Source organism: Vicia villosa, unplaced genomic scaffold (genome assembly GCF_029867415.1).
Source record: "Vicia villosa cultivar HV-30 ecotype Madison, WI unplaced genomic scaffold, Vvil1.0 ctg.001471F_1_1, whole genome shotgun sequence".
Lineage (NCBI taxonomy): Eukaryota > Viridiplantae > Streptophyta > Magnoliopsida > Fabales > Fabaceae > Vicia > Vicia villosa.
In genome coordinates this window covers 29,218-80,554 of record NW_026705630.1, presented here as the reverse complement: position 1 = coordinate 80,554, position 51,337 = coordinate 29,218, and the positions used below count along the sequence as shown (strand labels likewise).

The following is a 51,337-nucleotide window of genomic DNA, read 5'->3' as shown; positions in this document are numbered from 1 at the left end:
AAGCTTGAAACAAATCCTAGCAGTGGGTTTCCATCGTCGGGGATCTCCTCATACTGGTCTTGAACCTCCTTAGCCTTTTCTTGCTTATCCATGAGATCTTTCATGAATCTCAGCATTTGGGTCATTCCTCCTTTGAGATCCTCAACAGTGCCTTTCAATTGGGTCACTTCCTCACGAAGGGCGGCTTGATTCTGTTCTAGCTGCTCCATTGATTTCTTTTGCCGAAATCTTGTCTGATAAGACGGTCGGGATGTTAGATTATCCTTCCCAATGGTCTCTTACTCTGAAGGTAAAAGAGAGATCTTCTTTCAATGCCATGAAAATGATATGCATGCCATGAATGATATGTTTTATGCGTGTTTATGCCTTATCCACATCCATTGGTTAAATATAATAACTCCCTTTTTTTTTTATCACCTTTTTTTTTATAAGACCCGATGCAAGAATGCACATGATGCATGATTAATGCCACAATTATATGAGATATATATAAGAAATAATGAAAGCGTACAGTTAAACACATAAGCACATAAGCCCTAGGTTCATAGGTTCGACGTAACGGCTCAGGAGCCTACCCTTCCCACGGGAATGTTCTAGAAGGTCTCATGGGATTGTTCGTAACCGCCGAGACTTTTTGTCTCTTTGGATTTTGGAACGACTCATTGGTCCATGAGGTTCGAATTTTAGGGGTTGGTTCCCAGAGAGATCAGCTAAATACCCAGTCCAGCCCTCAACAAGGTCGAGCCTCGTATCAAACCTTTCCGAATATCTAACCCACTCTGAGTGGAATTATAATAAGACTCGTAGGCGATGTAATTCCCCTCTGGTCATTATTATAATTCCCACGCTTAGGCTTAACAGCAATTTACAATATCCCAACAGAATACCATAAAATAACAAATATAAAGATATTTAATTAAATTAAACGTAAATAAATAAATTGCAGATGAATAAATAAATAAAAATTTAAATATTTAAGGAAAACCTAAATTCTAAACCAAACCCTAATTTTGGCCAAATTTGCCAAACCCCAAAAAAGTTCGCCAAAACCTAAAAAGTTTGCCAAAACCTAAACCCTCTCAAGCCTTAGGAGCATAATAATTCACCATTGATGATTGTCCCCAGCAGAGTCGCCAGCTGTAGCAACCTGCCCTAAAAATTTAGACTTTTAGAGTCGCCACCTATTCTGAAGGGCGAATAGGAAACCCTACGCAGTTTAGAGATCGGGGTAAGTTATTATAATCAGGTCGAGGGAAGGTGTTAGGCACCCTCAACCCTTTCCTATTGGCTTTGAATCTAAGGGTCAAGTTTTATGGCTAAAAGTTAAGGTTAATAGCTAAGGAATTGAATAGGGGAAAAATTGAGATTTTAGGGAGGGGGACTCGCCTTGGTTATCCAAGTGCCTACGTATCTCCTTATGGAGAATCAGAGTCAACGTAGTTCGGGCACAAGGTTGTACGCCTTTGAATTTGAATTTGAGATGAAGTTGTTTGAAATTGTTTTGAATTTGATTTGAAAATCGTAGTTGAATGGATGAAAATCCGTAGTATCGTGGTTTAGTGTATTTTGAATGTTTATTTGGGCGTACAACCCTGATTTGATATGTCACTGTTAGATGCGGTGATCGATAGATTCGATCAGTATAGCTAACAGATTGATGGGCATTGCTGGTTACTCAGACGATAGATTCGATCATCGCGGGCAGCAAATTAATTGTTTTTAAGTTTTAAATATTTTTCATCTCTCGTCTAAAGCGACTAATAGATTTAGTCGGGTCGAGGAGAGAATTAGTAAGAATTAATTAAATTATTAAATAATCAAAAAGATTATTTCTCGTCTACTACGACTAATCGATTTAGTCGGTTTGAGGAGAAAATAAAATTGAATAAAAAACAATTAAACATTTATTAAAGTTATCAAATAGAAATTAACTAGTTTTATTTTTATTTTTGCGCAAGGGGGGTGCATTTTGTGTTTGGGAAGTAATTATTGGGGTGTGTTAATAGTAAGGGCTAAGGCCCATTAGAAGTTTAGCCCGTTTGGATCAGGTACGGTGAGGGCGTATGGCCACGGTGTGTGTACAGAATCAGGGACGTTGGATCTTTGTACGTGGTTATCTAAGGGTCTGCATGCGTTGGAGTTTGAGGGTGCGTGATAAAGCGCTTGCACAGAATCATGTTCTGATGCAGCAGCCAAGTGGCTATGGTCTTGCCACGAGGCATTCATCCGACGGTGGGGGGGAGAGCTAACTCACAAAAACCCCAAACATCCCATTCATTTCTTCACCCTTTCTCTCTCAATCTCCCTTCTCTCTCTTGGATCTCTCTCGTTCTCTCCCTCATCCTCATGTTCTTAACTCTCTCCCAAAACAAACCCAGGAAAACATCCTCTGACCACCGTAACCCGCCCCTAACACCACCGTAACCCCCAATTTTCCGGTGAATGTTCATCGGAACCTTCAAACCTTCAACTTCCCCAACCCAGAACCCTTCGAATCCTACCTAACCTTCAACCAAACTAATGGATTCTAACTCTAGCCAACACACAAATCCAGAAACGCAAATTACAACGAGAACAACCACGCAGTCCAAATCGAAACCCTAAGCTAAGTGATCGATGGTGTTTACCTCAATCGTTTGTGAACTTGAGTTCGTTCTTTCTGGATCTGTGCCTCTAATCTCCTCCTCCTTCTCTTTGCTTCGCAGGTGCCGATCGAGATGAAGATGGATGCGGAAGAGCGGCGGCGCTATTGTTTTCTTCCAGCCCAAAAAATCCCCGCTTCAATCTTTCCTCTTCTCTTTATACTTAGGTTTTAGTCCTTAATTAGGAAATTAGGGATTAGGTTTGATTCGCTTCAGCTTTCCTTGTAATTTGTTAGTAGATTCAATGTAATTTCTGTTTCAAATTAATAAAGATTTGATCTTCTTTATTTGTTAAGATTAGATTGAGTTGTTTGATTGATTCAATTTAAGATTTTTGTTTATTTGATTGATTGAAGATTGTTAACACTCTTGGGCCTGGGCGGAATTGGGATTAGAGTTTGTGGTTGTTGTCTGCAGCGGCGCTGGGCAGAGAGGGAGGTGCAAACGGCGCCTAGGGTTTCTGAGGAAGGAAGGAGATGAACAGTGGCCGGGTCGGTTCTGACCCGGTCGACTCCTGATCCGTGTGTGGCCCAAACCAGTGGCCCGGTTTCATTTGTTTTTTTTTTCTTTTTGGCCGAAACGCAATAACAAACACTAACCAAAAAAACTCCACAACCCCACTTTTGATTACTTAATTAACTAACCAAAGACTAATTAGTTACCAAAGCTTAATAATAATTCAGATTATATCAATTAATGATAACACTTAAAACAATAATGTCAATCAATGTTCTAATAATTCTAATATTAATAATAATAACATATTTAGTAATAATAATAATAAATAATAAAAAATAAGAGGATAATAGAATGGTTAAATGAAAAGAATGGGCCAAAATAAATTGGACCTCAGATATTTGATGTTCACACCTCCACCAATTTATACGGGCATTTTTATAAGAGAGCGAGTTTAATAATAGGTATATTAAACCTTATGGCTCTTAATTTTTAATGCCCTTAGTAATTTAGAACGGGAATTGCACCGGGTAAATTTTGGGGTATGACAAAACCACTGTAGTTTTAGAGAAAATTAGGTTGAATTATGCAACCAACTTCCTAAAAGTCTTTAGATCAATCCCTTTAGCGGAGGATCCTGACCTATATTATGCTTGGCTGAAAAAGGTAGAAAGCAAAAAGGCTTCGTTTTGGAAGGAATTAGGGATATCTGATCTAATTCAATTATCCAAAACAGGCTTAGAATATAACCAAACCATGTTAGTAGCATCAATATATTTTTGGGATGCTTCTCACAATACCTTCCATCTTCCTTGTGGAATGATTACCCCCACTCTCTTCGATATAGCCGCTATCACAGGGCTTCGACCAACTGGGGAAGTTTTCGATCCTAACTTCATGGATAATGATACTATCTAGTTCAACGAAGTAAAAGTCACCTATACTGCTTTTATCCAGAGATACCATGTCCAAACGTCTACTGAAGTCACAGATGAAGAACACACTCGTTTCTAGCACTCTGGCTTTCGAGATATGTTTTTTGCTCTAGGTTCATCCAAGTGGCAAAGAGGTATCTTTGTATGGCTAACCAGATAAATGCTGGTAAGAAGTTAAACTTAAGCCAGTTAATTCTAGGATTCCTTTATGAGAATCTTGATGAAGCAACAGATCTCATCAAGAATTATAAGACATGATCTCTCCTTTTTGATGGACCCTTCTGGTTATTGCAACTATGGCTCAATGCCACTTTCGAAGCACATCTCCCATATAAAGGTATTGTGGATGAAGAGACGGCAATCAAGAATCGGACAATCGAAGGGACTAGGCTAGCTTACCTAACTCCCAAAGAAGAATCAGGAAAGCTTCGTGAAACTTTCCAAGCGTACATGATGATGTTCGCTAAACGTTACCAGTTCAGTCCTTCTATGGCTCCATTTGTAAAGAGAAAAGTAGGTCCCGAATGGTTCACCCGAGAATTCCCAGCAACTACTCCAGACCAACAAGCCGAATCTATGGTTATTTGGGAGGCTTTCCTCACTCCTAAACTGTTATACCATCAACTACGATCCCCCAAAAGTCATTGTTGTCTTCTTTGCTATCAACCAAATCTGGTATCGAGACAATTTGGATTGGTTCAGCTTAAACCAAAATGCATGTATGACAAGAGGAATCACATGTGTCTACACACTCTGCATTTAGCTGAAGATGAATATGAATCCAAAATCTCCAAATATGTTGGCATCACAACTCTCTCTCCCATCTCCTTCGAGCCTGCCTTCTACTCTACCATAGATTTTCATCAATGGTGGACAGATTATTATACTACACAAATCTTCGATGCTGAGAGCCTTACTCAAGAACTAACTGAAGCTTTTGCTGATGTGCAGGCGAACTTCCATAAAGGTACTTCGACTCATATTAAAGAAATCCAAGCCTTTCAAAAATTCTTTGAAACTATCTACAGGCCTGATGACCTTAGTCGGACCATTCGTGAAGCTGCGGTCACTTTACGTGAAAAGTTTTCTGCTAAACTGGATAAGTTAAAATTGCCCACGTATGTTCGACCTGAACTACGTTATGAAGTGGCTTTTAAGCTTAATCGAAGTTCTACGTAAGGATTCCACCAACTGTTTTGGTTTGAACAATCTTTTGAAGAAGGTGGATTTACTCCAAGTTTCTGACGAAGTATCCGAAGTGATTGTCTCGCTAAGTTCTCTTATGGATCAACTTCAAGCTGATAACCTCCGCAAGCGAGATGTTGATGAAAAACTCAATGCGAAAATGACTTCTCATAGTTCTTCGTGGAAGGCTGCTAATGTCGCAACAACCAGAGCTGGCACCCTTGAGCTTGAGCATGCAAAGCGTCAAGAGGAATATGAAACTTGTGAAACAAACATCAAATCCTGGGAGCAAAAAATTAAACGCCTCGAGGAGAAGATAAAAACTGCCAAGTCTCTCCAAGAGGAAATCAAACAATCCCATCAGAATGAGTTGAATGAAGTGGCGCAGTCGGGGATTCGACATCTCGAGACGGTACAGAAGTTAGTGCCAGAAATCGAGGAGCTGAAAATACAACAAGCACTAATCGAACGCCGTCTGACGTTGTGGGCCTCCCAATATTCCAAGATGAAGGATAATCTCCCTAAGGACTTTAATTAATTTTTCTAATCCTTGTAACATCTTTTGCGTTTCGTATTTTGTCTTATTTTTGTAACCAAACTAGCCAAGGAATGTATGCACAATTTACCTTTCAATTATCCATATACTATATTCTGCAAATGTCACAAAAAATAACATTTTAACAACTCTTAAATTGCTAAAATTTATTTTCCCACTACCATAATGACCTCGATAGTGTATCCACGTGACATGATTACTCTTCGCAGCCTCTTAAGCCTAGATTTGACGTTTCTACTCCACTAGCCGCAACCATCATTAAATGATGACATCACTTTTCCAAAACATCTACTTAAGACGTGCGTGTATCAGTTTCTAAAATGATTACACTCCAACTTCCAAGGCCAGAAACGGTGGACTCCCTATTTTCCCTCGGGGAAACCACTTTCGGTCCAATCAGAATTTAAAGAATAATCACTCTTTTATGGCCAACGTCCTCTATATAAGCCTTGGTGTTCTGCTCATTTCTTCATCCTCTTTCCATATTCCTATCAAAGTTTTCTCTCTTCTTCTTGTACCTCTTTGAATACAGAGTTTAAAGAATTTCCTTTTTGTACTCCCTTGCTTACAATGACACCTCTAACTTACAACACTATCAGGTCTTCTATCAAGAAAGAGTTCAAGCTTTCTGTAGAAGAGTTTGATGAGAACAATATCAATGTTGATGCACTATTTGCCAACCAACAACTGCAATTTTATCAGGGAATCCTGGAAGGGCCTGTTTATCCAAACATGCTGGCGGATTTCTGGATGTTTGCATCCCTCCGGATGGATCCAGAAGGAAGAACCACCATCGTGTCCCAAGTTCGAAGAGCCCCCATTACCATTTCTCCCTCGACCATCTCTGAATTGCTGAGATGCGAGAATTCCGGAGAAGTCTTTGTTGAGAACTCCTTCACCATGACCGCCTCTGCCGTTTTGAGGGCCCTCATGGCTAATGATCCTTTCAGTGCCAAAATTATCAGGATTTGGCATCAACTTCTAGTGGGCAACTTTTGCCCACGAAACGAGGATCAAGAAAGCATCATGGTGGAGGATCTGGAGTTCATACTCTGTGCTCTACGGGGAAGAAAAATCAACTTTCCATTGCTGATTTTCAAACAGGTTGCCAAAGCTATTGCTATTGCCTCCTCTCGTCAGGGCATAGCGACATGTCTTCCCTATGGAAGATTGTTATCCCATATGTTTGTCAAACAGGGGATAGTGAGGAGAATGCGCGCGGAAGGATCTTTAGATCTTTTTGAAGCGGAAAGTTTGCCCCTGTTGTCCTTGGAAGGTTTGGAGCAACGGATCAACTGAAGGGTGCATTGTTGGAGGCATTGTTGGAGGCGTTGTAGGCCTAGGTTTTTTTTGTCTATAATTTTAAATGCTTCTTTTGATGATACCTAATATGCCCCATTTTTGTACCTTTGGTTTGCAATGCAACCGCAACCTCCTTGACTGAATGTACTCTTGACCATTAATATTAATGAAATATATTTTGACATTGTTCTGTCTTCTTAGTTTATCTATTACATATCTTGCTTAGGTAAAAAGCCATTTTGGCACTTGCTTCACCATTTTGGCTAATGACGCACATTCTCAATGTCTACGTTTTTGCAATTTTTACTTCGTGCATGATTGGTTTGTATCTTTTTCAAATACTTCCCATTCACTCTTAAAATCCTGCGATCTTCTGCCAATTCTTCTATCTCATACGCATTATTCGAAAATACTCTTAAGATTCGAAAAGGTCCTTCCCAATGCGGAGACCATTTACCTAAAGCCTGATTCTTTCGATCTATAGGCAAAATAACTTTCCAAACTAAGTCATTATTGATAAATGTTTTACCTTTCACCTTTTTGTTGTAAGCTCTCGACACCTTTTCTTTTTGTCTTTTTATCATTTCCAACGCTCGAAGCCTGTCTTCGTCCAGATCAACTAATTCGTTCATCATCATTTCCCAATACACGTTTGGGGGAATTTCTGCTTGTCTCTGGATCCAGACTGATTGCAAGTATATCTCAACTGGGAGTACTGTATCGTGTCCGAACGTCAACTGGAAAGGTGTAGTATTAGTAGCTTCTTTCGGTGATGTTCGACAAGCCCAGAATGCCTGGTCCAAAGTTTTATGCCAATTTTTTGGTTTCTTCCCTACATGTTTCTTAATAAGACCAATTATCACTTTATTGGCTGCTTTGACCTGTCCATTTGCTTGAGCATAATAAGGTGTAGAAGTAAATAACTTGAACCCCATTTCTTTGGCGAATTCTTGCATCTTTCGACCGGTAAACACTGATCCCTGATCTGTGGTTATACTTTTTGGGATTCCGAATCTGTATAAAATGTGTCTTTGAATAAACTCAATCACAGCCTCCTGATCCACATTGGCTAGTGGTATCGCTTCGACCCATTTTGTGAAGTAGTCTATTCCTACTAAAATATATCTTTGACCTTTGGAAGATGTGGGACGAATTTCTCCAATTAAGTCTAATGCCCAACCTCTAAAAGGCCATGGTTTTATTATTGAACTTAATTCATTTGCAGACGCATGTTGAATACTTGTGTGCTCTTGACATTCCTGACATCCTTTTGCAAACTCTATGCAGTCTTTTAACATGGTAGGCCAATACATTCCATAGCGGAACAAAAGCCATTTCATTTTGTGCCCCGCTTGGTGAGCACCACATGCCCCACTGTGCACATTCGAAAGTGCCAAGTATGCTTCGGCTTCGCCTAGACACTTTAGTAAAACTCCCTCAGGGGTTTTCTTAAACAACTCATTTTCCATCAAGAAGTATGATAAGGCTCTATACTTCACCTTTCTATCTGTATCTGTCGAAGGATCTTTCAAGTAGTTTACAATTGGACTCCTCCAATCTGTATCTGCTAGGGAGTCTATATTTAGAACTTCAAATTCCTCTTCGTTAGCGAAGCCTAATTGTGAGTTCTCCAGATCACTTGGAGATAGCTTTGTGGCCATTTCTTTGCCTCTCACTTCGATCAGTTCTTCTAGTTTTTCCTTTGATACTCTGTATCCTGAGGCTAATTGTGCCAAATCATTTTCTTCTTGATTGTTCACCCTTGAGACGTGTTTTAACTCCACATACTCGAATTTTTTAAGCAGTCTATTTGCTATGACAAAATACATGATCAAATTCTCTTTGATACATTTGTATTCTTTCGTCAGTTGCTTAATCACTAGTTCTAAGTCTCCTTTAATTTCGACTCTGGTTGCCCCCAATTCCAACAAGGCTTCAAGTCCAGCGATCAGTGCTTCGTACTCAGCTTCGTTGTTGGAGCATAACGGGCCTTCAATTTTGTGTTTGAGTTTTGTTGGAATTCCATCAGGAGAAATTATGAGTATCCCAACGCTACTTCCTTCCTTATGTGTTGAACCATCGAAGTATAACTTCCAAGGCTTCAAATCTACGTATTGCTGCTGATTCTCAACCACTGCATGGTCAACAATGAAATCTGACACAATTTGTCCTTTCATTGCCTTAAGGGGTTGAAAGATTAGAGAGTACTCAGTAAGGGCCAAAGCCCATTTGCCAATTCGACTATGCAATATTGGTTTAGATAGCATATGTTTAATGACATCAAAATGAGATGAAACATAAACATCAACTGGCTTTATATAATACTTGAGTTTAATACAAGAGTAATATAAACAAAGGTAGAGTTTTTCTATTGCGCTATACCTAGTCTTTGCATCATTGAGTACTCTACTTAAGCAATAAATGGCTCTTTCGATGCCATTGTCATCTTCTTGAGCTAACATGCTACCTAGTCGCATGTGCTTCTTCCCATTTGGGGGAGACAATATTGGTGGATGCATCAAATATTGCTTAATTTTCTCAAAAGCTTCTTGATGCTCAGCATGCCATTCGAACCTTCCTTGCTTCAGTCGAAGTAAGGGGGAAAAAGCTTGCGTGTGTCCACTCAAATTAGAAATAAATCTTCTTAAGAAGTTTATCTTTCCCAATAAAGATTGTAGTTCTTTCTTCGTGGATGGAGGCTTTGTTTCCATAATAGCCTTTGTTTTATTCTGATTGATTTCTATTCCCTTTTTGTGGACTACGAAGCCCAGGAAATCTCCGGCCTGCACAAAGAAAGCACATTTGAGGGGATTCATCTTTAAGCCATGTTTCCTCATTCTTTCGAATGATTGGCTCAGATGGTCAAGATGACTGCAATCTGAAACAGATTTTATAACAATGTCATCTATGTACACTTGCATAAATGTTTCTATAAAATCATGGAATATGGAATTCATTTCTCTTTGATAAGTTGCTCCAGGGTTTTTCAGACCAAAAGGCATTACAACCCATTCGTAGGTGCCTATTGCCCCTGGACAACGGAAAGCTGTTTTGGACACATCTTCTTCTGCAATGAAGATTTGGTTGTACCGAGAATATCCATCCAACATACTTAGGTATTCGAAGCCTGCGGCTGAATCTACTAGCATTTCTGCCACAGGCATGGGATATTCATCTTTAGGGGTTGCTGCATTTAGATCGCGAAAATCTATACATACCCTCAATGAACCATTCTTTTTAATAACAGGTACAATATTAGCAATCCATTCAACATACCTCGTAGTTCTAATGAATTTGCAACGGAGAAGTCTTTCGACCTCTGTTTTGATTTTCGAGAGAACCTTTGGTGTGAACCTCCTAGGAGTCTGTTTGATGGGCTTCTTCCCTTCTTTTATAGGCAACTTCAGTTCGACCAAATCTCTTCCTAAACCAGGCATTTCATCGTAATCCCAGGCGAAACAATCCTTGTTTTCTTTCAGTAATGCAATAACCCTTGACTTCAAAGTTGGCCCTAACTTTGCACTGATGTATGTCACCCTCTTTTGATTTTTGTCTCCAAGATTTACTTCTTCGAGTGGGTCCTGAGCCAACATCTATATGTTTGACGCCATTGGATCTTTCTCGAATCCCAAAGGCTCTTCATCATATATTGCGTCCAGCCTTTGATGCATTTCTTCACCTGAAACCTTCACTCCTTGAACTGTGTCGTCAGGAAGTTGAGGGATAAAGTGTATCCCAGGGCCTAGTGCTTCTACCTCTTTCTGAATTTCTTCAACAGTCATATTTAATAGTTCGGCTTCGAGAGCCGCTTTTCTTTTGTTCTCGGCTATGTAAGCCGAAATCTTTTCGAAGAAGGATGACTCAGGCATAATTACCCTCTTCATCCCAGCCAGTTGGCCGTATTGGTGGTAGTTCCTCGACAGGTTCTGTGTCATCTGGACCATCCATTATTTCTCTGTTCCACTGAAATCCATTTGGGTGTAATGATAAATAGTATAAAGCATTCTTATTTGGGGAGTATATATCTTCCGCTGCATGGCATGGCCCTATGTTGGCCAAATTTCTATCGAAACTGGTCTTGTTGACTTGGTTGACTTCAGCCATGTAATAACTTTGATCTCCTTCAATGTTTTCCACTATACCATCTTCTCTCCAGATGGTTAGTCTCTGATGCATTATCGAAGGCACTGCAGCGACTCCATGGATCCATTCTCTTCCTAGCAAAAGATTGTAATTCGCCTTTGCTGGTATCACCATGAACATCGTTGGCCTTGTGACCGAACCCAAAGTTAAATTCACTTGGATGACTCCCAAAGTTTGCCCTATTTTTCCTTCGTAGTTAGACATGACCATGTTATGTGGCCTTATATCAGTGTCGAACATACCAATTCTTTTCAGCATGTACTGGGCATTAGATTCACTACTGCCCCCCCATCTACTAGGACTTTGTTAATGCCAACATTTTCAATCTTGGCTCTTATGTAAAGTGGTTTCAGATGGTTTCTCATGCCTTCGTCAGGCCTCTCGAAGAAGGCATTCTGCTCTTCGACAGCCCCGTTGCTTAGCACATAATAACACACAGGTCCGTGTCTTGCCATCTCTTCTGCATCAGCTTCCTCGCAATCTTCCGCTTCTGTTTCTTGGTTAAATTCGTAAGGAAGTACTGATACTACATTGCAATTAAAGTTTATAGATGACACTCCGTCTGAGTCGAAATCATTTGTCATTCTATCGTCCTCTTTCCAAGGACTGGAGTTCATCTTTTCTTCTTCTTTCTCATTTTCAGAACTGAATAGCTTGCGTTCCACCGGAGGTTTGCTTGATCGTGCCCCCTGCATTGGGACTTTGGTACTGCTAGACTCTCCAACCTCCTTTTCCTTGTATTCCTTCTGGGCCTTCTTCATCCTCTGGTGTCTTCTCCATTGGGATCTGGACATAGGATTCTTACCCTTGTAATTCTCCAGCCTGTACATCTCTCGATTCGAGGTCTAGAATTGCCTTCTATAGGCCATTGCAGTTCTTCCCCCTTGGTCCCAACTTCGCCACTTGTTGTTTCTTTCACCTGCTTGTGTCCATCTATCCATAGGTATGTTTGTAGGGAGTCTGAATGTTACTCTTCGAGCTTTATGATGAGGACTATCAGGCCTTTTTGATGGCATTCGATTGTCGAACACATACATGTTGGGACGGAGTCCTTGAGATTCCCTACCAGAAGTGAATAGCGTTCTTTCGAATGATTGTGCCATAAGGTTATCATAGACTGCCCCACACCTGGGACACATAACAATCTCTGTCCTTTCCTTGTGACACCTAACTAGGAAACCCACCAAGCTTTCTTCTGGCCTTGGATAAACCTTCAGCAATAGGTTTCCTCCTCTCCAAGGCTGTTCCATCCTTTCTCGTTGGGCCCTTTCGTAGTTAGCTTGGACCCTTCGATTCAGCATGATCGAACACCTTGAACACATTATCATCCGTCCAGCATTCTTCTCGTGACACTTCCAAAGATAATCTTTCAAACTTTCTCCTTTCTGAGGATACTTTATCACGTTGACATTCCCTTGTTCTCTCAACAAGCGCTTCTCTAACTCCTCTAGTTCAGATAGAGGTTGTCTAATATTCACCATGTTGACACCTGTTGGGGAAGCTTCAGAGATCTTTATCTGTTGGAGTTTCACCCTGAGGTCTTCAGTGGCCTCGCTAGTATTTTCCTTCAAATTCTCATTGCTTTTGGTTTCGACAGATTCTTCAACATCAGTATTGAAGGCTGCATCGTCATTTAGGCCCTCAGTAGCCTGCTTTCCAGATGAAATCACCTCCCATTCAGCAATATCAGTTTCAGACACATCTACCATGTTGACATCGAGTGGTTCAGCATAGTTAGTGTCAGCAACATTCAGGGGGTCAGCATCAACCTTCATGTGATTCTTTGTCTTATCAGCGAATTTCAAACGTCCATCCTTGATAGCATTCTGAAAAGAAAGCATTGTGAGGTTTTATGGCCTAAAAAACCATGATATTTACAAAAGCCTCGTTTTTTCTGTTGTTCTAATGGAGGAACTTTGGAATTAGGAGGCACTATCATCTGGCCATCTTTTACTAGTAAATCAAATATTTCGTCACATTTAGTGACGTCAAAAGTGTAAGTCTTCTTTGGAAATCTATCGCTTTTATCATTCTCGACTGGATTTTTTCCATTCGAAGGGGTGAGTAGTTTGCAAGAATAAGGTGGTGCCTCTTTTAATTCGGCTAGGTCTATTTCGACCTCTTCAACGTTGTATGAATCTTCGAAGGGTTCGCCCTCAGCGTCTTCGGCTTCAATATACGCTACCCTCTCCTTCTTGTAACTTTTATTTGCTCTGGCCTTTTCTGCTTTTAGTCGTTCGACTTGTCGAACCCTGTTTGCCAATTGGGCCATATCCCTTAAGTATTGGGTATCCAGTTTCTTTCTGATTGAATAGTCTAGACCGCCTGCAGCCATTTCGACTAATTCATGTTCTGGGACAACTGTGAAGCATCTTGACTTTAACAAACGGAACCTGTTTAAATAATCATCTATAGGTTCCGTGAACTTCCTCTTGATGCTAGCCAATTCCTTCAGACTTATCTTGGTTTGGCCCATGTAGAATTGTTCGTGGAACAATCTCTCCAAATGTGCCCATGCATCTATGGAATTTGGGGGTAAGGTAGTAAACCAAGTAAAAGCATTTTTTGTTAACGAACTAGGGAAATATTTAATTCTCAAATCCTCGTTGCCCGCTAAATCCCCGGCTTCTGTCAAATACCTGGCTATGTGTTCTACGGTCGATTCACTAGTGTCCCCTGAAAATTTCGTGAATTTAGGTACCTTGGTACCTCTTGGCAATTCCGTTTGCATAATATATTCTGCTATAGGGGATGTGTAGTTTGGACGTCGAAGTCCAGTATTAAGGCCATTATTGGCCATAATTCTCTCTATTATGGCAGTTAAATTATTCTCTGTTGCCATATTTTCTCTCCTAACCCTGTGGACTACTTCATCTGGATGTTCGTTCCTACCAACTACCCTTAATCTGGGACCCTCTTCGATGATCTCTTGTTGACCAAAGTCGGTCCTTCGACTTGGAATCTCCAGATCTATCACTTGGTTTCTTCCAACTGGTGGTGGTCTAGGTGGGGGAACTGCATCATCGGGTGTTGGTCTAGGCGGAAGAACCGCATCTTGAACAGGCTCCAATACCGGATCACCCTCTCGATAAGGGGGTTGGTTATTCCTTCGCCTAGTTTGTGGAACTCCCATAAAATCTGCCATTCGATTTATTTGTGATGATATTTTTTGGAAGGTTTCTACATTGTCCCTGTTAGTCCTGGTCATGTTTGCTACCAATGGGGTAAAGAGTGACCCTATTTCTTTGGCAAGAGCACCTAACATATCATGGTTACTTACGTCCATTTCTTGCCTAAACGCTGCTTGACTGTTGGTAGTTAAGAGAGGCATCTGGCTCGATGTGCCTGCATTTTCTGCACTTCGACCTACCGAACCCGTATTAGGCGAAAATGTCGTGGCATTTGGTGCAGTATATGTAGATCCTACCATATAAGAATACGGCATTCCATAAGGGTTTCCAGGCCTCCACCCATCGAATGCAAATGAGAATGGCCTTGGAGAATGTACTTGACTTGTCGAGAAATGAAGCATCTCGTTTGTGCCTGTGACCTGAGGCATGGTGGTCGAACCGGAAATTGGGATCGTTCCTGTTGGCCCTGATGTGTTTTCGGGCATGGCTTGGGAACTAACTGCAGCCGCAGATCCTCCCGAAACGGGTATTTCCTGTTCTTGTGATGTAGATGTCGAAACATGTGTAGTATTTGCTGCTACTGTTCCTGACCCTTGTGGGGGATCTTGATCTCCCCTTCCACTGGTCGAATTGACCATTTTCTTGTTGTACCTTTGTTTATGAATCGGTGGCGCGTTGTTGGTTAATTTACTGTTCCTAAGGTTCATACAAGGTCTTGATATATTCTAGACAAAATAAAGCAACAAATTAATGACAATCTGTTTGACACGGTCCCACCGGGTGTGCCAATTTGTTTACGGTGATTTCCGGTAAACAACCGCTAGTCTTCCAAACTATAAAAAAAATACTTTGGTTACTCGCAGGATCGACTAAATTGATCCTAGGACATAGTCAAAAAGCTTGTCTTTTGTGATAATTTGGTTCATATTCTGTCAGTTGTTTGGCTTCGAAAGAAGAAATAAATAAACGAAATGTAAAGACTGATAATTGCCTTGTTATACACGTAAATATAACTCAGGCGAAAGATGAAACAAATATAAACTTGCAGGAAACTTAAAGTACAGGAACGTAAATTGCAGAATGTAAATGCTTCGAAGTAAACTTAAACGAAAGATAAAAGTGCAAGACTGTAAATGACTAAAATATAAAGAAATATAAAAGAAACTGGAAAGATACTTGAATAAAGATGAATACAAATGTATTTAAATTGGTGGTGTCATACGTACATTTCTCAGCGAACTCGTTCTCTTAACACATGATACTTGAGTGATTTGTGAGTGATTTGTACAAAATGAACACACTAGATCCTGATATTAAGATCCTTATTTATACTAATTTCGACTCTAACGGTCCTACACTAGCGAAACGCCACATTGCTCACATGCATACGCGTCGAATCCCTGGGGCGTCATCTGTCCTTGTTCGGTTACACAGACTATTTCGAAATTCAAATCCTCCCGCCTGAATTCTCTTTCGATACGTGGCAACGTGATCAAAACCGAGAATGCTACGAAAACACGCCAAGCTTCAGTACCCTTCGTATTTCGTAAAAACGCTTAAGTCTTAAAGACAATTCACTTCGAACCAGCTCCAATTTCCATTATTTTTACTTCAACTTAAACAACATCCTCGAATCATGGCCATCAGGAGCCATTTTTATTCTCAGAAATGGTCATCAGAAACCATTCTTCTCCGAACTCTAACTCTTCAAAGAATATTCTCTCCAAACGAAATCTCCAGCTAACAGTGAGAGATATAAGGGGTGGAATCAGAATTTCTCAAATAATAATTTATAAAAAATTATTTAAACTCATTTTTATTTAAAGCTTTTTCAAAATGATTCTTTAGAAAAAATATTTAAACTCGTTTTTATTTAAAACGTTTTCAAAATAATTTTTTATAACCAAAAAGAAATAACATTATAAAAATTATTTTAATAAAAAAAAAAACTGAAGTGGTCAATCAAACTAACCATTTCGAATCTAATCTAATAAAAACTCAGATGTGATATTTTAACAATCAAACTCAAGTTCAACAACTACACCTTCCCTTACAACACAGACGACAAGTTCCAGACAAGAAAAAAAGTGGATAAGATAAAACCTTAACCACATCAACTGGTGCTTTACGAAATTACGATGTCTCTCACCACGGCAGCTCTCACGCTGCCGCGAATATCACCAGTCATATGTTCTGCGGCACATAATCGGCAGACAGCTACCGTGAAAACAACTGACCAAAAGCCACCACAAAACTTAGGTTTCCGCGGCGGCAAGAAAAAGGAATCGCCTTGGCATTGTGTAGAAGGCTGTGGAGCTTGCTGTAAGCTTCAAAAAGGTCCTTCTTATCCATCTCCCGAAGAGATTTTCACCAATACTTCAGATGTTGAGGTCACTTTTCACCCTTCTCTTTCAAATATTTCACAATAACAATTCAAAACATCCTTAATATACTCTGTAGCACCGACACCTCTGGAAAAAACATGTCTGTGTCCAAACCGTGAAAATTTTCAAATTATTACTGATGTCACAGATTTTCAGTGTCTGTGCTTCATGGTTAATATATTAAGTTTTGTTTCTTTAAATTGATATATCAACATTCTATAATGTGAATTGAATTTCAGCTCTACAATAGTTTAATAGGACCCGATGGATGGTGTATTCATTATGAAAAGAGTACTCGAAAATGTTCCATTTACTCTGGTATGTATGTAACCACACCATTTCTCTCAGTTTTGAATTTTATCATGTTTCAATATCCTTGTGGGAATGTTAGCTTTACAGTTTAATTTGTTCTTTTTGCGTTCTTGTTCAGATCGTCCATATTTCTGTCGTGCGGAGCCTGAGGTGTTTAAATCGTTATTCGGAGTTAAAGAGAAGAATTTCAACAAAGAGGCTTGCAGGTTATAGTGTGCTCAAACTAGGTGACTATAGTGTGCTCAAAGAAAAAAATGAACTCAAACTAACTCATAATGCCAATAAACTTTGATGTCATATTATATTGTTTCTAATGGATTGTTGAGCAGATTACTACATCGGAGCCCTATTTTGTATATACAAATTTATGAATCGGGATAGTTACATGTCAAACCAGAAAAATAATTTTTGATCTTTTCTTATAAGCAAAACATTACGGTTAACCCTATTCTGTACAAAAGGTATATATTGTTTACTATCATTATATCAACGAACTATCAAGACCTAGATCATCCTCAATGCCATCTCCATTTTCAAGTAATTTCAGAAGATGGTCAAGCAGAATCAGAACATGAAGTCAGAAGTAGAAGCACTGAAGTTCTTATGGTATCACGCTCAAGCTCTTCAAAGTCAGAATACAAGAAGATGCTCTGCACCAAGCTGTTGATTATGATATTCAAACATTATTATTCACAAACATGAGTCCAGAAGCAAGTACAAGATGACAGGCTATTAAGTCTAATCTCTGACTGACAAAAGGAACGTTAGAAGCTACAAAAGGCAAAGTCAGTAAAAGCAGCAAAAGCATGGCTCGAGGTAGTTGACAAAAGTGTGAAACATTAAATGCAAAGTTGTACTATTCACGCAAAGCATTAAATACAACCCAACGGTCATCTTCTCTCAAACGCCTACATATAGAAGTTCTGATCAGAAGCAGAAAAGTGAAATCTTGCGAAAAATACAAAAACGCTGTCAAATTCAAAGCTCACGAACTTCATCTTCAACCTCACAAACTCTTGTAATATTTAGTGAGTGTTAAGCTTAGAACTTAAGAGAAATATCACTGTTGTGATTATAGCTTTATAAGAAGCAATCTATACTCTTGTAAACATTATTTTACATTGATTGTAAAAGATTCCTAGAGTGATCAGTGTGATCAGTAGACTCTAGAAGACTTAGAAGTTTTCTAAGTGGTGATTTCCTAAAGTGATCAAGTTGTGATATGTATACTCTAGAAGACTTAGAAGTTTTCTAAGTGGATAACCATTGTAATCAGTTGGTTTAGTGGATTAAATCCTCAGTTGAGGTAAATCACTCTAAGGGGGTGGACTGGAGTAGTTTCGTTAATAACGAACCAGGATAAAAATCATTGTGTTCATTGTTTTTATCTTACAAGTTTTTAAAGTCACACTTATTCAAACCCCCCCTTTCTAAGTGTTTTTCTATCCTTCACCCTCTGCATCATCGCGAGGCCTCCGTGATGCAGTAGTAGATGGAGTACCCCTCTCAACTAGAACGGACGGAGAAGGCCCGTCAACTGGAATGGATGGGGACGGCCCGGTTGGAACGGGTGTAGCAGGAACATCAGGTGTATCAGGTACCTGTCCTAGAACGGTAGCTCCATGCGTCACCTATGATACTACACACATCCGTTCACATCGCACGCATGCCTGTGCAGTCCTCCCATGTATAACCCTATCAGGCAGTGTTTTAAAAACCGGACCGAACCGGACGGTCGGACTGGTCGAACCGGCCAGGTAACCGGTCTGGTTCAATAGCTGGATTGAGAATGTCATTGAACCGGTGTGAACCGGTCAAAACCGCTGAAACCGGGAAAACCGGCGGTTTAAATGCATTTTTAATTAATTTTTTTAGTTTTTTTAATTTTAAAAAATTAAAACAACATCGTTTTGACTATTTTAATTAAAAATTAAAATAAGAAATAAAATAAAAATAAATAAAAAATTGTTGCAGATGCGGTTGATTTTGTTGTTACCGATGATTTTGATATTGAAGAAGGAGATCCCTACATTGAAACAATTTTTCTTTTATTGAAATTAAATTTAGTAGATAATGGAATTATTTTGTTATAAATTATTCAATTAAATTATGTTGCGATTAAACTTTTGTTTGCAATTATATTTTATAATTATGTACTATTTTATTGTGTGTGATACTTATGTGTAAAATTTGAATTTAAATTATGAACTTGTGAATTTTTTTATAATATAATATTTTCAAAAAATTTAAGTGCTAGTTATATTTTGTAGAGACTGAATCATCCGGTTCGACCAATGACCCAGTGGTTCGACCAATAAACCAGTGACCCAGTACCCACACTGGTTTGATGTCCGGTCCGATTTTTAAAACACTGCTATCAGGATGGTCCACCATAATGTCTTTATTGTCATTTAATAAAATCGAGTAAGTTACTAGGTACTTATAAAGAAAAAGGAAGGAAAGCACAGAACCTTCCGTAGACATCTACGGAAGTGTCTTACATTTGAAAAAATGAGTTACTTCCGTAGGTGCATCTACGAAATGACCCAACGTTCCACTCTTCCGTAGATGCATATACGGAAGGTTCTGAAACCTTCAAAACGCAATAATGGCGTCTGGTCACTGTTGTAGAGGATTTAAAATCCCTTTTAATGGATTGATAGTCCATTTTGAACTTTAAACAGAACCTACACTATAACTAAACCTTATTTCTAACACTACTCAATCATTCCTACACCTAAAAATCGAATTCAATCTCTATTTTAAAAAACTCTAAAATAACTCGAAACGTCAAAAACTTACCGATTAAATGTAGTTTGGAACTTGTTGGAATGTACAAGTAGTTGACCTTGACGTTCCCGACCGAACTCGAGAGGAAGAAATGAACTTGTCTTGCTGTTCATTTTTTGAATTTGAGAGAAAGTGGGGTTTTGGAGAATGAGAAAGTGAAGAATGAGGGAGAAGAAGAGTCTGACGTGAATATAACATCAAATGCTTCCGTAGATGCATCTACGGAAACTTCTGTATGTACATCTACGGAATAAAACAACGTTAAACAAAAAAAAATGTGCTTCCAAAGACACATACAAAAACAGATGGACAATTTTGTCAAATCAGATCCGTGGGAGATGTAAGGGGTGGGATCAGAAATTCTCAAATAATAATTTATAAAAAATTATTTAAACTCATTTTTATTTAAAGCTTTTTCAAAATGATTCTTTAGAAAAAATATTTAAACTCGTTTTTATTTAAAACGTTTTCAAAATAATTCTAAAAGAAATAACATTATAAAAATTATTTTAATAAAAAAAACTGAAGTGGTCAATCAAACTAACCATTTCGAATCTAATCTAAGACTATGTACAATAGGGGTGTTGAAATTTTTTTGCAATGGTATGTTTAATAGCTTGTTTAATATGATGTGGATTACTTTGTGTTGAAAGAATTCAACATGTTGAATGAATGAGAGTGGGGGCCACATACAATATTTTGCAAAATCCTATTGGTTGTTGTGACTATTTGAATTTTTAGTGTGTTGTGAATGGTGGTAAAGTAGGGTGTTGAATTTTATTAAACAAAACTATTGTAGTGAGTAAAAGTTGAATGTGTGTTGAATTATTAGGTGGAAGAGAGAGAAGATGATGTGGAGTATAAAAAGTGAAAAAGTAGGGTGTTGGATTTGGAAACCATTGTAAATAGTCTAATAAAAACTCAGATGTGATATTTTAACAATCAAACTCAAGTTCAACAACTACACCTTCCCTTACAACACAGACGACAAGTTCCAGACAAGAAAAAAAAAGTGGATAAGATAAAACCTTAACCACATCAACTGGTGCTTTACGAAATTACGATGTCTCTCACCACGGCAGCTCTCACGCTGCCGCGAATATCACCAGTCATATGTTCGGCGGCACATAATCGGCAGACAGCTACCGTGAAAACAACTGACCAAAAGCCACCACAAAACTTAGGTTTCCGCGGCGGCAAGAAAAAGGAATCGCCATGGCATTGTGTAGAAGGCTGTGGAGCTTGCTGTAAGCTTCAAAAAGGTCCTTCTTATCCATCTCCCGAAGAGATTTTCACCAATACTTCAGATGTTGAGGTCACTTTTCACCCTTCTCTTTCAAATATTTCACAATAACAATTCAAAACATCCTTAATATACTCTGTAGCACCGACACCTCTGGAAAAAACATGTCTGTGTCCAAACCGTGAAAATTTTCAAATTATTACTGATGTCACAGATTTTCAGTGTCTGTGCTTCATGGTTAATATATTAAGTTTTGTTTCTTTAAATTGAGATATCAACATTCTATAATGTGAATTGAATTTCAGCTCTACAATAGTTTAATAGGACCCGATGGATGGTGTATTCATTATGAAAAGAGTACTCGAAAATGTTCCATTTACTCTGGTATGTATGTAACCACACCATTTCTCTCAGTTTTGAATTTTATCATGTTTCAATATCCTTGTGGGAATGTTAGCTTTACAGTTTAATTTGTTCTTTTTGCGTTCTTGTTCAGATCGTCCATATTTCTGTCGTGCGGAGCCTGAGGTGTTTAAATCGTTATTCGGAGTTAAAGAGAAGAATTTCAACAAAGAGGCTTGCAGGTTCACATTTCTCAATTTATGATGTTTTTGGATCACTTTTTTGAGAAATTTTATTCATCTGAAAGAGATTACTCAAGATCCGTCTTTCTTATCCAACCCTGTTTTTTTATCCTTGTAGTTCCTGCAGAGACTCAATTAAGGCCGTTTATGGTTCCAATTCAAAGGAGCTTCTTAGTTTTGACAAATCAATCAAGAGTTCTTCTAGTTAGAGTTTGGATTCTCAATTGCTCAAGGTCATTTTTCGTGTCTTTACCTTTGTTAATCATGCATGTTGTTGGTTAGAGTTTTCTTGTTTATAAGTTGTTAAAGTATATGAGTTCTAGAGCTGACTATTAGGGACTACTGTACACTGAATAAACCATTTGATGATGAAAATGACTTTCTACAATAGAAGCCATTCCTTGAAACTCTTTCAGATACCAATATCTTGATGGAATGTGGGACTGGTTTACATGTAGTACTTAATGGAACGGATTATCCACACAATGTATGTGTTAAAGCCTTGCGAGCACCGTATAAATTCTCTACTGTTATTGAAGCACAACTATGTTGCCCGTGGTGTTATTTGATCAAGAAACAACAACTTCCATTCTAGAATTGTATATGACGGTTCTTCCTTTTAGCTATCGCGATTGTGGTGTGGTGTGGCGTGCCTGGCTTTTTTCTTCTCTATCACAATACAAAATTTTGATCACTTGGAAATATAAGCTTAGATGAAAAATTGTTCATAAAATATAAATGTGACTTGATTTGAATGGGCTAGTTTTCATTATTCTATTGTGTATAGAATAAGCTCTGCCCTATGTTTGATAGATCGTGAATGATATGTTTCTTCAAATAGTTAAGATAGATTCAGAGTACATAAATTGTTATGATTCAAAATCTCATTACAATATAGCAAGATATCTATTAGTTCGGTTTTAACTCATGCTGCAATAGTAAATATAACGTAAAAAGTAACATGCAAGCTTATGTTTTATCAATTGTTTCTTCTCAAACCCTTTGGTTTTATGTTTGTGTAATGCTAAACATAAGAGTTTTGCACTAATCCGAGATCCACATGACACAACCTGCTGTATGAAATACATTTCTCTCTCTTTTTTTTGTTGAATCAAACCCCAAATGCATAGTGTTCCAAAGTAACTTCAAAAAATTGGAAATGGAGAAGACTAAACATAACCAAATTCATCCAAATAAAAACTGTGATGTAGATGGAAAACCAACATAGTAACATCAATAGAAATGACCCAAAATTCACCCAAATCAACGTTCAGGGTGTCTCGGATTCAGCCAGTTTCATCTCTAAAGATATATCATTGCACAGTGCCTTCTATGTTCGTTGAAGCCTTTTTTCTCTCCGCTTTCAAAGACAATTAGGCACAAGTGACAAAGATTATTAAGCTTATGTCTCATGCATTCTAATGAAAAATTAATGTTAACATCTCTTATATTATTATGATTGCAGAAGTACTGCTGCCTTCTTTTGAGTAGCAACATGGGCCAGGGTATAAGCACGAGTAGCAGGAAAACATGAACTCAAACTAGGTGACTATAGTGTGCTCAAAGGAAAACATGAACTCAAACTAGGTGACTATAGTGTGCTCAAAGGAAAACATGAACTCAAACTCGGTGACTATAGTATGCTCAAACTCATAATGCCAATAAACTTGATGTCATATTCTATTGTTTCTATTAGATTGTTGAGCAGATTACCACATCGGAGCCCTATTTTGTATATACAAATTTATGAATCGGGATAGTTACATGTCAAACCAGAAATATAATTTTTGATCTTTTCTTATAAGCAAAACATTACGGTTAACCCTATTCTGTACAAAAGGTATATATTGTTTACTATCATTATATCAACTAACTATCAAGACCTAGATCATCCTCAATGCCATCTCCATTTTCAAGTAATTTCAGAAACCGAGCCTGGTTTTCTTCCTTTCTTTTCTTCCGACAGAACTTGTATAAACCCATCACTCCAAGAATCAGTAAGATTGAGGCCAGAGCACCAAGAAAAACCAGAATTGCTATATGCTTTCCGCGCATACCAGAAGAGTTAGAAACTGCAGAGCACGATTACAATTTGTTTTGTTAACTAATTCAATGACATCAACAACTAGCTAGTATGATGGTGGATAGATACTCACCACGAACAAGAGATAAACAATCCGGGCACAAAAAAGTCGCATTGAACTGCTTTTCTTTGAACCTGACATACTCACCATGGGGTGCAATAAATTCAGAAGGACAAAATTCCCATTCATCATAAACATCACCAGAAGTAATGCTGTCTTCCTCATAGAGTCCACACCACTTGCATTTTATACTCGAAAAGTTACTTAGAACCTGGAAACACATATCAAAATATCAGTAGTTGCTTCAAATACTATCACATACATTATGCAACCCAAACATGAAGATTGAATGACAGGTTCCTAAGCAAATTACTCAAATGGCTGCTTATAGCAGTATACATATCACTTTCACTTATTATGCGAATGATACACTTACACCTTGTTTGGATATAAATTTTATTAAGAGCTTATTATACAAGTGCTTAGGTATAAGTTATTTCTCTAACAAATTTACAATATATAAAGTGCTTAGGTATAAGTTATTTCTCTAACAAATTTACAATATATAAAGTGCTTAGGTATAAGTGGTTTTCATAACCTAAGAATTCTTTTTTTTTTTTTAAACAATTTCAGTAAATTTTATAAATTGTTTTTGTAAGCTCTTACAACAGTTTGGATTATCTGAATAAGTCAATCCAAAGAGGTTTGAGTATGTAAAACCAAATTTTCACCATCATACTAGATTTAAATTGTCATACGAGCTTATAAGCTATAAGTTTAAAAATGTTTTTTATCAAACACTGTTTAAGATTATGTTTGACATAATATATTTTTGAGCATATAATTTATAAGCTCATATGACGATAGACCTATTTGATAACAGTTTTTTCATCACGAATTTATAGTTTATTTTTCATACGCTATTTCAAATAGTGTTTTAACTTATACATTATAGCTTATCATGTTTTTTCTTCTACTTTTACTCTAATTATTATAACTAAAACACACTTTTATCCCTTATAATTATAAGTATTTTACTTATACTTGTACATTTTAGTAGTATTAATTAAGAAGTGTTCTTTTAAGACACTTTATATTTATCATTTAATTGAATCACTAATTTTATTAAACAGTTTAATTAGTTTATCAACCATACATTATAAACTATTAATTATAAATTCAAAACAATTATTCATAAGACATCAATCATAAAATATAAATTATCTATAGATCGCAATTATCACCAAACCCTAAAACATGTGTATTACTTGATTGATTAACCTGGAATAAACTAGCTTGCAATGAACATAAAAATCAACTTCATTTTAATTTAGCGGGAGTATTTTCCCTGAGTTTCTAAAACTTTGGGTTCTTGTGCATCATTGATATTTTGACCATTCATGAAAACGAAAAAGTAAAAGAAGAACCTAACCTGCCAAGATTGTTGACCATTGAAAGCATAAACGAAATGAGGTCTCTTAACATCTTCAAACACCTTCTTGTTCTCCCCTTTACAAAGAAAATAAACGGTTGAAGTCGTTTTCAGCCACTCGCGGTTATCGAAGATCTCGATTGAACTCAGTGACACAACCGCACATAACATCAACCCTATACAATACAAAATCAACATTCACATATCTTGCATTTTTTCTATTGCACAATCGAACGAAAAAGAAAAGAGAATAAGTTAGTTATTAGTTAGTTAGTTAGTTACCTGGAAAATAGGCGAAGAATACGAAAAGTGCGAAGGAAATTCTGGAATTGAACAACAACATGGTGAAATGGAAATTGAAAATGATGAAAAGGGGAGAAGATGATGAATTCTGTTATTTGGTTTGGGGAAGAGTGAAGGAGAAGTCTAGTCTACGCGACGTGGGCATTACGCACCTGCTTACTAATTTATTTTGGCGCCAACTAATTCCATTCACATCAACTATAATCACGACTCGGTCAATTTTTATCATTTGTTTTTATTATTATTGTGGTCCATTTTCTGGTCAACTTTTATAAACTTGTTTATGCTTTCTTTTTTGACAACAATAATGTCACTACCAAATACTAGTAATTAATACAATACTTCTATTTTGACACTTATGTAATACACTGTTAACACATTTTCTTTTATTTTTTTATTGACTTTTTCATATCTTTTTCTATCTCTTTGATTAATCAAGTATAAAAACTCATTAGTCCAATTGATATTTTGGTTAATATATGTCATGATATCAAAAAGTAATCTTACATTTTATAATTAAGTGTAAAATATTCGTTAATACATGTTACGTTTAGGAATCAGAAATGAGAAGGGTGATGGTGGAGATCATAGTCTCTGATCCTATTTATTCTTCCACTGCTTCTGTTTTTGCCAAATCAGGTGGTCTTTACGGTGTTTCTACAGAAGTTGGCTTGTTTTCTGACTGTGGAACTATGATTCTCTTTGAAGAGGAAATAATATGCGACAAGTATGGCACTTGTGTCATTCCTTTTAATGAATGTGCATTCTTCAGCATGGGTCTTTGTCTTTTTTTCACTGTTTCTATGATAGTGGTTCTGAAACATTTGGTCATGGCTCCTTCACAATTCCACCCTTCATGTTTGGCATATATGAGATTATACTAGTACTGGTGTGAGCATGTGAATGAAAAACCTTGTGTGTTTCTCTTCCTTCACCTCTTCAAATGTCTTCGTGACTCGACATCCCAGACAACAGATAAGAGATTACTCTGTCTCAAACCAATTAATGGTTTTGAACCTCTTACGGAGCTCTCGCCCTTTGAAAATCAGTTCTTTCTCGTGACCCCGTCAACCCTAAAGCTCATGTTACATACAATTTGTGGTATTGGTCATGGAGTAGAAGGAAAATGTATTGGCCTGTTTTCTAACTATTGGACTAAGGACTATTTTCTACTAGGAAATAATTTTTTTTCTATATAGCGAGAAAGACCTCTATGAAAAGGCTCACTATCAAAAATGTCAGTTAGGAATAATGTCGATTTAGAGAACTTGTTAACTTCATCAAATTTTCTCAGTCGTATTGCTCATAATTTGTTGGTGGGATGCATAACCTATTCATCTGGATGAGAACTACACTTACTTAGCTAGACTTTTTGGTCCCTCTTTGGAAGAAGAATCAAGTAAACTGGCTAGGTATACCCGGCGCGCTTCGACTGCTATGGCCCTTTGTGTTTCCGGTCACTACAAGGCTTTTTGGTCCGACTACATCGCATTGAGAAGCAACGAATGGAAGACCGCATCCGTGACCCGAAGCTTCAGCATGATAAGTACCTGCATGAGGCAAAAGAAGTTTTTACCTCTCTTTTCGAAATGAAGAATGTTTTGCTTCCCTTGAAGCTCTCTGGTTCTTTTTCTAACTAGGTGGCTCAGTTGGTGAGGATCGTGGCAATGAAAGACCATGATATGTCTGTTGTTAGAAGTAGTGTGCAGTCTTCTCAGGAGGAATTAGATCTCGTGCAATCTCAAATTCATTTCTTGACCTAGCAACCACATGACTGTACGAGTCTCACTCTTGAGGCAGTTTCGTAGTCGTTTAAAAATGTTAGGGGTTAAGTAGAGTATATTCATCATCCTTTGATACTTTCCAGAGAGCAAATTAGGTCAGATCAAACTGTCGTGGGTAGGAAGATCATTTCCATGTGGAATTAGATCTTTGGGACCATTATATATATGTATATATATATATATATATATATATATATATATATATATATATATATATATTGTCATACCCTAAAATTTGTCCTCATATATTTGCGAATGTAATTTTTCCTAATAAGTGACATGGTCCAGTTGGCAAGACTGCAAGATTTGCGAGTACAAGGTCTTGGGTTCGAATCTCGCTTTCCGTATTTTTTATAGTTAATTTGTTTCCAACTTTATTTCTTTTATTTCATTTGGCATTTTATTTGAAAAAAATATCATAAAAAAAATATTTTTTTATCATTTTAATTGTTAATTTTCGTATTTATTATTTAAGCATTTTTAAAAAATATTAATTTTTCAATTTTTCCATTTTTGTCATAAAAAATATCAAAAAAAAAATCATAAAATAAAATTTTGAAGATTTTGTTCTCCTTTTCTCTTTTAGATGGTAATCTCTATTTCAGGAGAGAATCTATATAATTGGTTAAAATAATCATAAATTTAAATCAAATGATATTTGATTTTGAATTTTAATTATTCTAATTGATTATTGATTTTATTCCCTTTTAATCATTCTAACCTATTTTTCTACTATCTATTCATTAATAATAGATTGACTAAATTGCCTAAATTACCCTTTCACCAAAATTTATTTGCACTAATAAAAGGTCATTTTTGTAACTAACAAATTAAGTATTCACTCTTTCAACTTTATTGAATGGATGCCCCAAGTGTTAGCTTTTCATTGGTCCGAATTAAATAACATTTTCCCTACAACTTTATTGCATGAATGATGACATCACATGTAAGTCATGGATGATGGAAGTCATATTTAAATTTCTTTTACATTTCATTTTCCCACACTTTCTTACTTTCATTTTAATTTTTCTTAATTTATTTATTATCACAAAAAATATTAATAATCTATTTTTAAATTTTAATCTTACTAAAAATTTCAAATTTCTTTCGCATTTCATTTTTCCATACTTTCATTTTAATTTTTCAACATTTATCTATTATCGCAAAAAATATTAATAATCGATCATTTAATTATTAATCCCAAAAATATTTAATTATTTCACGGGCCATTATCAACTCAATATTTAATTTTTTTTAATCGATCATTACGCATTTTCTCTATCTTAATTAAAATTTCAAATTTCTCTCACATTTTTTTCACACTTTCTTACTTTCATTTTAATTTTTTTCTCTATTTATTTATTTATTATCTCACAGGTCACTATCAACATAATGTCTATTTTATTTTAATCAATCATTGTCTTTATTTGAGAGATAATATCTTTATTTTTTTTCTCCATCTCACGATTTTTTATTATTATTTAATACAATTAAATTTCCATGATTATTGTTTATTTTACATTTGTTTTTAAATATATTTTATATCGCATGAAATTATTTTTTTATTTCACGGGTCATTATCAACATAGTAGCTATTTTATTTTAATCAACAATTACTATTAATTGAGAGATAATTTTTATTTTTAAATGTTAATATTTCATTTTTATTATCTCCATCTTATAGTATTTTTTTATATGATTATTTAATATAATTAAATTTATATGATCATTTTTCATTTATAATTAAACCATAGTGGAGTATATCATTTTCTTTTAATTGTTGTTGGACCGTCAATTATTAAATTATCTGACCCAATTTTGCTATTGTGTTCTTAACCTATCTTAAATATTTTTTTGTGGATCATTGTTTTATATATAATTATATTATTGTTAAATTTACAATTAAGTAAATTATTTCATATTTTTTATTTATATTTAAAATTTTACATTTGCATTTGTTAAAATTTTATTTTTTCTCCAACTCACATGTCCTTTTTTATATGGTTCTTTATTACACACAAAATTAGCACATGAATAAGATAATAATGTTTAATCTTAAGGGCCAATTTCAATACAATGCCTATTTTATTTTAAACAATAATAACTTTTATTTGAAAACTAAAGTATTTATTTTCAAATTTCAAAACAATTCCTATGTATATTAGGTTTTCAAAGAATTGGGAGTATAACAGAGCAATCAATAAAACTCTAACTCTATTCAAATAAAATAATTCATTTTAATTATGCATATTGCTTATAATTCCTTTTATTTATATTATTCATATCATTACAAAATTACTACACTAGGAAAAAATCACCCGTGCGGAAGCACGGGTCTCTGACTAGTTTCTCTTATATAAACTAACAACAAAGAAACCAAAAGGGGAGGCTGGGGCGGAAAAAAAAATCTGCAGGGGCTGGCCTCCAAAAACATTAACCGAATACCAAAAAAAAACCAAGAAAAAGGTAAAATCGTTTTGGGAATTAAAGGTCGATTCAGGGCGTTTTGAGTATTCCAATCAATCCCTGGGTGTTTTCTGGAGCTATCCCATTCATCATCCACGATCCAAGCATTCAGAATCATGGTTCAATGGCTCACGGTTTAGGTGTTTTTTTTTCAATTTCGTTTTCGTTGAATTACTCACTGTAAACTAATTTTGATTGTATATTTATGTTAGTTAGAGTGTTTGCGACGTTCCTGTATACTTTAATTGGAGTTTAGGTGTGTGCATGAAGATCCACCATCGTTAGGTTGGTAAAGCTTCGAATTGGGGGTTTTAATTCCAGACAAAATTGAACCAACAAAGCGGTACCATCAAACTCAGCGGAGCATAACGAATCGAACCATTTCCTCGTCATTGATTTATATTGTGTATATCTCGATTTTGAAATTTGCAGGTCTATGGCTACACACCATAAACGTTGCTAAAGGTCCTGGTATTTTTCAGAAAAAAGCAACGGGGAAGATGGCTGGGCGCGTGTTTTTGCATTCGAAATTCCATTGCTTTGTTTTTATATATTACTCTCTCAGCGCGTATATTGAACAAGTGAAGTGGTTAGTTGGGTTGGCCAAGAGCGCACTTAGTGATCCATGGGACGCAGGTTCGATCCTCGCTCCCACCTCTATTTTTTTGGATCAATTTATTTCCAGATTCCATGCGCGTTCTTGCAGGGAGATCTACCATGCGTCTTCATATCACAACCCTTTGATCTCATCAAGAGCTAATCCGACGCACCAGGACTGAAGGTGCATACCATGGACATTTAATCCAGGCACATACAATCAAAACCAGGTTCTTGATTTGATTTATAATTATTTACACTTAGTATTCTTAATTATGTATTTAATTTATTTATCGAATTATTAAATTAATTTATTCTAATTCAAGTTTTAAATGATAAAATTAAGATTAAGGTTATAATTAGAATTTTCCCGATTATTTTAATCATTTCGACTATCCGATTTAATAGTTTTAATTGATTTAATTAAAAAATCACAAAAACCCTAAAAAGGTTTATTTATCCATTAGGGTTCGCTCAATCCCATTGGCCCTTGGCCAAATATTAGGATTTAAATTATTATTCGTTTCGACTAAATTTATTGGTCGCGATGATTAATAATCGATTAATTTGATTAATCAAATCCTATAAATTAAAATAATATAATTCAATTAAACTCATTTTTGCTAAATGGTTTTAACCAAAGCTATTGGTTACAATGATTAGCATTTCCTCTTTATCAAATTCGTTATTATTTGTAATCAAGTCTATTGATTATGAGGGGTAACGATAAAATGAGATAAATAAAACACATCAATTTGCTAACGGTGATAATCGAATCAATCGATTAGAATAATTAGCAATGCTTTTATTAATCTGTTAATTATGGTGATCAAACCTATTGATCATCGCGATTAATGGTAACAAATTAAAATCAGGGTTGCACGCCCAAACCTCAAAACACTTTTCAAACCTTTCAAAACATCAATATCAAACTACGGATTTTCATCCTCATTCAGAACTGCGATAGGCCATTCAAAAAGCCTTTAAAACAATTTCCAACCATAACAAATCTAATTCAATTCTAAGGCGTACAACCCTTCCCCGAACTACGTAGACTCTGATCCTCCATAAGGAGGTACGTAGGCACTTGGCAACAAGGCGAGTCCCCTCCCTAAAATCTCAATCTTTCCCCTATTCAATTCCTTAGCTATAAACCTTGCCATAAACCTATATCTTTAAATGTTAGCCTTTAGGAAAGGGTTGAGGGTGCCTAACACCTTCCCTCGACCTGAATTTAGTATCTTACCCTGATCTCTATACTGCGTAGGGTTTCCTATTCGCCCTTCAGAATAGGTGGCGACTCTCTAAGTTATAAATTTTTAGGCAGGTTGCTACATATATATATATATATATATATATATATATATATATATATATATATATATATATATATGTGTGTGTGTGTGTGTGTGTGTGTGTGTGGCACTTATTTGATAGCACATTATCATGTAAAAGTATACATAAATTATTTCCTTATCGAAAGAAATAATTTTTTTCAAGTTTAAGGTGTTTTTGTGTGATCCTCAGTACATAGCTTTGAATTTTTGCGACTTTACAAAGTCTTTCCCCGAAATTTTACTGGGTGCTACTTTGGTAATGAAGAACGAAATAAGAGTTTATTATTTTTGGTACCTGTTTTGAGGCATTTGGTATGATCATGAGTGCATAGCTTCAGATCTTTATGATCTTACGAGGTCTTCACTTGAAGTTTATCGGAAGTCACTAGGGTTGTTTCCGGTCTAGGGTTGGTTCCCTTTCCCCTTACCAGATAAATCTTGGTCAGAGGTAGACACATGGCCCACCCACGATAACATCCAGAGTGACTAACTTCCATACGGGGATAAGTTGTTATTTCCTGTGGATGATTGATTGCTTTAGTCGGACGAACAAAGCCTCTCTGACAGCACCCTTGACTTTATGTGGGGAATCAATTGCTTTATATAAACGTACAAAGCGTCTCCGACAACACCCTTAACTTTATAACAAGAATTGGTTGCTTTAGCCTAATGTATAAATCGTCTTCGACAACACCCCTGAATTTTGTGGGGAATTGATTGTGTTAGTAGGATGTACAAAGTATCTTCGACAACCTCCCTAACTTTATGTGTGTTGGGCATCAATATCTTTGGTCGTACCCAAATTTCCCTGTTGCTATGCATAGTCATGATATATGCATACAAACAGTAAATTATTTAAGCATAATATTTGGTATGGTTGAATAATAGGAAATATAACTAGGGGAGGTGGCCGCAGCTTATTTATTCGCTTATTATGGCCTTTTCAACCACTTTTTGGACGACAAATTCCTTTTCTGTTAAGTTTTCTGGTGAGGGGAGCAATGTTAATGTCCATATATGCTCATTCTCCTTGATATTTTTGAAAGGCTTGGTATATTCTTTTCTCCCCTTCTAAATCAACACTAATTGCGCTTGATTTTCCCTGCAGATTGTGATACTTCATCTTGAGATGCACTGGCGAGGTGACAACATCCAATATGGCTACAAAGGATCGTCCTAAAATGCAGTTGTAATCACTCGTGCAAGAAATAACAATAAATTAGGTATTTACATTCAATGTCTCTACCATAAACCACGAAAAGTAGAAAATCTATGTACCCTCACAGACGAGTAGTGGTCCCATTAAAAGCTTGGAGGTAAGAGCCTTCTTATGGTAGAAGTCTGCTTCGGCCAAGTCCCATTTTTCAAATATCTCAGAGTATATGATACCGCGGGAACTGCACCATTGGTAGGGATCCGGGACAAGTCAAACTGTCCAATCGTAGCTATGATTATGAGGGGAAAAATCTTGTTGGGGATGCCCCTAACATTTTCTAAGTCCCAAAAGCCCAACATAGTGAGGTCAAGGAATTTTGCCGAGGTATTCCCTTCTCTGCGGTATACAATCATCATTGATACAATCTTCCTCTTTGTAGTTCCCTTGGATAAGAGGTTTACCTGAGGTGCTCTTTGTAGTTCTCAGGATCTTCCCGTGGCTTGAGGTCACAGGAGGAAATCCCCAAGGAATTACACAGACTGCACATGATTAATTTACTCAAACATACATTTCTTTTCTCATGGATCTGAGTAGCCAAATGAAGAAACTTCATAGCTACTTAAAGGTAACTCGAGAAAAAAATAAAGTGAGATATCTAATAAGTAAGGAAGGATATATCTTCCTGGGTGCCTACATGGTCAATCGAAGCATGATGGTCTTAGATGAAAGTACTATAACTAGGGTGAGACAAGGTGAAGATAGGTTTGGTTTTAGTTATCAGAGTGGGTTTGAAAATTTTCCTAGTCGGTCGAAGACCCACAACTGTTGCTATGTCAAATATCGTGGGGGTAATCATTCCATATAATAGTTGAAATGTGTTGGTCGAAGATTCCCATAAGCAAATAGCAGTGACCAACATGTGTGAGTTATATTTAGGAGAAATCTTAGAAAGTTGTATCATACCAAAGATACCCAAGTCTTTCCATATTTTTTCCTTCTTATGTTAAACCTTATCTAACTAAGTGACGTAAGAGTTGTTGGTCGAAGAAGATGAACAAAACATGTGGTTTATCATGAAGCTCAGGTCAAAAGGTTCATTTTTAAACACTAGAGGTTTTCCCAATGAGAAACTAGGAAAAAGCTCTCAAAATTTGATGGTTTCTTAGTGGATATGGGTAAAGGCCCCATAAAAGTGTGAACAGTACCAACAAGGGAGCAAGGGATCAACACCTGAAAAACCAGAGAGCAGTGTATTCATATCGCATTGGAGGCTCATGCATGTAAGTAAGACCATCTCTGAGGATGAGACTGTTGAGTTCAGCAGCAGGTGGAATGTATGGTTGGCATTTTGTCATGGAATCGGAAGCCATTGTTATTTCTTGAGAAACTTTTGAGAAAGAAAGCTTATTGAAAGAATGAAAGATGTAGAATTTTTTTCAAGAGATCTAAAAAAGAAGAAGATATAGAAAAGAGCAAGAAATAAAGAAGGGACGTATATATGGCCACAAAGAGGAAAAACTTTTCAGTCACCTTCTAAAAGAATTCGGACAAGTGGCATCTTAGAATTGACATATGGCATTTAAGTTTTTTTTGGGAGAAACTAAAATTAAATGAGATCTTTTAATTTGATTTTAAATTTGTGTCTCATGAATGTCCTAGGAAATCAGAATAATGATGAAAATCTGCACGCACGTCTGTGACGTAATAATTTGGTGAAAAGTGGTCATGATGACTATGTCATGTACATGCTATTGTGAATAATGTCTAGCAGTTACTAAAAACGCCACACTTTTCCATTTCAAACATATGATTGAAAGTTACATTTTTAGGGAGGCATTTGTTTGCCTAAAAATTCTAGCTAAAGGATTCGCCATAGACTGGTATTAACCACATTTGAAAAATGACTAAGTATGAAGAGACCCAATCTTCGACACACTAGTCACGTCAACCAAGAAGATTTGACTAATATGCTAGATTTGGTTTGGAAGAGTCTGAGGAACAAATCCACAAGATTAGGACCACTCTGTCTTAAAAACATGTCCAGGATTTTGAAAAGGGTTACTTAAATCAAACCTTCTACAACGGGTCAAGTTCAACATGTTCACCAGATGTTTAAGACCTAGCGTATTTTAGTCTAAGAGTCAGTTAAGCCAACGATGTCTCGACAATACGATAGAAGCTAATAAGAAACTCTTTATACATGCATTTATGGGGTTCAAAAGCAGCTATCAAACACGACGAATGGTTTGCAGCATTTTTAAACAACGAAGACGCGCGAAAGAAAATTGGAAGTCTGAAACACATGTAAGGGGATATGTGCTGACTTCTCAAGGAAATATCCGTTGTTGACAATTATCATTGTAGTAGTATATAAAGCAGGCTCATGCATGAAATCGAGGTTGCAAAATTTATCAAGTATTCTCTATAGAACTAAAGTATCTAAGTCACCAAGAGAAACAATTTGTGAGAAAATGAATGAGTCTGTATCCGTTATTTAAATTCTCTTTTAAGTCATTTTAATCCAAAACATTTACTTAATGTCATTCATTTCGTTTATTGTCTGTTTTATTCTTCTAAAGCTTATTTCAATTAAAGTTCACATTTAGTTTATCGATATTCAAATGTATAAGTTTAAATCACAAACGCTTTTTATTGTAATTTTCCGCCCAACTTGTCCTTGAGATTTATCAACTTAATCTCTTAAGTGAACTAAACTCGTGATTGTTTACTAAAAATACAAGTAAATAATTATATAGAGAGTTATTTTTTCGGAAGTCCGTTTATTTTGGTTGAGATTGTTTTTTGTCCTCACACATCAAATTCCTTAATATGATTGAACTCTAAATAATTCTTTTGAAGTTTTTAAAATTATTCTATCATATTTTCACAACATATAAGATTCTTTTTATTCTTTCTCGTAAAGTTATAGTTGCAAACCTAGCTTCTTATGGATTACTTTCCATAAGCAAACAAAATTTAATTTCCAAGGTTCAAGACACGTTAAGGGTTTAAAAATAAAACCATACATAAACAAAGCAAGTTAAACCAACTTACTTGAAATTAATAGAAAGGTGAAATTCACGGTGAAATAGACTATCTCGATCTCATCTTCACGTTGTCTTCGCTGTCACACAGAAGAGGTTATATCAAGAAGTTTCTTTATATTGAATTTTTGTTGCCCTCTTATTTTTTCTTCCTCATTATCGTCGCCTTCTTCATCATTGTTTCGTAGTTGCCACCAACAATAGTATCGTCATATTCGCCACCGACAATAATGTCTCATACGTTGAACTTGAGACTCTAGTATCAATTTTATCGAGACCTCACAATGAGCGTCGATTGTACTTGCAAAAGTACAATAGAATGGATCACTGACGATGTACCTGGCGAAATCCTTTAGTTTGCTAATATAGGAATATCTTGAAAATATTGAATGACCCTCCTCTCAACCTTAAGGGTTGGGATATTTGTAGCCACGATCCATGAGCCAAATTATGAGTGAAGAACCAAATCAATCTTAACAACCAGGCTATGGCATGGGAGTTGGAAGACTCGTTCTTTCCCAAAAATATGAAGATTGATTTTTTTTTCCTTAGAAAAGTGGTAAATATCAACTCTTTCAGGGATAATTGTCCTCGTATGTATTAGTGTAGTTGTCATTTTAATAATATAGTTTTTGGATAGACAACTCATGCCTTTGGCAAGGTGGATCGGATCAAACGACCCATGACCTACCATATGATGTTCTTATAATTTGTCCTATAGTATTTTTTTAGACACTTTTGGAGTGAATGAGTTATGAGTTATACTCTTTCAAGTCTTTTCAGTCACAATTAGAATTATATCCGTCCAATTGTTTTATTTTTTTGCGTCTATTATTTTATTAGATGTATAATGTGCAATTTTATTTGTATTTTTTATTAATAAAATGATATTCTAATTTATTTAATTCAATTTATTATTTAAATCTTTATATATCATTTCAATTTCTCTTCATAATGGTGGCTATCTGTTTTTAATAGTAAATGTTATGAATATATACCCGTTTGAAATGAATACATATAAAACTTTCAAAAAGTTAAAAGAAAAATTTAAATTATTATTTTTATATATATTTGCATTGAACTTTTAGGTCCCAACAATTAAGGACATCTTTACCCCATTACAAGAAACATGAATTATTAAAAGCATACGACAACCATTAAAAATGGAAGATGTTATCTATATTCCTTAAGAATGTTTGAACTAATTAACTTGTATATTGTATCTCAAAAACACCAAACCAATTATACAAATTATGTACAATTTGCCAGGGCAACTAGAGTACAACCAAATTAACAAGATTACAAAAAAACAACACATAAAAGGAAGCATATACATAATATACGCAATGTAATTTATTATAATTTACATTAAAAACACAAACAACATGAGTCACAAATAATAATAATTAGATTCTCCTTAATCTCTCAAACAAACTAAGACAACAACAATTCATGTCTCTTAGTTTGATATTAGGGGCATGATTTGATTAAGTAGTATGAACGAGAGGATTCTCGTTTACAAAATTACCCGGCGGATCATACTCACACGCGATAAGCATCCCAGTGCCAACGTTCTTGCAATGCTGCAATGCACATCCAACATGCGAAGAATCTCTCCAAACAATCTGCGTAAAATGTTCGCAAAGCTTCGGCGGCGGCGCGCACTTCAACGTGTTGAAATCGAACGAATCCTTCTCCTTGTACCAGTAATAAACCGCATCAGAAGGTGTCCAGTGCAGTTTCTTCCCCCAGAACATATTCTCCCCGTAATTCGCAGTAGAATGAACCAGTTTACAATCATCATACCTTTCCATGAGATACTTCCTCGCGAAGCTCGCGAGGTTTTCGCTCCATGCTAAAGGTGGGAGCTTGTACTCCTTTCTCACCCAGTTGTGCGCGTGCATGAACTCCTTGGCTAATTCGGTTTGGTTGTATAGATACATTGTGCGGTTTGCACGAACGAAGCCGAAGAATTTGGCTGCATTGCGACGGCGGCGACCACGGCCTTTTTTAGATGGCGTGGAAGGCTGTTGTGTGGATGGAGTAGCGGGTGTTGTTGTTGGTGTTTCGTGGGCGGAGACGGTGGAGATGACGGAGGAGGAGAAGAAGAGGAGAACGATGAAGAAAAGGAATGTACGCATGGTGGAAAATTGGGGACTCGTGTTGTGCGAGAGCCCCGGTTAGAAATTATGTGGGAGAAATTGTGGGGGTTTATATTTGTTAGATTTATTACCTTTCAAAAGAGAAAAATGTAACGATTGTTTTGTTGAGTTAGGATTTTTACTGTCTTAGATTTCATTTTGCTATTTTTAAATTCATGGATGGAAATTTGAATACCAGCTAAATGGGTATTCTAGAAAGGAAAATATAGCGTGCTTTTTGGATGTCCGCATGACAGTGGTCTATCTATAGTCAAAATATGTTGTTGATTTTCTGTTTTTTTAGTTTGTAACATATGAAATGAAATGGTTGGACGATTGACTAATTGATCATTCATGATTGGTTATTGGATTAAATACTTAAGAGAAACATATGTAATTAATAGTAATTTAGTTTTAATAATAATAATAATAATATAATGCATTAGTTGTTCCTCTAATATAATATTAGGAGTTGTGTATAAATCAATGTTATAAAGGAGGGATATTCTTACTCCAAGAGTAAGTTATCAAGGCTTACTCCTCATCATCACCATTGATTCTTCTCAATCTAATGGTTAAATTTAATGAGTATTATTTTTCTCCCTCGACATTTAATTACTTATTAATTTTAACCATTAGATTGAGAAGAATCAATAGTTATGATTAGGAGTAAGTTTTGATAACTTACTCTTGGAGTAAGATTATCTCTCTCTTTATATATATGTATATATATATATATATATATATATATATATATATATATATATATATATATATATATATATATATATATATATATATATATATATATATATATATATATATATATAGGGGACGACTCAAGTGAGAACACTTGGTTATTATGAGAAATGAGAACAATGAATCAAGACCATTAAATTTTGATTTTGTGATTTTAATGGACTGGATTGGTTTCTCTTTCAATGTTGATTTAAAATAAATATTAGGGATCATAAAAAGAGAAACCAATCCAGTCCATTAAAATCAACAAATCAAAATTTAATGGTCATGATTCATTGTTCTCATTTCTCATAATAACCAAGTGCTCTCACACACACACACACACATATATATATATATATATATATATATATATATATATATATATATATATATATATATATATATATATATATATATATATATATATATATATATATATATATGCGGACGTATCAAATGAGAACTTTGGCTATTATTAAAATGAGAACTTTTAATAACAACCGTATGATTTAAAATCAATGCTCAGATATGTATTTATGTGATATGTATTTAAATCAGAATCTATATATTAATTATTGTCTTTTAAAATTTGAGTGAAATCTAAGGCATTGATTTTAAATCATACGGTTATTATTAAAATTTCTCAGTTCTCATAATAGCCAAAGTTCTCATTTGATACGTCCCCTATATATATGGGGACGACTCAAGTGAGAACACTTGGTTATTATGAGAAATGAGAACAATGAATCTCGACCATTAAATTTTGATTTTGTTGATTTTAATGGACTGGATTGGTTTCTCTTTCTATATTGATTTAAAATAAATATTAGGAATCATAGAAAGAGAAACCAATCCAATCCATTAAAATCAACAAAATTAAAATTTAATGGTCGTGATTCATTGTTGTCATTTCTCATAATAACCAAGTGTTCTCACTTGAGTTGTCCCCTATATATATATATATATATATATATATATATATATATATATATATATATATATATATATATATATATATATATATATATATATATATATATATATATATATATATATATATATATATAGGAGGTTATATTTACTCCAGGAGTAAGTTATTATAACTTACTTCAAATCTAGACCATTGATTCTTCACAATCTAATGGTTAAAAATAATAAGTAACCGTTTTCTCTCTCCATATTTAATTACTTATTATTTTTAACCACTAGATTGAAAAGAATCAATGGTATAGATTTGGAGTAAGTTATAATAATTTACTCTTGGAGTAAATATAAACCTCCTCATATATATATATATATATATATATATATATATATATATATATATATATATATATATATATAGGGACGACTCAAGTGAGAACACTTGATTATTATGAGAAATAAGAGTAACGAATCACGATCATTAAATTTTGATTTGTTTATTTTAATGAACTGAATTGGTTTCTCTTTCTATGTTAATTTAAAATCAACAAATCAAGTGAGACATTAAGGATCATAGAAAGAGAAACCAATCCAGTCCATTAAAATCAACAAATCAAAATTCAACCGTCGTGATTCATTTTTCTCATTTCTCATAATAACCAAATGTTCTCACTTGAGTCGTCATATATATATATATATATATATATATATATATATATATATATATATATATATATATATATATATATATATATATATATTTTTAATCCCTCAAATTTTTTTTCCAAATATTTGGTCCCTGACATCAAGTGAGACTAACGAATGCAGATAACTTATTAATTGTTTTTTTATTTTAATCTAATTTAAAATTTATACTCTAACATATGTGGATAAATAGGTTGAATTTCCTCCATTTTTATCCTAAACTATCATTTTCTCAACGTGAGTTCATTGGTTTTTTTTTTTTGTTGCAGAAAACCAACTCCCTTCAATAGTGCCAAAACCAGCTCGCTTCAATGGCTCCTTTGAAGACAAACTCAATCAAAGGTATTTCATTTTTTTTCTTCTTCTTCTTTGTAAAATCTCGAGCTGGACATTTATGTGAATGTCTTAGTAGAATCGTTTCGTACCAATGCAAGAATGGGCCAAATAAATGAAGGTTGTTTTGGAGATGTCCCTTTTGAAAGAGTGATGAGACGTGTGACTTGTTCATTTGGGATGAAGATATTCGAGAAAAAACTGGGAATGAAGATGGGAGCAGTTTAAACTCAAACTTGGAAGCTATGGGATATTTGAAACAATTGCATGAGGATACAAAGAAGAAGAACAAGAATCTAAAGACCAAACTGAAAGCAGAAGAATTTTTTAGAAAATTGAAAATGTTTTGTTTTTTAGTTTCCTTAATATTTAATGTGTATTTTGTTGTGAAATGTAATTGTTAATGAAATGTATTTTATGGAAATATACGTATTAGTTTTGTTGTGTTAATGAAAAGTTAGTTTTCTATCAAACAACTGTTAACATTTTAGCGTAGTAACATTTGGATTTCTGGAAATTTTGCATTATAACAAGGGCAATTTGGCCCTGTCTAAAATTTTGGCATGGTAAGATTGTTTATAAACTACTTTATCTTGTCTTAATTTGGCTTAATTTAGAACCTTTCATGAAACTTAAACCAAACAAGATAACATATAATTAAAACACAGATGTTTTCAAGGTACACAAAATAGTACATTAGTTTGATGTTATGATGCTACATAATATAGTACATAATTTGCATCATCTTTGCATCATGTGCTTCATAGTAGGTCGTCTTTGTTGCAACCATCATGAGTTCTCTAAATAATGTACCCCTCCAAACTTCTTTTTGAAGTTAGCATATAAATACCTTAAAGAAAATCTTTGCTCATATGCAAGATATTCCTCCTCAAAAACTTGCACAAGCCCCTACATACAATGTGGCCAACTTTTCAGTAAACAAATTTGACATTAAATACAACAATAACCATAGATAAATATGCATACCTTATGCTGATAAAAAATAAAGCACCACCTACTTTCACCAATGTCTTCAAGTAATATTTTAATGAATCAGCTCAGAGAGTCCTTGGTTTTAGTTTCTACAACCCCAAATGCAATAGGCAGATACTGATCATTGGTATATTTGTTCCAACATATTTGTTCTTTAGGTGATAACCATCTAATCTTATGAATAATCTACAAGCCTGTGTCAATGCCTTATTTGTCCTATCAAAATACATGTAATAATTTTCAAATCTTGGTTGCAACCCAGGTCCTTGTCTGCTTAGGTTTAATTTGAATGTGTTGCATTGAGAAGCCCTCCTTAGAACAACATCACATGACCATAACAAACTATATTTTTTTGCTTGCATCCCCTTCAACAACTTGTCTAGCCATCTTTCTAGCTTTGAAAGCCCTACAACCAGTGATCTCAATAGCAAAACTCAAGCTTACATTTGCTACAACTTCATTTAAATTCATCTTATTATTATTCTTTAACTTGTCTACTATCATCCTATCAATCCAATCAATATTGACATTCTTTTTGAAGAACTATGTTCCACGCTTCTGTTTATGAAACAAAGTTTTGATCTTAAGTGTTGTAGTTCTTAAGACTCTATTGCAAAGTACTGTGTAGTCAAATTTTTTTTTGTTCTTAGGAATAACCCTACACCTATTGGCGTCATTTTTGGCAAATCTTACCTCTATACCACTCAAAACATTATGTTCTAGTGCAACCTTTTTAAATTGATTCAAAGAGGAAAATTCCATTCCAACCTTGAATGTGAAATCTTTTGTAAGTGTTTCCTCTTTGTTGAACCTAATGAACACAGACTTGTCATCACAACTATCTTCATTTGCACCACTATCAAGCTCATCTATCATGTAATCTTCTTTAATGACATGTTCCATATCCATCTCTTACATGGTAAACCTATGGTTGGTTGGTTGACTTGTATCAGCACCATCAACATTCTCCCTTCTAGACACACCTTCATCCCCTATAAATTAAACCATTCATCAAGGTCTTCGTCTAATTCATGCATTCTCTTTTCTTCATTGTCTTCAAAGTATATGCCATTCATAGAGTCTTCACTTGATTTATTGTCCTCACCACTTTGATCCTCACCACTTTCATGTCCATTTTGTTTCTCTCTATACCTCTCCATATAAGTCAACTCCCCTTTAGATGGTTTGGGCTTTGTATAAATCTCAACTTCATAGTTGTTGTTCTCTTTTGAACTAGAACACTGTTTTTTTTATAAAAAATTTACATCTCTTCTTTTGGATATATGTTCTTACAAGTATTGTCAAGATGACCCAAATTGGTGAAGTTTGTTGGTAGCAAAACTGTTTAATTTTCATGATGGCAACACTTAATATATAACGATATCCAATGTAGACATTATCTCTTGAATATTTCTCAAGAGGTCAAAGATGATAAATATGTTTTATCAAACTATCCTTTTGAAGATGCTCTTGTGAAGTTAATACCTGATATCTGACGATGTTCAAGTGAAGACTTGTGTTTCAAGATCTATCAGTGGTTTGGTCTCTTAACTCTTTGATAATGGTAACCAATTTGAAGATATATAAAGCCTCATTAAGATAGAAGATTCAAGGTTCTCGTGTGATGGTAAATTCAATATAATTATGTCAAGAGTTGATGCTTTGGAGTTATGAAAGAGAGGAAGTGTGAAAGCTTGTCTGGTCGTGTTTGTCTGAGCGACCAATGTCATGTAAAGACATAAAAGCACTTATCGAGTTATTAATTCAAAATCACATGCACACACAAACACATAAAACCTTTGAGAAACCTCTATTTATTTTTTAAAACCACCTAAAAATGTTTCAAGGCCCAACTTATCAATTAGGAAATTTTCTGGTCAATGAGGAGATGCTTTACAATTGGATAATTGATTATCCATAATCTTCTAATCGGTTATTTTGCTTTGTAATGTTCAAAACTGATTGAAACAAATCTCTTAATGATTGGTAATGACTAAAAAACAAAATATTCCATTTATGCCTTCAGCAATTAACCGATTGGCTTAATCGGTTATGGCAATTATTTCACCCATGTATTATTTCAAATTTTAAACAATGCTTTGGCCTATAAATAGAAAGATTCTATAACATTTTAATTCACTCAAAAAATGATCTTTGATCCTACTTTCTCACTTTCTCATATTTTTCTATAAATCTCTCATGTTTCTCACATATATTTTGTCTTAATTCTTTGAGAGAGTTCTTGTGCTTAAGTGATGATCAATATTTTTGGTGAGGGAATATTTGTAATTTATCAGGAGTTTATTATCTCTTGAGTGAAGTATCTTCTTGTAAGAAATTTTTTTGTTTCAAGCTAAACTATTAAAAGCTCTTGTTTGGTTTAGAGGATTTTTTTAGGAAGTCTCTGTTTGGTTCATGAGTTTCTTCTAGAAGAAAAGCTCTATTTTTGTTCATGAAGATGAACCATTAAAATCTCCACAATAGTTCTTGAGCTTAGTTCGATGTAAAAGCTCTGCCGATTCAAGACTAGCCTGTGTAAAATCTCATCTTCGTTCCTGAGATCATTCAGGTGTAAAAGCTCAGTTGGTTTAAGATTAGCTTGTGTAAAATCTCATTTGGTTCAGAGGTCGGTTCGTGTAAAAGCATTTTCTATTTAAGATTATGTTGGACATATGACTCCACACACAGGAGGGGGGGGGGTTAATTGTGTGTTAAGAAAAACTGTAGTTTGAAAAACTTTTAGGATCAAATTCAAAGTTTGAAGATATTTTTAGAAAAGCTTTAGAAATAAGCAACAAAAAGTAAAATGTAGAAATTAAAGAGTTAAGGGATAGAGAGATAACACCAGAAGTTATAGAGGTTTGGTAAAAAAGTAAAAGACTTAATCCTCTCCCTAAGATATATTCTTGAGAGTATCCAATAAACTTAAGAGTTTTTAGTAGGTTGAACTCTCGAACTTAAGAGCTTTTGTTCTTGAGAGACATCGAATTTCAAAACTAGGTGATTCTTTTTCTTGTGAACTAAACCTTTACAATGTTTTCTATCTGATTTGAATCCTAATTTATTTTTGTTTAAGGAAGGATTTTAATGTCATAGGATCAAGTTAAATTTTTATTTCCCTAGGGTAAACTTACCCAGGGTTTCATACAATTCAATTACTTCTTTTTTCAAAGAGACACAAGCCTCACATGTTTATTTTGAGTTTCTAATTTTAGTTATTTATAGCTTAAGATTTATTTATTTCTTTAAGAAACCCTAAATGATTCTTAAGGTATAATTTGAGTTTTTTAAATTTATCATTTTCTTCAACCAACTTAGCACTAATTCTGAACAACTGCTTATAAGATGGTTTAGTTACCTCAACATCATCTTCCTCGTAGGATACCTTTAAGCAAACTTCTACTTCATGGGAAGAATATTCTTTTATAGTTCTCCCCAAAATTGATGTCTCTCCTCATTCTTTTCTTCACAACTTCTTACACATGAGGTTTTTCATTCGATGTTGAATCTTCTGAAGATCGTTCAACTACTGAGTATGTTCTTTCGAAGGAAGCCATTGGAGTTGTTTGATAGGAGCTTGATGAAGTTGATGATTCTTCAGTTTTTGAGCTTTCTCCTTCATCTTTAAGTAATTGAACTAGTTCGTTAAATTTATCTATAGTTTCTTTCTTCTTTGATTTTTCTTGAAATTCATGAAGGCTCCAATCTTTCGATTTAAGGATTGGATTAAACTTCCAATTCTTAACTCTTAGATATTGGTTAGTACCAAAGGTTCTGTTGAATTGCAGTATAGGGCAAGCAACAACAAAAGATTTGGAAATATTGATCCAGGAATTATCGTCCACAGAGATGGAGAGATGCCATTCAACAGTTTCTACGGTTTCGAGCTTGGGTTTGAATGAGCAAAAAGTAAACAAAGATATAAACAGGAAAAGAATAAACACATTCTTAGAAGAGAAATAACTTATCAGGAATGTAAATATATTCACTCTTCACAAACATACACTTACCAACCCGTTATACTCAACCTACGATACTCATCTATGTCATCACGTATCTCTCACATAAGCGTCCATCTCTGGAGCACAAACGAGATCATCTCACAACTAAGGTTATCTCTAACGCGAAGTCACGAGAACATCCGTGTTCTCACGTCGGCGATCTCTCGCGCGCCGCTCAAACACGAAAGCATTAAGTACAGATACAATCGGTGAATGCTAGCTCTAAATCTATCTCTAGAGTTCAGAACCAACAGATTATCATCCTAGATAAGGATTCAAGAAGTTTATCTCTAAAGCACCCCAAATCCCCAGCATAGAGCAAAAATCCAGGATAACAATCAACATAGATTTGTAAAGAAAGTTAAATATAACTTTATAATCGGTAAATCGGTAAATATACATAAGATTCAAGTACATATACAAACAAACCCAACACAAAAGAAATACACAAAGAAGAGAAGAGATAAACCAAACATCTCGCGGGTTGTCAGCTCCGATTGATGAGAAATCCACCTCTGATCTTCCAAGTGCATGACCCGGTGTTGTTTTCTAAGCTAATCTTGATCTAAGAATGAAAATGATGGAGTTGGGACTAAAACTTTCCCAAAACCATAACCTAGAAATGTACAAATGAAGAGAATATAAACACAAATCTGCACAGGTCCGCTCAGCGGACCCCCTCCGCTCAGCGGCCTCCACTTATTCCCCAAAATATCTACAACAGTATACGTAGCTCCGCTGAGCGGGCTACCTCCGCTGAGCGGACCCAAAAATGCTTCAAATCCCTGCCAAGCTCCGCTTGAACTCCGCTCAGCGGACCTTCTGCTACAAAACTTCCTTATTCAGGTCCAAAATTGCGCAATCGGAGCCGTGCCTTCGATACTTTATTCCTCGAGGCTCCAATAAGCATGAATACCTATAAAAACAAAGAAAAAACTATTAAACGGTATATAAAACATATGAAAACTAAATAATGTGAATATATACACAAAAGTGGGGATTTTATTACAAAAACGGAATGAATCGAATCAATAAGTGCCACAATTATATACTCAAAATAACAACATTTTGGCACTTATCAAACTCTCCCCAACTTAAAACTTTGTTTGTCCTCAAACAATGTCAAATAAATCAAAGAATAAAAAGTAATAAACCAAAGAATTGTGAATCAACAAGTTTTGAAAAACAAAAACAAATGTATGGCTCAACACAAAAACGTATAAACAAAGTAAATACTTACCACTATACTACAACGACAACATGTAAACGAAACGAATCCTAAGCACAAAAAGCATACAAAACATTCTAACACAATACAAGCTCACATCATGAATCACACCTAGCAAAAATTCATCAATGGATGAAGAACACACAAAAATGAGGACTTTTAACACTCATCCAACAATCTTGCAAACAAAAGATTAAATCATGCATTCATCCAAAAATCACATTGAAGATACAAAAGCAAGAATCACAAGGACTTTTCAAGGTTGTAATGTGGCTTGGTTAACAAACAAGGGATATGTCCTAAGGCTAATCGAAACAAAAACTTGCCTAAACCTAAGGGAGTGATCAATCCACCAAAGATTCAAACAACAAAACCTCGATTAAACTTCTTCCATAATCACAAGTTTCTCAAACCAATCACAATACTTATTAGCACAATTATTCACTTCTCTTTTCTTTTTCTTTTTCAAAACTTTTTCATTTTTTTTCTTCTTTTTCTTTTCACATTTTTTCTTTTTTTCTTTCTTTTCAACCTCATAACAACAACCACATAAGTAGCAACCATTTCTCTCCCCAACTTGAATTCAACCACATCATCATGTGAATACTCCCTACTTCTAAGGCAAGGTAAAAATTCATACCAAAAATCATGGTTGAGGGTTCAAGAAAACAAAGAATCAATCATCCATGCAAAAATGAGAACTAAACACTCAAAGATAAGCATTTAGCAAAAACAACATGGACATTGACAAAAAGGCTCAAAAGGGGTAACAAATGATCACACACTCACAAGGTGAATTGACTATTTGGTTTTTGTAGTTGTGCTCAAAATGAAAAAAAATGCCTTGATCCTTTTCATGCTTTCATAAAATCAACATAAACAAAAGATTAAGCATAATAAAATCCAGTTAAAACAAAGATTGTGGCCTCCAGCATATGTAAACAATGGAAAGTTTCCTCACATTTATGGTTTGGGAACTAAAGTGATTCAATCAATAAGCAAGTAATGCAAAAGAATGAATTGTATGGTAATTGTACAAATGAAAAGTTTCCTAAACATGCTATGCTATAGAAAGCGATAAATGAGTACCTTGAATGATACAACTTCAAAAACAATGTCCTACCATACATCCGCAAGTTGAAACACTCAAGCTTTGGAAAATCACCTCAAAAATCTTCGAATTACCGACAAAATTCGAGTACAAACAACCAACAAAAGAATTAGAAAAACAAAACTAATATATACTACTAATTAGCCTTGGTGAAAGTGAGAAAAAGGATGGAACCAAGTGGAATTAGAACCTGCTGGTGCAGAGCAGAAAAACAAAATTCTGCTATGCCCGCTCAGCGAGCTCTGCTCCGCTCAGCGGATGACAGAAAAACTAGAAAAATCAGAACTGCACCAGCTGTTCTAATCACTCACCACTTCGCCTAAATACCTCATAAATAGAAATATAAACAATATTTACAACCGTTGGGGTGCCTCCCAACAAGCGCTTGTTTTACGTCGTTAGCTCGACGCCTTTATTGTTTTGGTGTTTGGAAATTAGCTTCCTCCAATCATGCCATGGTGACGTCTCACCGCACAAGCCTAAAGAAAGTTTCCTAACCAACCACTCAACAAATGTTACTTGTACAAATATATACAATGGTTAAACGAACATAAAAACAAAAGTATACTACTATATACACAAACAAACACATATGTACAAGTATGGAACAAATACAATTATTATCATACAAAAAGAGAAAATTGATGAATATAAACAAGTAAACATGTACAAGTAAGTATATATGCAAGTGAGATTATACAAGTAAGCATATACAATATATACGATATATACAAAGCTCAAAACCACGAAAACTATTACGATGCAATCACAACCATCCCCGGCAACGGCGCCATTTTGTTGAATTGCAGTATAGGGCAAGCAACAACAAAAGATTTAGAAATATTGATCCAGGAATTATCGTCCACAGAGATGGAGAGATTCCATTCAACAGTTTCTACGGTTTCGAGCTTGGGTTTGAATGAGCAAAAAGTAAACAAAGATATAAACAGGAAAAGAATAAACACATTCTTAGAAGAGAAATAACTTATCAGGAATGTAAATATATTCACTCTTCACAAACATACACTTACCAACCCGTTATACTCAACCTACGATACTCATCTATGTCATCACGTATCTCTCACATAAGCGTCCATCTCTGGAGCACAAACGAGATCATCTCACAACTAAGGTTATCTCTAACGCGAAGTCACGAGAACATCCGTGTTCTCACGTCGGCGATCTCTCGCGCGCCGCTCAAACACGAAAGCATTAAGTACAGATACAATCGGTGAATGCTAGCTCTAAATCTATCTCTAGAGTTCAGAACCAACAGATTATCATCCTAGATAAGGATTCAAGAAGTTTATCTCTAAAGCACCCCAAATCCCCAGCATAGAGCAAAAATCCAGGATAACAATCAACATAGATTTGTAAAGAAAGTTAAATATAACTTTATAATCGGTAAATCGGTAAATATACATAAGATTCAAGTACATATACAAACAAACCCAACACAAAAGAAATACACAAAGAAGAGAAGAGATAAACCAAACATCTCGCGGGTTGTCAGCTCCGATTGATGAGAAATCCACCTCTGATCTTCCAAGTGCATGACCCGGTGTTGTTTTCTAAGCTAATCTTGATCTAAGAATGAAAATGATGGAGTTGGGACTAAAACTTTCCCAAAACCATAACCTAGAAATGTACAAATGAAGAGAATATAAACACAAATCTGCACAGATCCGCTCAGCGGACCCCCTCCGCTCAGCGACCTCCACTTATTCCCCAAAATATCTACAACAGTATACGTAGCTCCGCTGAGCGGACCCAAAAATGCTTCAAATCCCTGCCAAGCTCCGCTTGAACTCCGCTCAGCGGACCTTCTGCTACAAAACTTCCTTATTCAGGTCCAAAATTGCGCAATCGGAGCCGTGCCTTCGATACTTTATTCCTCGAGGCTCCAATAAGCATGAATACCTATAAAAACAAAGAAAAAACTATTAAACGGTATATAAAACATATGAAAACTAAATAATGTGAATATATACACAAAAGTGGGGATTTTATTACAAAAACGGAATGAATCGAATCAATAAGTGCCACAATTATATACTCAAAATAACAACATTTTGGCACTTATCAGGTTCCAATATATTTTATAATATTTCTAAAATTTGAAAAACATTTCAGAGTAACATCTTCGTCTTCTTCGACTCATGTGTTCATCTCCTCTTGCTTGATACTTGGAGAAACTCCATATATCATTTCAAAAGTATCCCACATTTCCTTGGCGATTTTAAAATTGTGAACATAAGAGAATTTACTATCACCTAGAGACATTATCATAAAACTATTGGTTTTGAAATCTATTTCAAATCATCTCTTTTCCTCTTAAATCCAAAAGGAATTGGGTTTATCTAATAATTTTCCATTTACTTGGTAAGTAGGGGTAATTGAAAAATTGATTATATTTTCCCATAATTCACAATTGATACTTTGAAATAAAAATTCTAAACCTAGATTTACATAATTCAAACTTAATACTATTAAAAGGCAGAAGCTTTCTTAGAAAGGATCTTTAGTTGAAAGTCATCTTCCTCCTAAGACGATTAGTCCTTAAACAGGAGTGAAGCTCTGATACTACTTGTTGGACATATAAATCCATACACAAGAAGGGGTGAAATGTGTGTTTAGAAAAACTGTAGTTTGAAAAAAATTTAGGATCAAATTTAGAGTTTGAAAAACATTTTTAAAAAAGTTTTAGTAATAAGCAACGGAAAGTAAAATGTAGAAATTAAAGAGTTAATGGATAGAGAGATAAAACCAGAAGTTATAGAGGTTCAGTCAAAAAGAAAAAGACATAATCCTCTTCCTAAGATTTATTCTCTAGAGTATCCAATAAACTTAAAATCTTTTATTAGGTTGAACTGTAGAACCCCATTATACAAGAAAAATGGAGTTTGTAGCTAACTTCCAACCAAACATCAGACAAGGAGAAAAGCGGCCAGTCTTTCTTCCAAATGATGTATCGAAATGGGTAATTTTCTTTCCAAACAGAAACGTGGAGCGGTTAGTCTTCAAGCTTAAAAGAAAAAACTTGGAGCGATTAGTCTTCAAGATGAACCGACATATTACACGGGATAATCATGAACCTGGGAGAGCTTTTAATGTTAGACTCAGCTCACAAACTGAACCGTGATTTTATACCGGGCTAACCAAGAACCTAGGAGATTTTATACCATACTTATCTCAAACCTTAGTAATCTTTTAAACTTGGATTAACTTATGAATTGAAAAGAAGTTTTACACAGGATAACCACCAACCAACTTGAGATTTTAATACCGGACTGA

The 51,337-nt window shown here is 35.2% G+C and overlaps 4 protein-coding genes across 5 annotated transcripts; 2 read left to right on the top strand and 2 right to left on the bottom strand.

The window, feature by feature from the left end:
- Window positions 1-16,361: 16,361 nt before the first annotated feature.
- On the top strand, window positions 16,362-18,413 carry LOC131635368 (uncharacterized). The gene is made up of 3 exons (XM_058905983.1): window positions 16,362-16,740; window positions 16,974-17,052; window positions 17,165-18,413. The coding sequence occupies exons 1-3, from the start codon at window positions 16,489-16,491 to the stop codon at window positions 17,257-17,259; spliced, it is 426 nt and encodes a 141-aa protein (XP_058761966.1). The 5' UTR covers window positions 16,362-16,488; the 3' UTR covers window positions 17,260-18,413.
- Window positions 18,414-20,789: 2,376 nt separating this feature from the next.
- On the top strand, window positions 20,790-23,378 carry LOC131635374 (uncharacterized). 2 transcript variants are annotated; one of them, XM_058905990.1, is made up of 5 exons: window positions 20,790-21,151; window positions 21,385-21,463; window positions 21,576-21,663; window positions 21,782-21,896; window positions 23,129-23,378. In XM_058905990.1, exons 1-4 carry the CDS (start codon window positions 20,900-20,902, stop codon window positions 21,870-21,872), a joined length of 510 nt encoding a protein of 169 aa, XP_058761973.1. In that variant the 5' UTR covers window positions 20,790-20,899; the 3' UTR covers window positions 21,873-21,896; window positions 23,129-23,378. The 2 variants fall into 2 exon arrangements, with proteins under 2 accessions (XP_058761973.1, XP_058761974.1); XM_058905991.1 differs by lacking the exon at window positions 23,129-23,378 and adding an exon at window positions 22,080-22,554.
- LOC131635373 (uncharacterized) lies at window positions 23,317-25,627 on the bottom strand. Its single transcript, XM_058905988.1, has 4 exons — window positions 25,462-25,627; window positions 25,180-25,355; window positions 23,820-24,018; window positions 23,317-23,735 (listed from the first exon to the last, which is right to left on the bottom strand). The coding sequence occupies exons 1-4, from the start codon at window positions 25,520-25,522 to the stop codon at window positions 23,533-23,535; spliced, it is 639 nt and encodes a 212-aa protein (XP_058761971.1). The 5' UTR covers window positions 25,523-25,627; the 3' UTR covers window positions 23,317-23,532.
- An 11,449-nt stretch (window positions 25,628-37,076) lies between these two features.
- On the bottom strand, window positions 37,077-38,119 carry LOC131635372 (pathogenesis-related protein PRB1-3-like). The gene has a single exon (XM_058905987.1). It carries the CDS (start codon window positions 38,005-38,007, stop codon window positions 37,354-37,356), a length of 654 nt encoding a protein of 217 aa, XP_058761970.1. The 5' UTR covers window positions 38,008-38,119; the 3' UTR covers window positions 37,077-37,353.
- Window positions 38,120-51,337: the final 13,218 nt, after the last annotated feature.

Bases quoted from the DNA above. Each gene is read 5' to 3' on its own strand.
- LOC131635374 (XM_058905990.1), top strand. From the start codon at position 20,900: ATGTCTCTCACCACGGCAGCTCTCACGCTGCCGCGAATATCACCAGTC. The intron at 21,152-21,384 runs GTCACTTTTCAC...ATTGAATTTCAG, and splicing joins CCAATACTTCAGATGTTGAG to CTCTACAATAGTTTAATAGG. The intron at 21,664-21,781 runs GTTCACATTTCT...TTATCCTTGTAG, and splicing joins TTCAACAAAGAGGCTTGCAG to TTCCTGCAGAGACTCAATTA.
- LOC131635373 (XM_058905988.1), bottom strand. From the start codon at position 25,522: ATGTTGTTGTTCAATTCCAGAATTTCCTTCGCACTTTTCGTATTCTTC. The intron at 25,356-25,461 runs GTAACTAACTAA...TGTATTGTATAG, and splicing joins ATTCTTCGCCTATTTTCCAG to GGTTGATGTTATGTGCGGTT. The intron at 24,019-25,179 runs GTTAGGTTCTTC...ATGTGTTTCCAG, and splicing joins ATGGTCAACAATCTTGGCAG to GTTCTAAGTAACTTTTCGAG.
- LOC131635368 (XM_058905983.1), top strand. From the start codon at position 16,489: ATGTCTCTCACCACGGCAGCTCTCACGCTGCCGCGAATATCACCAGTC. The intron at 16,741-16,973 runs GTCACTTTTCAC...ATTGAATTTCAG, and splicing joins CCAATACTTCAGATGTTGAG to CTCTACAATAGTTTAATAGG. The intron at 17,053-17,164 runs GTATGTATGTAA...GTTCTTGTTCAG, and splicing joins AAAATGTTCCATTTACTCTG to ATCGTCCATATTTCTGTCGT.
- LOC131635372 (XM_058905987.1), bottom strand. From the start codon at position 38,007: ATGCGTACATTCCTTTTCTTCATCGTTCTCCTCTTCTTCTCCTCCTCC.